The 72,089-nt window shown below is 36.7% G+C and overlaps 2 protein-coding genes across 3 annotated transcripts; both read right to left on the bottom strand.

Annotated features, from left to right (window-relative positions):
* Positions 1-16,929: 16,929 nt before the first annotated feature.
* LOC113350927 (5'-3' exoribonuclease 3-like) lies at positions 16,930-18,298 on the bottom strand (the record flags this gene model as incomplete). The annotated part of the gene is made up of 1 exon (XM_026595031.1): positions 16,930-18,298. A coding segment is annotated over one exon (1,299 nt), but the record flags the coding sequence as incomplete, so codon positions are not given.
* A 13,247-nt stretch (positions 18,299-31,545) lies between these two features.
* Positions 31,546-34,673, bottom strand: LOC113301243. 2 transcript variants are annotated; one of them, XM_026550001.1, is made up of 2 exons: positions 34,357-34,673; positions 31,546-33,856 (listed from the first exon to the last, which is right to left on the bottom strand). In XM_026550001.1, exon 2 carries the CDS (start codon positions 33,850-33,852, stop codon positions 31,792-31,794), a length of 2,061 nt encoding a protein of 686 aa, XP_026405786.1. In that variant the 5' UTR covers positions 33,853-33,856; positions 34,357-34,673; the 3' UTR covers positions 31,546-31,791. The 2 variants fall into 2 exon arrangements, with proteins under 2 accessions (XP_026405786.1, XP_026405793.1); XM_026550008.1 differs by lacking the exon at positions 34,357-34,673 and adding an exon at positions 33,936-34,293.
* Between the last annotated feature and the right edge of the window lie 37,416 nt (positions 34,674-72,089).

The raw sequence follows: 72,089 nt of genomic DNA on the forward strand, positions 1-72,089 counted from the left end.
AAAAAATAAATATATAAATAAATTAAAAAAAAAAATTATATGACCAGCTGTGTAGCGGGTCTCTCTCTCTCTATCTTATTATATGACCAGCGTGTAGCGGTCATCTTCTGTTTGCTCGAGGACTAACAAAATGTAAGTGTGGGGGAATTTGATAAGCACGTAATGTGACGCATTTTCACCCATAAATACATTAGATGGGACTCATTTTATCACTAATAAATTTGTAGGTGTTTTTGAGCAATAAACATTTTTGGAAAAATCAGCTCGAAAGTTGTTAAAGGCACCCCCGAAAGGCATTTGCTAAGCGGACTCCCACCTTGGATAAGGGGAACCTCAATTTATAAGGGGCACCTCAGTTGAACACCTGCTATTCAACCCATCTCTGGTTAAGGGCTTACCATATCCTTCCTCATTTTTGAAACTGTTTTTGGCAGGAAAGAAAAAACATAATTCCCTGGATTTGGTTTGCACGAGTTTTAGTCGCAGTTAGCTCATATTTTGGATTGGGATTGCTATTGACGCAAAACAGGGTTGGTAATGAATTTGACTGGATCCACAGAAAGGAAAGATATTTTCACACGATTTAAGTAAGAAAACGGCAATATTATCTTCGTGAAGAATACTTGGGATTTCATCTGCTATAATCAAGGATTTCATGTGTTACAAAGTGTTTTACATCATCTAGAACGTCTAGGGATCCTGTTTGGAGAGTTTCAGTCGAAGAATAACACGTAAAAGGAATGTTTTCACGAGACAGGGATGAGATAAAACAGGGAAGATATTTTATCGGTTATTTCCGGAATGTAGAGCCGTAGTTGGGGAGTTGGCATGTTTCTCTGGAGAGTTTGAAACTCTGCTGAACTTGTATGACGTGTTTTGATAGAGTTGAACTGTTGTAGGCGCGTGCAGGAGAAGAAAAAAGGGAAGTTACATGGAGTTGGAAGAAAAACAAGACACGAGGATATATCGAGTATTCTTCAATTCAGTTAAGATATTTCTGGAATATTTCGTGCTTGCAATTAGTCAAACTCAATCTATTACGAGCAGTCAATGTGTTTGGGTGAAGTATGAATGCAGAAGATGCGTATAAGAGTTAAACATGGAAAGAAATATCGGTAATATGCAGGGGAGTAAAAGAGGATTATTCTGAAGTTAATGACGAGATTCGATGGTGCTACTGGGTATAAAAGGATCTTTGGGAGCCAGAGAAAGATATCGAGAGTTTGGGGCGAAGAATAGAGAGTTGCAGAGCAACTTCTATGTTGCTGCAGAGAGAAGAAGAGAAGACGAAGAACACAGACGACTCAGTAGGTCTGTCGTGTTAGAACTGTCACATTTTCTGGTCTTAGTGACAGTTTTTCTACGACAGTTTCCGAATATTGTTTACTGTAACAAGTGCTTAAGTTGTAACGGGGCTTTTGTAACGGCTGACAACCGTTGAAAACTCCCTATTTATAGTCTTTTCTCTTTTTCTTCATTGTAAGCACCAATTGAGCTATAAAAATATCTTTTGAGAGTGTCTACAAATAGAGAGTAAACCCCTACACTGGGTCGACGGAGGAATCCGAATTTCATACATGGGTGAATTTATTTTATTCTCTATATGACTTTTGCACTAATTAAAATAGAATTATGATTTTGATTAATTAGTTATCATTTTATTAGATGGGTCATGCTTGCTTAAATATTTGATGTCCCATGCTTACGATTTATAACTAATGTTTTGACGTTCTACTTGGCAAAACAAGAGTCGATGTTTTATTTATTTATTGAGCGATAATTGTTGAGAATGAATTGAGCCCTATAATATGAATGCGGTGGAATCCTAGTCCCAGTACCTCTCTCTTTTATTACTTTTATTAAACCTTTAAATTTAATCTTCACAAGTCTTAGAGTTCGATTCCTATATACTACGACAACAAATTAAAAATCAATCATTTTGGCGCCGCCGACGCGGATTTGTTTTGATTAATTTTAGATTTTTTTTTTTTTTAAAAAAAATTGTACAATTTTCATTTTTTTAGATTTTATTTTTTTTCCTTTTTATGCGTTTCTTTTTGTATTTCTTTTCAGGGACATTTTAGGATGATGACTTCTTATGAAGAGACGTCACCTACGATGACGCTGGCGGAATAAAAGCGTAGAAAGTCAAATTATCAGGAAACCTCTGAGATGACGCTTGCTGAATATATGCGTAGGCAATAATGGAGTTTCTGCTCTACATGGGTAAGTGAAGAATCTCCTCTAGAGATATATGAGAAATATTACAAACAACACCGCCTAGTTTGGAACAAAGACTGAGATTATTGGAATGCCAAAAATTATTTAATGATGATGATGATCAGTCTTGTAGTGACTCTCTGTTCCAGACAGAATTTGAAGATGACCCTGTGGACGATTGTGGTGATGATTTTCCTAATTCCATAGATGAATCCATCCCACAAGATAATTCACCCAACTTAGAGGATGTTTCTAGACCCCTAGACTTCCAAAAGTTGCCTAATTTAGGGTTAGAATTGTGTGCTTCTAGAGTGTTTTTGGATTACTTTGCATCTAAATACCCAGAGGACTTGCCTATTCCTACAGTGCATGAGCCGATTGATAATTCCCCAGTCTCAATAGAATCCCCATATTTTGTTCTTTACGCACTTCCTTGTGCAGTAAAAACTTGGTTTAGGGGTAAATCTTGGTTTTTGATAGTTTCAGCGCCTCCGCATTTTCATGACATAAGTGTGAAGCTGTCGTTTGTAAATATTGTATTTTGGGTCGATCCCCAAGTTTTCAGGTTATTAGTTTATGGGATCCTTTTTGTACATTCCAGTAGGTGTATTTTTATTTTTTTTTTCGTTTACTTTTTTTTTTTTTTTGCATCTTATGGATTTCCCATCTTAAGTTTTGCATTGGATGACTCAATTACATTGAGGACAATGTAATGTTTAAGTGTGGGGGAGTGGTTAACGTTTTATTTTTCTTTTTCAGGAATTTTCTTGCATATTATGACCAGCTGTGTAGCGGGTCTTTTCTTTTTTCTTGCATGTTATGACCAGTTGTGTAGCGGGTCTCACAAAAAAAAGTTAGCGTTATGACCAGCTGTGTAGCGGGTCTTTTCTCTTTTCTTGCACGTTATGATGACCAGCTGTGTAGCGGGTCTTAAAAAAAATATAAATAAAAAAAAAAAAAAATTATATGACCAGCTGTGTAGCGGGTCTCTCTCTATCTTATTATATGACCAGCTATGTAGCGGGTCAATCTTCTGTTTTGCTCGAGGACTAACAAAATGTAAGTGTGGGGGAATTTGATAAGCACGTAAGTGTGACGCATTTTCACCCATAAATACATTAGCTGGGACTCATTTTATCACTAATAAATTTGTAGGTGTTTTTGAGCAATAAACATTTTTGGAAAAATCAGCTCGAAAAGTTGTTAAAGGCACCCCCGAAAGGCATTTGCTAAGCGGACTCCCACCTTGGATAAGGGGAACCTCAATTTATAAGGAGCACCTCAGTTGAACACCTGCTATTCACAACCCATCTCTGGTTAAGGGCTTACCATATCCTTCCTCATTTGTGAAACTGTTTTTGGCAGGAAAGAAAAAACATAATTCCCTGGATTTGGTTTGCACGAGTTTTAGTCGCAGTTAGCTCATATTTTGGATTGGGATTGCTCTATTGACGCAAAACAGGGTTGGTAATGAAGTTTGATCCAAGAAAGGAAGGATATTTTCACCGATTTAAGAAAACAGGCAATATTATCTTCGTGAAGAATACTCGGGATTTCATCTGCTATAATCAAGGATTTCATGTGTTACAAAGTGTTTTACATCATCTAGAACGTCTGGGGATCCTGTTTGGAGAGTTTCGGTCGAAGAATAACACGTAAAAGGAATGTTTTCACGAGACAGGGATGAGATAAAACAGGGAAGATATTTTATAGGTTATTTCCGGAATGTATGAGCCGTAGTTGGGGAGTTGGCGTGTTTCTGTGGAGAGTTTGAACTCTGCTGAACTTGTATGACGTGTTTTGATAGAGTTGAACTGCTGTAGGCGCGTGCAGGAGAAGAAAAAGGGAAGTTACATGGAGTTGGAAGAAAAACAAGACACGAGGATATATCGAGTATTCTTCAATTCAGTTAAGATATTTCTGGAATATTTCGTGCTTGCAATTAGTCAAACTCAATCTATTACGAGCAGTCAATGTGTTTGGGTGAAGTATGAATGCATAAGATGCGTATAAGAGTTAAACAGGGAAAGAAATATCGGTAATATGCAGGGGAGTAAAAGAGGATTATTCTAAAGTTAAAGACGAGATTCGATGGTGCTACTGGGTATAAAAAGGATCTTTGGGAGCCAGAGAAAGATATCGAGAGTTTGGGGCGAAGAATAGAGAGTTGCAGAGCAACTTCTATGTTGCTGCAGAGAAGAAGAAGACGAAGAACACAGACGATTCAGTAGGCCTGTCGTGTTAGAACTGTCACATTTTCTGGTCTTAGTGACAGTTTTTTTACGACAGTTTCCGAATATTGTTTACTGTAACAAGTGCTTAAGTTGTAACGGGGCTTTTGTAACGGCTGACAACCGTTGAAAACTCCCTATTTATAGTCTTTTCTCTTTTTTTCTTCATTGTAAGCACCAATTGAGCTATAAAATATCTTTTGAGAGTGTCTACAATATGAGGAGTTAAACCCCTACACTGGATCGACGGAGGAATCCGAATTTCATACATGGGTGAATTTTTTTTATTCTCTATATGACTTTTGCACTAATTAAAATAGAATTATGATTTTGATTAATTAGTTATCATTTTATTAGAGGAGTCATGCTTGCTTAAATATTTGATGTCCCATGCTTACGATTCATAACTAATGTTTTGACGTTCTACTTTGGTAAAACAAGAGTCGATGTTTTATTTATTTATTGAGCGATAATTGTTGAGAATGAATAATTGAGCCCTATAATATGAATGCGGTGGAATCCTAGTCCCAGTACCTCTCTCTTTTATTACTTTTATTAAACCTTTAAATTTAGTCTTCACAAGTCTTAGAGTTCGAATCCTATATACTACGACAACAAATTAAAAATCATATCATTTTGGCGCCGCCGACGCGGATTTGTTTTTAGATTAATTCTTAGGTTTTTTTTTTTTAAAAAAATTTGTACAATATTTTTATTTTTTTTAGATTTTTTTTTTCCTTTTTATGCGTTTCTTTTTGTATTTCTTTTCAGGGACATTTTGAGGATGATGACTTCTTATGAAGAGACGTCACCTACGATGACGCTGGCGGAATATAAGCGTAGAAAGTCAAATTATCAGGAAACCTCATCTGAGATGACGCTTGCTGAATATATGCGTAGGCAATAGTATGGAGTTTCTGCTCTACATGAGGTAAGTGAAGAATCTCCTCTAGAGACATATGAGAAGTATTACAAACACACACCGCCTAGTTTGGAACAAACACTGAGATTATTGGAATGCCAAAAATTATTGTAATGATGATGATGATCAGTCTTGTAGTGACTCTCTGTTCCAGACAGAATTTGAAGATGACCCTGTGGACGATTGTGGTGATGATTTTCCTAATTCCATAGATGAATCCATCCCACAAGATAATTCACCCAATTTAGAGGATGTTTCTAGACCCCTAGACTTCCAAAAGTTTCCTAATTTAGGGTTAGAATTGTGTGCTTCTAGAGTGTTTTTTGATTACTTTGCATCTAAATACCCAGAGGACTTGCCTATTCCTGATATAGTGCATGAGCCGATTGATAATTCCCCGGTCTCAATAGAATCCCCATATTTTGTTTTTTACGCACTTCCTTGTGCAGTAAAAACTTGGTTTAGGGGTAAATCTTGGTTTTTGATAGTTTCGGCGCCTCCGTATTTTCATGACATAAGTGTGAAGCTGTCGTTTGTAAATATTGCATTTTGGGTCGATCCCCAAGTTTTCAGGTTATTAGTTTATGGGGATCCTTTTTGTACATTCCAGTAGGTGTATTTTTTTTTATTTTCGTTTACTTTTTTTTTTTTTTTTTGCATCTTATGGATTTTTCATCTTAAGTTTTGCATTGGATGACTCAATTACATTGAGAACAATGTAATGTTTAAGTGTGGGGGAGTGGTTAACGTTTTATTTTTCTTTTTCAGGAATTTTCTTGCATATTATGACCAGCTGTGTAGCAGGTCTTTTCTTTTTTATTGCATGTTATGACCAGCTGTGTAGCGGGTCTCACAAAAAAAAAGTTAGCGTTATGACCAGCTGTGTAGCGGGTCTTTTCTCTTTTCTTGCACGTTATGATGACCAACTGTGTAGTGGGTCTTAAAATAAATAAATATATAAAAAAATAAAAATTATATGACCATCTGTGTAGCGGGTCTCTCTCTCTCTATCTTATTATATGACCAGCTGTGTAGCGGGTCAATCTTCTGTTTTGCTCGAGGGCTAACAAAATGTAAGTGTGGGGGAATTTGATAAGCACATAAGTGTGACGCATTTTCACCCATAAATACATTAGCTGAGACTCATTTTATCACTAATAAACTTGTTTGTAGGTGTTTTTGAGCAATAAACATTTTTGGAAAAATCAGCTCGAAAAGTTGTTAAAGGCACCCTCCGAGGGCATTTGCTAAGCGGACTCCCACCTTGGATAAGGGGAACCTCAATTTATAAGGGGCACCTCAGTTGAACACCTGCAATTCACACCCCATCTCTGGTTAAGGGCTTACCATATCCTTCCTCATTTTTAAAACTGTTTTTGGCAGGAAAGAAAAAACATAATTCCCTGGATTTGGTTTGCACGAGTTTTAGTCGCAGTTAGCTCATATTTTGGATTGGGATTGCTCTATTGACGCAAAACAGGGTTGGTAATGAAGTTTGATCCAAGAAAGGAAGGATATTTTCACCGATTTAAGAAAATAGGCAATATTATCTTCGTGAAGAATACTCGGGATTTCAACTGCTATAATCAAGGATTTCATGTGTTACAAAGTGTTTTACATCATCCAGAACGTCTGGGGATCCTGTTTGCAGAGTTAGAGTCGAAGAATAACACGTAAAAGGAATGTTTTCACGAGACAGGGATGAGATAAAACAGGGAAGATATTTTATCGGTTATTTCCAGAACGTATGAGCCGTAGTTGGGGAGTTGGCGTGTTTCTGTGGAGAGTTTGAACTCTGCTGAACTTGTATGACGTGTTTTGATAGAGTTGAACTGCTGTAGGCGCGTGCAGGAGAAGAAAAAGTGAAGTTACATGGAGTTGGAAGAAAAACAAGACACGAGGATATTCAAGTATTCTTCAATTCAGTTAAGATATTTCTGGAATATTTCGTGCTTGCAATTAGTCAAACTCAATCTATTACGAGCAGTCAATGTGTTTGGGTGAAGTATGAATGCAGAAGATGCGTATAAGAGTTAAACAGGGAAGGAAATATCGGTAATATGCAGGGGATTAAAAGAGGATTATTCTTTCGTTAATGACGAGATTCGATGGTGCTACTGGGTGTAAAAAGGATCTTTGGGAGCCAGATAAAGATATCGAGAGTTTGGGGCGAAGAATAGAGAGTTGCAGAGCAACTTCTATGTTGCTGCAGAGAAGAAGAAGACGAAGAACACAGACGACTCAGTAGGTCTGTCGTGTTAGAACTGTCACATTTTCTGGTCTTAGTGACAGTTTTTCTACGACAGTTTCCGAATATTGTTTACTGTAACAAGTGCTTAAGTTGTAATGGGGCTTTTGTAACGGCTGACAACCGTTGAAAACTCCCTATTTATAGTCTTTTCTCTTCTTTTCTTCATTGTAAGCACCAATTGAGCTATAAAAATATCTTTTGAGAGTGTCTACAATATGAGGAGTTAAACCCCTACACTGGGTCGACGGAGGAATCCGAATTTCATACATGGGTGAATTTATTTTATTCTCTATATGACTTTTGCACTAATTAAAATAGAATTATGATTTTGATTAATTAGTTATCATTTTATTAGATGGGTCATGCTTGCTTAAATATTTGATGTACCATGCTTACGATTTATAACTAATGTTTTGACGTTCTACTTTGGCAAAACAAGAGTCGATGTTTAATTTATTTATTGAGCGATAATTGTTGAGAATGAATAATTGATCCCTATAATATGAATGTGGTGGAATCCTAGTCCCAGTACCTCTCTCTTTTATTACTTTTATTAAACCTTTAAATTTAATCTTCACAAGTATTAGAGTTCGAATCCTATTTACTACGACAACAAATTAAAAATCATATCAAACTACACATTAATTCTCCCTCTTTTTGTCAATAAAATTGGCAAAGGTACGAAAACTAGTGGGATCCTAATGAAATTTCCATAGAGGCACTTCATGACCAAAATAAAGCACATATCAACTTTTTTAGATGCAATCATATAGCCGAAACTAAATGCATCCATCAAGGACTTTATAAAGATACAAGATAACCCCTATAATATTCCACAACCGCACTCTATACAAAGATTTGGCAATTAAGTACAAGTTCAATTAAGAACTCTCCCCCATAAAATTTCATTCCCGAAATAACAACAATAACGACCTTACTTTCACAAGAAAAGAAGGATTTCTTTGGACATTACACTAAGAACCCTGACAGAAAAACAAATTACTGAAACAAATGTAGAATTCAAGCAACACTCATTGGTATTCCAAACTCAATTGCCCAATGGATCGAGATAAGCACAGGGGCAAGAGTTTTAGAAATGATTAATTGACCAAAAAAACACTAATAGACTATCGTATGTGTTGAAACATAACAATATCTAATGGTTTGGTAAGAATATTAGCCAATTGTTGTTTGGAAGGCACAAATTCCATATTTATGATACCATTTTCATATAGATCTCGAATAAAATGGTACCTTATATCAATCTTCTTAGTTCTTGAGTGCTCAACGGGATTCTCTGTGATTCGAATCTCGCTAGAGTTGTCACAAAAGATCTTCAGTATTCCAGTATCAATTCCATAATCAGCAAACATTTGTTTCATCCAGAGAAGTTGAGTACAACATGAGCCAGCAACAATATATTCTGCCTCACATGTGGATAGGGATTTTGAATTTTGTTTCTTGCTATGACAGGCCACAAGATTCAGTCCTACATAGTAGAAACCCCCTGACGTACTTTTTCTATCTTCCACGCGTCCTGCCCAATCAGCATCTGAATATGCAGAAAGATCAATGTTAGTATCAAAGGTGTAAGATAGACCATACCCGACCGTGTGATTAACATACAGTATGATCCTTTTTGCAGCTGCAAGATGAGATTCCTTTGGGTTAGCCTGAAATCTAGCACAACAACCAACACTAAATGCAATATCAGGTCTAGTAGCTGTAAGATATAAAAGGCTACCAATAATAGATCGATACAGTTTTTGATCCACATTTACTCCTTTCTCATCTCTGTGTAGTTTACCAGTGGGGACATAGATGTCAGTTTTGGAGTTGACTTATCCATACTGAAGCTTGAGACAAGATCCTTAGCATATTTTTCTTCAGATAAGTAAATTTCATCCTTATGTTGCTGAATTTGTAATCCTAAGAAGAACTTTAGTTCACCAACATTGCTCATTTCAAATTCTTTGCCAACAGAGACTTGGAAATCTTTTGCAAGTTTCTCATAAGTTGAACCATAGATGATATCATCTACATAGACTTGAGCAATGACAACATCTTTCCCACTCCATTTGGTAAACAAATTTTTATTAGCTCCGCTTCTCGAAAAACCTTTCCTAAGAAGAGAAGTAGTTAATTTTTCGAACCAGGCACGAGGTGCTTGTTTTAACCCATATAATGCCTTTTTAAGCTTAAGGACATGATCTGGGAAATCAGGATTTTCGAAACCCTTAGGTTGAGCGACATAGACTTCTTCCTTTAAATTTATGTTTAGGAACGCGGATTTTATGTCCATTTGAAACAGCTTAACCTTAAGAAAACAAGCATGAGATAATAAAAATCGAATGGACTCAAGGCGTGCCACAGGAGTAAAGGTTTATCAAAGTCGATACCTTCAATCTGTGAATATCCTTGAGCGAAAAGTCTGGCTTTATTTCTGACAATTTTGCCAAATTCATCAGACTTATTCTTGAATATCCATTTGGTACCAACAATATTGATATTGGGGGGACAAGGTACAAGTTCCCATACGTCTTGTATTTGAAATTGATTTAACTCTTCATGCATTGCATTCACCCAAAAGGGATCGCTAAGAGCTTCATCAATATTTCTCGGTTCTACTTGTGAAAGATAACAACCAAAATTGCAGATATTTTGAAGTTGTCCTCTTGTATTAGCAGTAGAATCTCTACCTTCAATAATACTGTTGGGATCATGATTCCTTTGAACCCAGAGGTGTCGAGGAGGAACACGTTCTTGTTCAACAGGAGTAACCTGATCAGTGCTCTTCTCCTCGTCACTAGAAATATCAGGATCAGTAACAGTTTGAACGACTTCAACTGATTCTGGGATTTCTTGACTTTCTCAATTGTCTCAGTTGGAGGAAATTCAGCAGGAGGATTCTCATGATGAAAATTACTAATATCATCGATAATAACATTAGCAGATTCCATCATAACTTGGGTTCTGAGATTAAGCACTCGAAAACCACGACTATCAGAGGCATAGACAAGGAAGATACCTTCATCACTTTTAGTATCAAATTTCCCTCTCTGTTCTCGATCCTTTAGAATGTAGCACTTACTTCCAAACACTCTGAGATAGTGTAAGTTGGGTTTTCTACTGTACCACAACTCATAGGGAGTGTTTAGGGTTTTAGACCGTACGTAGACACGGTTGATCAAATAACATGTTCTGAAGCTAACTTCTCCCCAAAACCTTAAGGGTAAGTTTTTGTTATGGAGCACTACCCTGGCCATTTCTTGAATATTCCTATTCTTTCTTTCTGCAACTCCATTAGCTTGAGGAGTAATGGGTTGTGAGTATTGTTGAATAATCCCCAGTTCGTCACAAAATTCAAACACCTTAGTGTCCTTGAATTCAGTTCCACGGTCTCTTCTCATTTTCTTCATCTTGCGACCTTATTCTTTTTGGATTATATTAACAATAATCTTAAATTCATCAAGGGTTTCATTCTTATGAGATAGAAATGCAACCCAAGTGAATCTGGTGTAATCATCTACCATAACTAAAGCATACTTCTAACCCGCAACCGTGGGTTGTTGAATGGGTCCGAAGAGGTCCATATGAATTAAATCAAGTGAAGCTTTAGTGAGAATATCTCGAGATGATTTATGGTAAACTTTTGTTTGCTTACCCTTTTGACAGGCACCACATACATCATCAATCTTTGCATTGATTTTTGGAACGCCTCTAACAAGTTCTTTATTAATGATCTTAGTTAGAAGACGATAATTGATGTGACCAAAATGCTCATGCCAAAGATGTGTAGATTCCACCTTAGTCAAATTGCAACAGTTACTGAACTGAGTATCCAGAAGATAGCAATTGTTTTTACCACGAGTTCCCTGAAAAATTACTTTTCCAGCTTTGTCTACAATGTCACATCCATTTGCGTTGAAGACAACTCTATGGCCTTTATCACAGATTTGACTAATAGAAAGAAGGTTCGCAGTCATACCTTTTACGTATACTACATCATGGATTTCAGGTACGCCGGGAAGTTTGATCGTCCCCTTCTTGCTTATGTAGCAGCAACTCCCATCTCCAAATGTTACCAGACCTCCTTCATAGTCGTTTGAAGTAATAAACCACGAGAGATCACCATTCATATGTCGGCCACATCCACTATAAAGAAACCATTGAAAGGGCGATGTTGATTTTAAAGCAAAAGCTCCCATACTAACACTGCTATCTTGTTTAGGATTTCTGTTGGTTTAGTACATCCTTTTAGAGAAGCAACCAGTTGTTCAACTTTCTTATGAATATTACTTGCAACTTTTAGACTTTTCCGGAAGGACATACATGCATGTTGAAAGTGATTGCAAGAGTCAGAGAACATACATGGACCAACATCTTTAATCTCGTTTGAGTAGTTCTAAGTTCTATCAGGTTTCAGAAAGTCTAGACTTCGTTTATCATCTGTCTTACGACTATTCTTTAGAGAAGAATGAACAGAGTTGTTCAAATCCATTGAAGGAATTTTGACAGATTTCAAATCCTTATACATTGCAATTTCTGCAAAAAGATCAGAGTTGATCCGGATTTGTTCATCCAACTTTTTCTGGAGAATAACAAGTTTTTCAGAACTTTCTCTACGATCAGAATTTATTCCTGGTGAAGCGTTTATAGAGACTTTATTGTCCATATAGTCAGATCGCTACAAACACAAACTTATTAGGTCTTTAAACGTGTTTGCCTGCTCTGATACCAATTGAAAAAGTGGGGGTACAACAACCTCACCTAATAGTTCTCTTAGAAATTTGTATGGACTAACTCCAATATACTTTTAAGAGAATCAACTAGACAGTCAGACTCAATCTTAATAAAAAGTATATCAAAGAGTTGTATCTCAATTTCTCGATTCAATACTTACTCAAGCAAATAGAAATCTGCGAGTCTAATTGAATACAAGAGAAATTAACTTTAACGGTACCAAAGACCAATGTTCAAGTATCAATCAATTTCAATCAACAACCAAAGGTCGGATTTACCAATTGATTAATTCAACTCACAACCCGTGATAATTCAATTATATAAAAAATATAATGCGGAAAATAAATAACACAGACACCAGAAGTTTTTTTAACGAGGAAACCGCAAACGCGGAAAAACCCCGGGACCTAGTCCATATTGAACACACACTGTATTAAGCCGCTACAGACACTATCCAACTACAAACTAACTTCAGTGTGTAGTTGAACCCCAATCAATCTCACGTTGATCCAAGGTACAATTGCACTCCTTACGTATCTGATCCCAGTAGGATACTAAGCACTTGGTTCCCTTAGTTGATCTCACCCACAACTAAGAGTTGCTACGACCCAAAGTCGAAGACTTTAATAAAAAAATCTATATCACACAAAAAAGTCTACAAGAATAGATAAATCTGTCTCCCACATAAATACCTACGAGTTTTGTTCTGTCTTTTGATAAATCAAGGTGAATAGGAACCAATTGATATACCGGACTTATATTCCTTAAGAACAGCCTAGAAATATCAATCACCTCATAATAATCTTAATCGACTAGCGAAACAAGATATTGTGGAATCACAAATGATGAGACGAAGATGTTTGTGACTACTTTTCTATCTTGCCTATCGGAGTAATTAATATCAAGCCAATCTTACGATTGCACTCAATCACGATAGAAACAACAAGATCATTTCACGTAACTACAAAGAAAATAGGTAGGTCTGGCTTCACAATCCCAATGAAGTCTTCAAGTCGTTAACCTACAGGGTCTTAGTAGAAATCTAAGGTTAAATGAGAATCGACTCTATCTTATACAACTAGTATCACACATGAGTGTGGGGATTAGGTTTCCCAGTTGCTAGAGTTCTCCTTTATATAGTCTCCAAATCAGGGTTTGGAATCAATGCTACCTTGGTAACAAAGCATTCAATATTTACCGTTAGATGAAAACCTGAATAAATTCAAGCTAATATCTTTCAACCGTTAGATCGAACTTAGATTGTTATACACAAATGAAATGCACGCTCATTTAGGTTTGTGTAACCGTACCTAAACATATATACCTAGTTGGTTCAACAGTAGTAAACCAAATGGTTAGCCATATGAGCACTTTCATATCAACCTTATTCATCTTCACCATAAGTAGTTCAAATGACTCAAAAGAACTAGTTAGAGAGTTGTTCAATTGCTTAAATCTCATAGAAGTATATAAGACACAATCGAAACAAAAACGATTTTGATTCACTCGAATCGATTCATGAACATTATAGCCACGGTTTGCAAATATGCATTCCTTAGTTTATATATGTCTTAGTTCACGAATAAACCGTTTTTAGAAAATAATCTACTCAAGTATGCATACCGGTACGCATACTTAAGTATCCGGTTTGAGTCTATTTTCAGTTCACAAACTCCAGCAGAAATTCACGGGATGTGAACTTCCGGCAGTACGCGTACGGGTACGCGGACTTAGCTTCTGGACATCCTGAACTAGTAAAGTACGCATACTTTAGTTCAAGGATTTTGGACTTACACAAGTATGAGTTCAGATACAATGTTTATATCCATTCAAGTTTATATATTCTAAACTCTCATTTCAATCATTGAAACATTCTTAGAGGATGTTAAATAGAGGCTATTCACATACTATTTTTCATCAAAGCGATTTTCAAGATATTGAAGCAATCAACATGACTTTCGTCACTTGTAAAGATGAACTTGGACAAAGAGAAATCTTACAAACACATATTTCGAGAAATAGATAAGTGAGATAAACTCGGCTCGAAATAACAAATGTGTATAATCGAAGTCTATATAGCAATACGACTTTTGTCTCAAGATAAGAGATAAATTAGATAGACTTTTGAGTGGTAGATAAGTTCAAGTCTCCACATACCTTTTAGTCGATGAAGATCCACCAGTTCGTTGAGTAGTTCTTCGTCTTTGCATGATGAACGTCGTGGAGTCTAGAGCTCAACTACACTTTTTATCCTAGTCTGACAAAAAATCTTGAGATAGCAACGCTTGCGATTTCGACCGAGCAGTGCTCTAATACTTTTAAAATATTGGAAAATCTTTGATTCTTTTTGAGAAAGATTAAATCCGTACGATATTCTGACACTGAAAAAGCATGTCTTCAGTGTGGCGCTTTCGGACATGTCAAAAACTCTTGCAATTATACTGCAATGATACTGACTGCTTCTGACTATTGCGGAAAATAATCTTATAACAAGAAGGAAGAAAAGGAACCAAAAGACTGTCGCGCCAGGAGGGATCGCGAGCCTCGTAGTCGTCCAATCTCTTGACAACTTGTTCATAACATCACCTCATCTTGAAATCTCTTGAGATGGGGAAAGCATTTGTAAATGTTTGCTTTTGTTTTTTTTTTCTTTTTGTGATGTTGTTTTAAGGTTATTTGTTTTTCAGTATTTGGACTAGAAAAGGAATACCTTGTGTAATCTATAATGATCAAGAAAACATCTTATATTATTGAGCTAGCTCCAACTTCATGATGTAATAATATCACAATCATTACAGCACTTCCGAAAATCAACACCTCTTGTGCTCTGAAACTTTCCATTAAGCTAAGAATAAGATTAATCATCTTATTATATTGATTTTTAAAGTTGCCATATATTAAAAACATTTGAAAAACATAATTTGGTATAGTTTTATTATCAAATTGAGTTTGTATTTTCTCAATTCATGGGTTTCCGCACCCGAACCCGGCCAAGCCCATTAAGGCTTTATTAAAGGAGTACGCATGGGATTAGAAGTTGAGTTTAGGAGTTTCGATATGGTATGATGTATTCACAAATTGAGGGAAGTATGTGTTATTTTTGTTTTCACTCAATATGTTAATTTTTGGTCGTGTCATCTCAACTAACTCTTGTGCTCTAGATTTTTATCTGTTGAACTAAGATCAATGTTGATTATAATTGTCTATTTAAATGAGTCTGGACACAATTATTGTGCCCACGGACCCATGAGCGTTAGGTTCCAAAACTGGGCTGGAACTTGAGTCAAAGCATCTTCAAGAAGATTCTACAACAAATCTCTCTTCCCTTAGGTTTCTTAACCTAAAAATTGTTATATATATATATATGGTTCGTCACCTTGTATTGTATTTAACAGTTCTAGAATAACTCATGAACATTCCCGAACCATGGATGCTTCTAAGTTTTCAAACAACATAAAGGAATATAACAAGAAGAAGGAGAATGATGGTTGCTCATGCATTATTGAATTCTATGATAATCATGTCACCATATCATGTTACTTTTCTCAAGAACACACAAGGTCAAGACCGGTTCAGATGTCCTGAGATTTTGTTGTAAATATTATGAGTGACATCAAAGTAGTGTTCGAACAATTGTCTGCTGCCAAAAGGTATCTCAAACTTCTCAATTTGGAACTGGGAAAAGCCTCTGAAGACCTTGGCTCCCTCAAATCGCAAATTGCATACCACGTATGAATTTATTTTGTTTATCTAGGAAACCTCTTTTGAGATTTTGTTCCTGAGAAGGATAACTAGGGTTTGATATAGCAAAGATTGTGATTACACATAGCTATTTCCAACATTTTTCATCTTGCATGTTTATTTATTTAAATTCTAGAGTTGTTGGAAGACGAACTTGCAATATGTAATCATTATTGGTTTAATTATTCCAAAAATCTTATGAAATATTTGTGCCTTTACGTTCTCGTGAATCGAGCTAATATTTCATATATGCCCAAAAGTTAAATCTATTATGTTTTTATAAATGTAAAATAGAACAAACTCTTTGAGATTATTCCCACAGTATTGATCTTTTCGTGATCACACTTTGGTGTTTTGTTGCTTGACACACTCCGTAAGAATCTCTTATGTTGAGTAAAATCGAGTAAAGGTGTCTTTTTGTTCGTAACTGGACTTGAGATTAATTTATGTCGATACTTTGGATACAAATCCTTGTGATTTGTTAATGTCCGCAAAAATCCTTATTTTTCACAAAACCAAGCCACTCATGTTGTTCTCTTTGGAATGACATTTAATGGGGAAGAGTTCTTAAATGAACTTGTGCTTAATTGTTATATCTTTGTGGGGAGTGTGGATGTGGAATTATAAACGAGATGCTTGTGTGTTTTTAATCTCCTAGGATGAGCGCTAATTATTTATTACTATGGGAAATCATCTGAATAAGTTGATATGAGGAGTTGCATTTTAACTATGTTATTATGTAGGATCTAGAGCTGGCAAACGGGCGGGCCGGGGCTGGCTTGTTACGGGTTACACGGGTTCGGGTTAACACGGGTCAAAACCCGCGGGTTGATATTCTTCACGGGTGGTCATTTCTTCAACCCGCACCCGTAACGGGTTAAACCTGCGGGTTTACGGGTTAACCCGTTTATGGTCTATCTTAAACTGTAAACTGTTATTGACAAATTTATGTGCTGCCTCCCCAAGATGTCGACCAGAACCCCTTCCATTTCCGTGGTGGTTGTTTTTCCTGACATTTTCCCATGGTTTCCTTCCATTATCTTCATGCCATAAAGTAGGTGGTGGCTTCAAATCTTCTACTTCGACCATCCTCTTTGAGAAGATAACACCAGCTGAAGGTCGAGCGACATGAGTATGTGCATCAGGAAGTCTGTAAATAGCACAGATGACTTGATTATTCATAATATCGTCCATTCCGGGAACAGGCGATTGAAAGACCGGTGGGCAACGATCTCCATTACAAAGAGATATATATCCATTCATCCCGCCACTGGCCTTGGGGTCAATTTTTTCTTTCACTTCAGCCCCTTTTTTGTTAGACAACTGATCAGCGAGGCAAAATATGTATGGAGAGAGCGAGTTAGATGTCGAGATGAACAACATATTTTCCATGAAGCTGTTTCTTTTTGCTTCCTCCTCTGTCAAAGTATGTTCCACTTTTTTTATCTCAGCAAGAAGACGACTTTCATCAATGAATGGTAATTTAGCGATACCCTTCCATGCAAACCGCTTGCCATTCATGTCAACTTCAAAATCAGTCGGATAAAAATCAATAATCGGTGAAGTTGGGCCAGCCATCAATTTCCTATAATGCTCAGGTAGCGCATGGGAACTTGCAGCTGGAAAAACACCTTCATAATAATATTCCATCACCCAGCACAAGCCTTGTACGTATTTTAGAACAACATCTTTTCGTACTGCTTCAATCTCATCAAAGGTTTCAACTGAGAACTTTTCCTTGTAGTACCTTTCCTTCCACCCATCCTCACCCAATCTCACCTTGTCTTCTTCTTGGTCATCTCTATTCAAAAGGTCTGACTTCTCACGAATTAAGTCTTTAAGCTTCGCCTTCAGCTCCTCTTTGTTGTCACGTGTCTCCAGCTCTAAGCTATTTTCAGCCTCAACAATGGCTGCACCGACAGATCCCCCTGAATAAGTGTGTCTTGCCACCTTTCCTGTTCGTTCATATGGAGAAGGCAACGGAGCAGAAGCAAGACGAGATCCCTGAAACCGAGCAACTGGGACAAGGGACTCAGGCTTCACCGTAGGTTCCACATTATCACCCCTTTGTTTCTGGGCTTTGTCACGCTTGATTCTTGCCGCCTGCCGCTGACGAAGTCTAGCTCTTTTGGTGAAAATTACATCCTCATACGACCCCACTGCGGGTATATATCCTTTTATACCTTTAACGTACGGATAAGATTAACCCTAGAATAATCTGACGGTAGGGATTAAATATAACTTATTAATTAGGTGTTGTAGACGGGTTGACGGGTTTAACCCGCGGGTTTACGGGCCGGGACGGATAAACCCGTTTTCTCACAAGCCGCTATTTCTCCAACCCGCGCCCGGCTTGTTTAGGACCAAGCCAAGCCGGGCTCGGGTTTTCACGGGCCGGGTACGGGTTAATCCGCGGGTTTCAGCTTGTTTGCCAGCTCTAGTAGGATCTCTATCTTCCTTAGAACTTGAGATATCTTTTGGTTGTATTCATTATGATCCCACGATTTTCGTACTTTTTTTAATTTTATTGACAAATAGGGGGAGAATTATTTAGTGGTTTCATACTACATACAATTTACGGATCATTATGTAAGGGGGAGTGAATCATTAAACAATAGGTTTCAGCTATTATACAAAAGATGTAAGTATTGATTAAGGGGGATAAACATATCACCGAAGTATTACTTCAGAGTTGAGATACAATTGAACTTTGGAGAGAAGATAATAATACTATATTTTTGTATAACGACGAGAGTTATTATAGCAACGGATCTTCAACAACAACGATGATGAGTTAAACACGTTCAAAATCATTGCAACTTGAAATGTCGAAGAGTTTAGGGAGAGTTGAATATACCAAGGAAATCAAGGCATGATGGATCGAGGAGTTTTTCGAAGCTTTATTTTTGTTATCCATATGTATTAATAATTTTTCACTAAAATTGACAAAGGGGGAGATTGTTAGAGCATTGCTCGGTCGAACTCACAAGTATTGCTATATCAAGCTTGTTGTCAAATTTAGTTTTCAAAACTATATCTTGATTTCTAGTCTACAGTTAGTTAAGTCTCGGTCTAGGATAGAGGTAGTTGAGAAACGAACCAGTCATCATTTGCGTTCTACCGTTTGAAGGCAAAGATCAACTGAAGCTTTTGGAGAACTTCATCAATAAAAGTTACGTGAAGACTGAACCACCTATTTTTCAAATTATATTCACCTTTCTATCCTTGAGACGATTGTCGCATAACTAATTAGACTAGCTTGCATAACAAGAAATTCGAGTCGAGAACTAATTATTTAGTTTACGAATTTCTCGAAATATAATGACTAAGCTTAATGAACATTTGTTCATACTTGATCAATTTCGGTGGAGAACAATTTATTGTTCGGAACCAAATCATGCTTCGAGTTTATCATTTGAAAATAGCATGGAACAGTGATATGTGTCATTGATGTTATTCGGGAATGTTTCAAATTGATTTAAAAAAATATAGAACTACTGTATTTGGAATACAAGACAGTGTTATCAGTATTACAAACTGAGAAAACTGTTTATATCTGAAGCCGTATTACATGTACTCGTACACATAGCGGAGTAACTATATATCGACTTTCAGATTTGTGTGATACCCATATTCGTATGCATATCATGGGAAAATCTGTTTGTTTCGTGATCCATATAGGTTTGTATTTTCGTATACAAACCATTTTGGAACTGTGATAAGGGAAGCGAGTTAAAGTACTCAAACCAATATGCGAACTAATACAGTTCTATGTTCTATATTTTTCTAAACCGGTACGCAAACTGAAAAGGTTTTGTGTAACTCTGGAGCCGGTGAAGGTCTTAACCTAGTGAATCATTTAGGTTAAGACTTAACCCAGTGACAAGACTTTTTGAATCATTTAGGTTTTGTGAACTCCGGAGCCGGTGAAGGTCTTAACCTAAGGTTTTGTGAACTCCGGAGCCGGTGAAGGTCTTAACCCAGTGAAAAGATGTCAACATACTTTGAACACGTTCAATAACTCTTATCATTTATTGTTCAAAGATATTCCTTAGTACTCAAGGAGATCATGTGCCGAAATAAATTGAGAATCTTTTAATTAAGGTTTTTGGTTTTATATGCTTTAATTACCAGCAATTAAATGCATATCTCTAGAGAATAAAAATTAGTAATGTGCATTTACTAATTGGAGATATTCTATTGAGAGATTTTGGAGATATTGGACAAGCATTTATTTATCGGAATTAGGAAAACTGAATTTTGCTATTCATCGTATATCTTGAGAATATTTTCGATTTCTGAAATTCCTTGGTGTCCAAACATCCTTGGTCTATAAATACATAAGTTTGCATTTCTAACAAACTATCCTAAGAGCCAGGCAAACTTCATTTTTTTGGTGTTTCTGGTGGAGCCGTGTACCCTAATTAGGCGAAATCTCTTACGACCGCTCGTTTAAAGACTTCTGTGGGATCAAGAATCTCTACGAGTATCATTGGTGGGAAACTAGATAATTGCAGTGTTATTAGTATTCGATTGATTTTATTGACTAACAGTTGTTGAAACTTTGATTACACCTAGTTTGTTTATTCTTGAGAATCTTCTCTTCTGATATAAGATTCACTCAAACTAGATCGAAGTATCGACGAGATCTTTAGAACTGTTTGTAGATCTAAAGACATCTTGTGATAATCCATTGTTAACAGACTTCGTTCTGTGTGTGATTGATCACAAGAGATTCAAGTGGTGTTGTGCAGGTGTTTATAGAAGATTAGAAGACAAAGAAGATTTCTTATTTGGTTCTCATATATTTGGGTGTGCACAAACCTTGATCTGCTGGGATCCAACTAGAATCATATTTATTCGATTGATTAGTTGCGTGAGATTGGCATCACTTTATAATTTCTTGTTGGAATCTATATCGATTGATTGTGAATCTAAACTTGACTACTTTTGTAGTTATTGGATAGATTGATCTAATCAGGCAAAGGAGTTTATTAGATTAAACGGAAGAGCCTTTGCGTGTAACTTGAGATATCTTTATCTTGAAAGAATCGAAAGAGTTGTTACCAAACAGATTTTTTGTTCCTTTTCTATTTGGAATACGATCCAAAGGAATTGTTCCAGTGCGTGCACTCATCGAAGTCGGAAGTGCAGGGATACTGAGGAAACTATGTGAACTAGGGGTAGTTGCATGGTCTCCACTATACGAAGTTGGTGTAGATTTTTTTATAGCGGCTTAGTTCTGAGAGTATTCAATTCTGGAGTAGGTCCCGGGGTTTTTCTGTATTTGCAGTTTTCCTCGTTAACAAAATCTTGTTGTGTTATTTACTTTTATTTTCCGCAATTATATTTTTTTATATAATTTAAAGTAAATTACACAATTGTTAACTCCGTATATACTTGATAGTGATCCTATAGAGTTTGGTTAAGTCCGAACCTATTATCAAGTATCACACTTTGGTAGTCGTATTGTCTCGTTCTCGTATCCATAGACAAACACACAAAGTGTGAATACCGATTTGTTGCATTGTCTCGACTTTGTCCATAGACGATCATTTTCGGTAAGAGGACTTATAGGTGGATAAATAAAAGATTGTGGTATATTTGGGTACCCTCGTCTTTTCAACTACAACTACGTTTCGTAATTTCCTTTCACACTTTCTGTTTTTCGATTATGTTTTATTTTTTTAATTTCCAATTTCAATTACGATTTTGTCATTGTTACATGTAAGACTTGTGCAAGATCGCCCTTGTAAGATTGATGCAATATCATTAACATTGAACAATGACAGTAGCATTATTTTCTGATCACTTTTAGATCATTTCTTTTTCTTTATCATTTTGCGTCTTACGCATTTTCGATTTTTCGTTTTTCAGTTTTAATTCAACACTCACCTTTAATCTTCAGCATCTAACATTCAATTCAAGTTGACATTCAGAATTTAACTTTCATTGTCCTGATTTTCTTCATACAACGCATTTTCTTCAATTTCATATTTTTTATTTCATTTCAGTGGAGATAATAGTCTCACATTGATTAAACCCCAGCTTGAATACTCGACATGAACATATGAGCCACTCTACACATTGCCAATTAGTTTTGAATTAGATGTTTACATGTTAATATAATATCAGAGCCAATGTTCTCCCTGCGCCCGAGCGGCAGTGCAACATGGTTAATCGGGCCTAACATGTCTACCGTTCGCAGCCCAAAACGGCTAACCAGGTCCGACATGACTACCCCTTCGTAAGTTCCTCGTTATAGAGCCCTACACGTGAAGAGGGCATAATGGAGACAACAGTCCCACATTGATTAAACCCTGGACGATTACTCAATGTAAACATGTGAACCACTCCACTTACTACCAATTGGTTTTAAGTTGAATGTTCACATGTTAATAACCTTTATATGATTTACTGGAGTAACAGCTACGTCAAGAGAAAAAAAAAAGGTGCAAAGTACAAATGAATCGCGAAGAGAAAAAATAAACAACCAACGATGGTAGCAACCAGGAGAAGAACTGGAATTTAAGATTACAATTTGACCATTTTGAGTGGTTTGGTCAAGACACATCTGAAACTTCAAGCCCCTGGCAACTCTTGAGAAACTATTGCTAAATTAAAATTATTAAAACCCTTTCTCTAATGGAAATTTTCTGCAAATTCCTTCTTTCCCTCCTCCTAATAACATGACTCTATTTTTTTGTTGGTTAACTACGTGATTTTTTTCTTTTGGCGAAGCCGCAAAAGTCAACTATTCCCCGTCGTTTGTAACTGTGGTAGCTCCCTCCAAGAGTGGTTGGAGTTGTTTTTTTTTTGACCGGTCAAAAAAGAATATATTGAGGGGCACACAAGTCGTGTGCAGGCGCATACAACAAAAGATGAGGACAAAGCCCACAAAAAACCAAAGACAGCAAAACGATAGCAAAAACCAAACAAATTCAAAGAACATAAAGAGGACTAGCAGATGAAGGTACATCTTGTCGACATGAAATACCAAGTGCAACTTGCAAACAAAAAAAAACTAACTAAAATCAAGTAGAAGATTCCTCAACATCCCCTATGGTTAAACCATCATGATTTTTCACAAGATTATCAAACATATCTTGACCCACAGAAACATATCAAAAAAAACTAACTAAAATCAAATAGAAGTTCTTTAATTGGGTGATTACTTGTGTACCTAGAGAAACAAATTGTGCAGCAGACTTGCTTGCAAAAGATGCAGTTAAATTGACATCTTCTTCTTTTTGGATTATTGGAGCCCCTGAGTGGCTAAATTCTCTTCTTGCAGAGAAACTTCATGTATCAGAAATTTGATTATGAATTAAATTTATCTTTCTTATTAAAAATAAATAAAATATCTTGACGATTTACGTTCAAAGAGGGAAAGTCTAAACCCCAAAGAGAACCATATGCCGTAAGCTTAGTTTTCGATATCTCATTAAGAGCTCTAGATTTTGAGGAAGTTTTCTTGATTGTACTTAAAGAACCAGTGGGAAACATACTTATAGCTTTAGCTTTTAACTTTAACTTCGTAGTCTTTATTAGAATTGGCTCCGACGAGGTTGGTTTTGCTGTGCTTATCTTTGTATCTTCAGAAACTGGTCGAGAAGTGGTTGGAGTTGTTTACTGTAGCATTATTATATGACATGATACGCATTAATGCCAAAAAAAAAATGTCCGCAGATCATTAAATTAAACAAGTTTTGTATTTTATATTCCTAGTTTTGCAACGGGAAACAAATTAGGAGTATAACAGAAGAATCGAATTGGGTCTAACAAGTAACAAGTACCTTTGTTGGACTTGGTCAAAGAAATTGCAATTTTTGCACGTTGAGTTGATTGGTCCATACTTCACAGTGCACGACTCCATTCTTTGCTTCTACTATTCCGGCCCTTAATTCATAGTAATACTTCACAAAGCTGTTTCTTTCCTCACAAAAAGCCAGGGGAGCATTCAAATGGGAAAAAAAAAGAGTCAAATTGTTGGCCATGGTATACTACTACTACCTTCCACCTACACCATTGCCACATTCTAATACTTGTTTTCAGACTAGTTTGTTTATTATTATCATTTTTCGGCTTCAACTAAATCACAATCTCTCTCCCCCTCTTTCTTTCTACAAAATCTTTCAGCCTCCAGTGAGATCAGAATCCATAGAGCTGAAGGAGGAAATCACACCGGTGCTAGTACGTTTTTCCTAATTTCATCTGTGTTTTTTTTTTTTTTTGTTCTGTTTAATTGATTATCTTGAGCAGCAGCAGAAGCTGTAGATATGCATATAGGATTATATAATTAAGCATATTTTTAGAGTGAGGAAAAAATGGGATGCATTTCTTCGAAAATTATAACTAAATCGAGAAGCTATCGAGAAGAGTATTTGATGACTCAATCTCAAAAGACGATATTTCAAAGGAAGAAGGATAAACCTTATAATAATTGTATACTTGATGATGATGTGCTAGAGGAACTTTTCATCTCTAAAAATGGTGGTATTACCCTTGTTTCCTCTGCCAATGATAATATGGGAACCAAAAAAGGAAGCACTACTTTTTCATATTCAGATGACCAATCTAGCGATGGGGATATCGCGAAATCGTCCATTTTTTCGTCTACTAATAATGACACAATCGACTCTTTGGAGTTGATGTCGGGTCTAGAAGAAGACGTAGACGGTCAAGAGGAGCAGCATCAATTACTTTCATCCCCAAGAAGTGAGCTGGAAACAATGCCTAATAGTCATAATGTTATTACTAGAAAAAGGTCTCAAAGCTTCCATTGTTTTACTGAGCATAACTTTGCCAAGCACCACCAGTCCAGCAATCGTAACAACAAAAACAGCGACAACAAGGACATGGGTATTCTTATCAAGTCGAAAAGCTTACACTTCCATACATTACAAGAGTACGATGAATTGGTGGAACGAGAGAAATTGCTAGATGTATTGGTTGAACGAAATAAATTGCTTCAAGAACAGGAGGTGCCAAATTCAAATTTATACCCAAATGATGGAGGAAATTGTTCGTCCAAGACTACATGTCATGATTGTATCAGCAAAGAGGACAATGCGGCCGAGAAGGATAAGAGCATGTTGAATATTGCAGAAGACCCGATACCTTTTGTTCTTGAAGCTAATAAAGGAAGTACCCCTAGAAAGGGAAAAGTAGTACCTGCTAAGGAAATTGGATTGAGAAGAAAGGCCATGGCTAAGGACCTCGCTTCACTGAGCATAGCCATGCCAGCGTCGTTGTCAGAGTCTAACACTGAATTTCCTGCAGCTCTTGTGGGAATGGGCAGAGAATGGCTTGACGATAGTAAAGTGGCAGGAAAACATCAACAAGGATACAACAACTACTACTCTTCAGAAGCATACGTGACTCCTAAATTTGGTAGTTTCAATTCTTTATCAGTGCCAGTATATCGAGTACAAAGATCGAAATTCAGTACTGGCATTAGTACCAATACTGATGATGCCAATATTGATAATGAGGAGTCTGTGTTTGAATCAGAAATGGTGGCTGCTTATGAAAAGGCTATGCAACAGTTCCAAGTAGAAGAGGAGTGTGTACTCAAACAAATTACTGAAGAGAATTTTCAGGAAATAATTTCGAATGTTAATGCTGTTTGAGCAACATTGCTGTTGAGAATCTATACATTTTATGTCTATGTTTCTATTGTGATAAGACTCATAATTATGCTAGGATGTGAGGGTTTGAAGGTTATGTAGAAAGAGATGTTAGACACATGTATTTATGGTCAATACTCAAGAGCAAGAAATGGGGGTTTGTTGTTTAGTTTGGATTGGATTTTCGTCTATAATTAGGAGTACTTTATCTCTTTGCAGTTATGCTATTATTAGCAAATGCAGATGTAAGGTGATTACCTTTTTACACTAGAAATTTGGATGAAAAGCAAGAAAATTCTCCTAAGAAAACGAAAAACCTTAAAATCAAGATGAATTCTGTTGAGGCTTGGAATTTGGGGTCTGGACAGCACTCCAAAATCGAAACTTAGCGAGGATTAACGGGAAACGAATTGGAACTGAGAAACCAACAGGGTATGAGTCAAAGAATGGAAGAGGATATGAAGAGATTGTAAGAAGGAAAGGAAGGACAGAGGCATTAAAACTACGTGTTTTGAATTGTATGCCACCTATCACCATTGCGTTCTCAAGAGTACAAGAAGAGCATGTTGTTGCCTTGGAATGTCGTTAACTGGTAAAGAGTCCAGGTGGTGTTTCCGATGAATTTGTTGTGTGGCCTCAAGGGATCGAGTTCGCGTACTAGGTTGAGTATGATGATTGGGTCGTCAGGCTCTATGTGTGGTGATTCTAACAACAGCAGTGAGGATCTAAGTGGTAGTCTGTCTTCTACAGCAACCAGTGTTGCGAACCTGGAGTTCGAAAAATCCATAGAAACGGAGTTCACTCAAGAAAATGGCAAGGTATGCAATCCAAAAGAAAAACCGTTCTGTAGCGATACAGTTCCAGTGGGTGAACACAGGAAAGGTGGGGTTGCCAGAAGTAAGAAGAAGCACCGAGGAGAAACAGTTGAACCAGAGAAGGATCATTCTTACACTAATTTGGGAAGCTCAAGTGCTGCTTTCATGGGGTTAAGGAACTCTCCAGAAATGTCTAGCAGACAAAGGCATAATGAGGTGAATTGCAATAGGCCACTGCCTTCTGAGGAAGTCCGAATTGAAGATGCTTCACAATATGATTTAGCTGCAAACTTGTCATGTAAACAAAAAGAAAAAGGAGAACATACAGAAAGTGAGAGTCAGCAGCCAACAAGTTGTGATCCATTGATAGGATCCATCGTTCTACTTCAGGCCGTGCAAGAGGCGCTTGAAAACGGTGTACTGTCCTTTCTCTATTTACTTGTCTATGCTTTAATATGTGCTCCGTGTGTGAGTCTTTTGTTGTGTGCGCTTGAAAAAGGTGTGCTGTGAATCTGTGATCCTATTTTGTGCATTTGCATTAGTAGGAAAACCGGCTGGACCACAAAAATTGGGAAGACAGGCTCTGCTCCGTGCCTATCTGGTTGAGCTAGGACAAGATGTTTTGGTGAAATGTTCCACACTTATATTGTGGATTCTCATTAAATATAAAGAGCCGTATATGGCTATTATTACAGAAGATATTGCAAGATTATATACCAAAAGTACAAGATTGACAGACATTAGAATGTCGACATAATATGACAGCTATAGCTTAGAAGGATACAACTGTAGTTACTGCTTTGAATGAGTGAGGATAGTTGTATCCTTAACATCCTCCCTCAAGTTGAACATGAGTTGTTGAATGTTCAACTTGTTCCTAAGATAAAGAAACCTTGGTACTGACAAACCCTTAGTGAAGATATCAGCAACTTGGTCTTTAGTCGAGATGAACCGTACCAGAAGCTGCTTGTTTGCTACTCTTTCACGCACAAAGTGATAATCAATTTCTATGTGCTTCATACGAGCATGAAAAATTGGATTGGCAGTGAGATATGTAGCCCCTAAATTGTCACACCAGATTGACGGAGCTCTTACTTCAACACCAAGTTCTTTTAGCAAAGATTGAAGCCAAATTAGTTCAGAAGTTGCTATGGCTATGCCTCTATATTCTGCTTCAGTGCTCGACTTGGAAACAATTTTATGTTTCCTTGCGTTCCAAGATACAAGATTGTTGCCAAAATAGATGCAGTATCCACTAGTGGATCGGCGATCATCGAGACTTCCAGCCCAATCAGAGTCAGAGTAGGCATGAAGACTGATATCTGAAGATTTTCGCAAAACCAAACCATGTTGAACTGTGTGTTTGAGATACCTGAGTATGCGTTTGATTAGCTCCCAATGCTCGATGTAAGGGTCTTGCATGAACTGGCACACTTTGTTTACTGCGACAGCAATATCAGGCCGAGTGAGATGTAGATACTACAATGCTCCACAGACACTTCTATAAAGCGTTGGATCCTCAAATCTTTGTGTACCCAATCTGCTGATTTTAGTGTTCACAACCAAGGGAGTAGCAACTGGTTTTGCAGCATCCATCTTTGTCCGTTTAAGCAGATCAGTGATGTATTTTTGTTGACTCAACAAAACTGAATCTTTTTGCTTAATAACTTCTATCCCCAAAAAGTAGCTGAGGTCACCTAAATCTTTGATTGCAAAAACAGAATTCAGAGCAGATATTAGGTTTGTAATAAGAGAAGAATTGTAACCTGTGATGATAATGTCATCAACATATATTAAGACATAAATTACTCCATCTGAATTCGTCTTGATAAATAGTGAATTGTCTGCAACGCATCCTTTGAAACCCAGCTCAACTAGGTACGTGCGAAGCCTTGAAAACCAAGTGCGTGAGCTTGCTTGAGGCCGTAGATTGACTTCAGCTATCCTCACTCATTCAAAGCAGTAACTACAGTTGTATCCTTCTAAGCTATAGCTGTAGTTATTGCTTTGTTAAGGATAACTGTAGTTACTGCTTTGTTAAGGATACAGCTATCCTCACTCATTCAAAGCAGTAACTACAGTTGTATCCTTCTAAGCTATAGCTGTCATATTATGTCGACATTCTAATGTCTGTCAATCTTGTATTTTTGGCATATAATCTTGCAATATCTTTTGTAATAATAGCCATATACGGCTCTTTATATTTAATGAGAATCCACAATATCAAGTGTGGAACATTTCACCAAAACATCTTGTCCTAGCTTGGTATCGAGTCTAAAGATCCAAAACTCACGCTTCTTTTCTTTCACCATGGCTGAAACTTCAACACTTCATCAAATACACATCAACCATCTGATCAGTGTCAAACTCAATGACAACAACTATCTCCTATGGGTGACACAATTCAAACCTCTTCTCAAAGGTTACAAATTACAAGGTTTTGTTGATGGTACAATGGAAAAACCAGCAAAAACCATACCTGCTAGAAGGTGCACAACCAACTCCTAATCCTGCTTATGCAAAATATGAGGAACAAGACCAAATACTCTTAGGGTGGATTCCTTCCTCTTTATCTGAAGGTGTATTAGGTCGAGTTGCAGGTCTCTCAACATCACAAGCTGTATGGGAATCCCTTCAAAGGAAATATGCACCAAAAACCAAAGCTCATCAAATGAACCTGAAAAGACAACTACACAGTCTTCGCAAAGGTAACAACTCGATGCAAGATTATTTCTCGAAAACTAAGCAACTTTTTGATGCACTTGCAGCATCTGGAAAACCTCTCTTTGAAGAAGATATGCAGGAATCAATATCAAGTGTGGAACATTTCACCAAAACATCTTGTCCTAGCTGGTTGAAACATGTATGACAAGAAGAAGTTTTTAATCAAAAAACCGACGTCATATCAAACTTGATCCCCATTTTATTTTCCAGCGCTGTACTTTTTACATTTGGTTCATGTAACTGCCAGAATTTTACTAATACATTTTGTTGGTGCCTTTATGATATTGGCTTCTTTTAAAATATGAAAATGAAGATAACGGCACACATAACCATTGCATAATCTGTTTTCCTCATTTGTGTTTCAATGATATGCTGAAAAAGATGGAGGCAAAACAATGATAAACTTGTAACTTCATCTGATCCATGCTTTGGAGTAATTGTATGTTATATTGGACCTGCTTCTAAAACTCAAATGTGACATTTTTGCAGAGATTGAACATTTTAGAGAGATTGGGAACAACCAGATAACATTGTTTAACGAATCTGGACGCGTAGTCAGTTCGAACACAAAGATCTGTTCTGTTGAGCAAGCAAGCAATGTGGGCCACTATTTGGATCAAAAGCTATTTTCAGGCCTTGAGGATATGGAGATGAGTAGTAAAGTGAATGCTTTTCAAAGGAAACTTGAAGAGACATTAGCTATGCTGGACGCTACTGAATCTAAAATTGCTGAACTTGAAAGGATTTTAAGTAAGAATGACAGGGTGAAAGAAGAATCAGCTGGGAGTAGGAGTAGGAGTAGCATTAGTAGTAGTAAGAGTTTACAGTATCTAAAAGACAAGAGCACCGAGATGGAGAATGAGATTAAGACTCTTTTGAAGAAGAAGGTAGAAGCTGAAAAAAAGTACTACCAGCATCTAGATGAACTAAGAAAAACAATGGGTAGTAAAAAGCAGTCACGGTTGGAATAAGTTGGCTCAGAGAAAGACAGTGTGCTGTTACTGAAGGAAGAAAAGGAAGAGGAGTTGATGTTAAAAGATAAAGAAAAGCTTTTGAAGATGAAATATAGCATTACCAAGTACGGGTTCTGTCTGGTTGTGCAGTTGATGTTTTTCCTGTTTGTATTGGTGTTCTGGATGTCAAATCTGCCTCAGCAATCTGTCGGGCCTACTTATGTACCAACCTGAACAGCCATATGCACCAAAGCGCACCCATGTTGGACAAAACAAACAGTTAGTTTTAACTTAACTCTCCTGACATGCATTTGCATTGTTATTTCTTATCCGGGTTTGTTATTTTGTGGGTTTTTGTTTGGAATTTTCTTAGCTTTAAAATGATGTTGATGGTACAGATACATTTGTGTAGGTTAGATTACTGGTGCGGTAGTGCCTCTTCTTTATCTCTCGCCGACCCTCTTCTTTGAATGTATTTGTGTAACTAACTGTATGATAAAGCCATCTCACATTTTATTATACAAGTGCCAGCAGCTATTAGTTAGTGATTAGAAGCTTGTTAAATAGACAACCAAAACATCTAATAAAGCCGTGAACATTGAAAGCTGCCTGCCTGCCTGCCTGCAGCTAGCTGGTAAGAAATCACTCGCTACACCTCATTCATTTAGACAAAAATAAATACAGTAAATATTTTATCTACTAGTGCCAATATGGTAAAGCTAGAAGAAACGCATCACGGGGAGTTTGACAATAAAACCATGTAACCGTCCCATGTTTCTTTCTTATCTTTGGTTGTTAGATGGATCATCAATGATGGTGGGTTTGAGAAATATTAAAATTGGGTTGTTGAAGTCAGACAAGGATAGAATTAGAAAATCATAACATCACCATAACCACACAAATTACTAGTCAAGTGTTATTCAACAAACTGGGGATCATCTTTCACCATCCTTCTATTTTCCTTCTAAATTACAGAAGATAATTTCCCAATAAATTGGTAAAAGTGGATATTTTTCTAGTAAAATGGTAAAATGATTTGGTAACTCTACGCCGACACTCTATTATTCATGCCAACCAATTAAAACAATTCACAAGTTTCTACCACTATGCCATTGGATTATTGGAGAGTTGCTTTGATGATGGAGTACTGTAATTAAAGAAAAGGACAAGCTCTACCAGTACGAAACACACACTGACTATGAGTGGCAGAAAAAAAGATATATCCTCTGGATGTAAACAGTGTTTGTGTATGTTTTTCATTTTCATTCATTCGTTAATGTGTACCGAACATCAAATCATGTTCATGAAAGTTAATATGCATATGCAACTGAACATTTGCCGTACTGTTCTTCATTTCTTTCATAAACCCAGTATTCGAGCTACCAACAGCTAGTTTTTCAACTAAAAACCATTTAGTGCATGAAAAGAAACATATGATTAACTAACATGATCTCATCATGTTCAACTACATTAAAAGCTAAAACTTAACGTGATCAGGAAAAAGACGCGGGTCATCTACAGTGATATTAACCTCATGCGCACGATCAGGTCCATTGCCGTGCTTATTCTTCCATCACTGGCAGCTCATTCAGGTCGAAATCAAACACCACTCGATGACCTCTTGTAGCAGCAGTTGTAAAACTATTAGTAGTGATTGTTGTATTAGTACTACTGAAAACTTCAGCCGATCCCACTGATGAGCTACTTGATAGAGGAGGGGGAATTCTGTCCACCACAGACGACGGGCTAGGACTAGGACTTGGGCTAGTTCCGTGATGCCTCTTATGTCCTCCAAGTGCTTGACCTGTTGGAAATGTCTTCCCGCAAATGCTACATCGATGAGTTTGCATACTGATATTACTACTACTGGTCATTGCCGCTGCCATCAACTTTGATTTTGATTTTGAAATGGATTCTACACTCTTAACCTCAAAACTGAAGTCTTCAAGGGTTTGCTTGATGTTTGCACTCTCATTGTTGACCAGCCCATAAAAATTGTGCCCATCTTCCTCATCCTCATCAGATTCTCTTCTTATCACTAGTCCACCAGCAGTAAGTTCTTCAATATTGCTCTTATATTTCGGTTGATTAATCTTGTTACTTTTATGGGTTGATCTATGACCACCCAATGCCTGGTGAGATGGGAAGGACTTGTTGCAACTTGTGCAATTGAATCTCTCTGCAATACTGAACTCCATTTCCTGCTTCCTGACATCATCAACCACCCTTGCTAAATCTTTTAACTTCATTGTCTTCCTTTTCTTTCTCATCATCATCTCGGACAACTTAGTATACTCATCCCCAAATTCAGCATCAGAGTCCTCCACTATCACCTTGCTCGTTCGATCATATATGTACCCAATTTCAGATTCTTTGTTGTGTACCTTGAGCCTCTTCTTCTTTTTCTTCTTCAAAGATAATCCTCCTTTTGGGTAGTTTCCAGTTTTCATTCTTTTTTTACCATTAAGTATCTCTTGATGATCACTTACACCTTTACATTCGCTACTTTCCTTGTCCACCTCAGAGCAGCTGTGGTTGTTAGAATAGTCATCATCTTGTTGGCTTTTATCATTTCTTCTCTGCTTGATGGTCGACTGTAAGGCTGATGGATCCATAGGAGTCGACTCTGACTGAGCTGCTGCCATGACTAACATCATCAGATGGCAAGCCCCTGGATCAGTAGGTAACGTACATTCATCGTCAACATTTTCTTGGTCTTCCTCATCTGAATAGTCAACAGCAATATTCTTCTCATTATTGTTCAGCTCCCCAGAATCAGTAAGACTTCTACGACCTCTCTTTGCGGTCACAGACCACTTCGGAAGATCAATATCTACTAAATCAGAATACGGCGATGAACACCGGTTAGTAGTAGGAGCAGAAGGCTTCATTTTCCTCTTCGCCGGTGTGTTTTCCCTTGCGGAATCAATCATCATTGGATTATCCACCTTCTGCCCTTCTCTTGTATCTGATGAAATGGACGAAGACGAATTACTGTAGTTTTTATCTTTTGCAATCATGGCAGCTGTAGGGGGCTCAATTCCCCTCCACTCTCTTTCTGGGTGGCATCTCATGTGACCAAACAATGACTTCCTCGAGGGGAAAGTTTTTCCACACACACGGCATGTATTGTCGTTGTTGTGGCTGCTAAGATTAATGTAATTGGAATTTACTACTGCAGCTGCAGCAGAAGTAGCAGCACTGACATCGATAAAGATTTGTTGGTGGTGTTTGTGATTCTTTCCCATCATTAGTTCTGTCGATGAACACTTGTTTTCATTCTTTATTCTTTGCCACGTTACGTCATCATTATCCTTGTTGTCATAATAATCTTCTTCTTCGTATTCTTCATGTTTGTTGAAGTAACCTAAATCATGAAGTCTCATATGAATTCCTAAAGCTTTTCTTGAGCTGACATTTTTACCACAAACATCACTGACTCTAGTTTCCTTCTCCTCGTCACCATATTCTTTGTTACTAACATTAGAATTACACTTGAGCTTCATTTTCAGCATCCTGCTGTTCTTCATGGGAGGCAAAGAGCTCTCATTCAGAAAATGATCACCGTGATGGAGATGATGATTTTTTAGAAGCTCAAACTGTTTTTCTTGATCATCCTCCATGAATCTGAATAGAAAAGAAAATCAATAAGAAAAAAGCTCAGGACATATGCTCTCAAATGAGAGGATTAGCTTTGTTTACTTACGCGTAAGAAGTTATAGACAAATCGAGCTTGTGGACCTAAAAAAATGAAGTAAAGAAAATGGTAATGGTGTAATGGAGGGGGTGAGACTTGTTCATAGAAGAAACTAAAGACTAGAGACTTGAGACTCAAGACTTCAATGGTCAAGACTATATATATATATAGGGAGAAAATAAGCAGAAGTTGGGTTTTTCGAGATCTTGACCACCATATAGCAAGGCACAAACAAACATAAAAATTTTACTTACCAAAAATGTTGACTACTACAACCAAAGAAAAAACAACTTAGGTTTCAAACCAGCAGCTTGCTGATCATCGAAAAAACAAAAGGGAACAAAAAAGAGCAAACAGAAAACCAGCAACTCCATGCTATTACTAGCAACTGAGCCTGAGGAGAAGAAAAAGAAAGAATAAGACCAATTACCTACTACCACTCCACTTGATTAGGTCACAAGAACATACGCGTTGTACTGATAATTAGCTCCGATCCATCCATTCATCTGTTTATGCTGCTTTAGTTGCGTAGTGTAACTGATGACGATGATCAATATATTCTGTAATACGAAGAGATGGATGGATATAATAGACTTAGCTGAAAAAGAAAATCCCTACTACAACACTTGGTCAGTTTCAGTCACGATACCATGACCCCCACCTCTCCTTCTCTTTCTTTTCTCTAACTGACTCATTCACTGATTATGATTGAGTGACTGGACTCTGGAGGGATCACGTTCTTCATCAACTATTATTATTGCTTTCTTCTCTCTCTCTCACACTCACTTTCTTTGATATTTCCTCCTTTATTACTTTTCTTTTTTTTTCCTTCTCTGTTAAGTTCCAGGAAGATCCATATGAATGTAAATACTCTCCTAGTTAAATTAGAACATTTTATGGTTACAAGGAAACTTCATTCTCTTTTCTTACTTTCTACAATTGGGATAGCTATGCATTTAATTGTTTCCCGATATTCTCTTTAACTGATTATATTCCCCACCATCACTACACTAATCTGGGACGTTGAAACCAATATTATCCTTTTTAGTCAAAAAAGACTCTTCAGTTTCTAATCCCCTTTCCACACCAAGCTATAGTAATTACATAACCATCACCCGAACTAATGAGATTGTTTGGCTAGAACTGATATGTATACAATATGTCAAAATGAAACAAAACATTGTCACAGAAGGATCTGTGGTGCAATGGTAGCGCATCTGACTCCAGATCAAAGGTTGCGTGTTCGATTCACATCAGGTTCATATTTTTGATCTTTTTATGCTTAACATTGATTCAGGAGAAACAAATAACGAGTGATGAAAATATTATCGAATTTGACAAAAGTGTATAATCTCCATGAATGAAGCATTGTTTAAGCTTTCTTTATTATTTTTCTTGTAAATTATGTATTTTACATTTGTTTTAAGTTTTATAGGTATTTTGGATTTATATGAAGAAAACGAAGAGAAATACGAGCTTAATTTTGTTACCTGGCAACCTTGGGAGTTGGCGGACTCAAAGGCATATGAGAATACAAGTGTCTATGTGAGAAAATAAGAAAGACTAAAGACATACCAATTTTCTCTCAGGGCAGGCATTTCATTTGGTGGGAAATCTGTATCTCATCACTGGGTGTCTTCATACTAATCTAACACATAAGAAATACAACCAGGTTAAAAGAAACTTGACCTAGCCCTTCCTCTCGTTCACAACCGAGAGCAACTCTGTTTTGATTCAGTGTTTCCATGATACGCCGGCAAGCCACAGGTTCGGTGAGTAGATTGGCATGTTCAATGGATTCTCAGAATCTATAGATAAGAGGGAAGAGTGGTATCAATCTAAAGCTAAATGTTTTTTTAAAACAGATCGTGAGCTCCTGCTTAAACAAACCTGGGCAGGTATGTGTACTGGGTATGCATACCTATGGCAGTCCACGACCTCAGTCTTCAAGGGTACTCATACCGGGTGTGCATAACTTGGCCAGTTCACAAACTCAAATCCCAGGGGTACCCGTACTGGGTATGTGTACCTTCCCCTCAATCCAGAACTCAGATCAACAAGGTATGCGTACCTACCCTGTTCGCAGAATTCAGATATTCTGAAAACTCTTTTTAAACGATTTGAAACTTTCTCGATAGCCATAGATAATAAATTCATTGCTTGGGAAATTTCCAAATGATCAACTTGAAACAAAAATAGTTCATGAATAATAAATAATTCTTAACCAAGATTGTTAAGGATCTAAGAACATCCATTGCTTGAATCATATTTCGAGAGATTTATCAAGACAAGCATGGATCAAATTTCTTCTTTGCAATATAAAATCTACTAAAATCATATGACATAGTCTCATAAGATAGAATGGTAAATGTCGTAAGTAAATAGGATGGTTCAGTCTTCACATATCTCTTTGTTAATGAAGTTCTTACAAATTTCTTCGTTTGTTCTTCAGTCTTCAATCTTCCAGGGTTATTCTGAGATGCCTGATACTCAACTACCATATTACAATCCTAGTTCGAGACTTGACTTTGGTAGACTAGAAATCAAGATATAGTTTTGTGCATCTAACATTGACAACAAGCTTGAGATACAAAACTTGCGAGTTCGACCGGATTGTGCTCTAATAGTCATACCTAAGAGAAGTATTCAAATACTCCTTAAAGGAAAAGGTTGGTGTATTTTTTTTACTAATAATGATAAGTTTATATTACTTCTCAGAAGCTTTCAATGCTTGACCTGATTTTTCTAATTAAGTCACTTATATTTGGTTGTTTAGGATACACTGGCTTCGACGAGATTTTGCTATATTTGTTTGGAATTTATTCCTTACAGGATCGGTCTTGCAAATAAACTTATGTACTTACCTCAATCAAACCTCTTTACTTTTATTACGAAAATAAAATTTATGTAAAGATGACATGTGCAATAAACTCATTTTGTTATTTTACTGGTGTTGCACCCTCAATCTTCGAGACCAACTAGAGACGAAGACATTCCAGTTGGAGGTAAAAAATTGTTACAACCTTAAAGCTTTGGGTACACTCATAACGAAAGGCAGAGATTTGAGTAAGGTGAGTAACATTGAAATTAAGTACATATTTTATTATTAATTACTTGAAAAGTTGATAGTAAATTTTGACACCATTTAAAGATTATGAATTTTGTTTCACCACCTGAGGTTGTATTAAACATCATTGTATTAAAGAGGAATGTTACCATGCTGGATATTTTAAAATAGAATTGATCTTTAGTTATCTACAATTATGCTTTCCAGCATTAGGCCAATGTACAACAATATATAGATCAAGCTATCCAAACAAATAATTGTTATACTCATATTTAACTTTCAAACTACTGTATAGGGGTTTTATCAGTTTGCCCAAATATTAGCAATAAACATGTGAAGTTGACTTTTTCAATTTCTACAGTAGTGTATTATGGTTTTGATTAGTACAGTATATATTGATGTCGTTATTTAGTGTTCTTAATGGATATAAAACTGCAACAAACGACAATGGTGTGGTTGAGTCTGCACACAAACGGAAGGCGAATCTATTTTATTGTTATTCACTAACTATGCAGATTACACTCACTGATTTTGGATCCTACTTCAATTGATGAAACAAAATTTGTGTGACATAAATATACAAACTCATAAATAGAATATTGTAAATAAGGTACAATAAGGTGATTGACAAATTCCATTCAGTTGTTCTTCAAATATTCACAGACTACCAGATAGCCTAAAACACGTGTTGCATATATATTGGTACCATTTTTTTGTATGGGAACTGTAGTTGCAACATATTGGTTATGATGGTCCCCGAATGTGATCTTGCTAAGGGAATGTCCAAAAGAAGACAACCAATAATATCATTTGTTTATTTAGTTAATCCATCTGAATATTCATGGCGTAACTAGAAAAATTGGGCTTGGTTCAAATGGTTGTGGTTCTTTGTCAGAATGCTCACCATATACGACCTTAAAAGGAAAGAGTATAAACAGGGCCACAATTGATCCAGACCAGGTCTTCGATCTCCTACGCAAGTTGATTTTGAATCCAATATAGATGAGCATGTAAAATTTCTAATTTGTTACTTACTTTATTATTAATTTTTAAACTAATTAATATAGTTTGAAAAAATCGTATATCAAATGTTAGTGCACTACTTGGTAGATTTCGCAAGTTTTGTTATCTCAATCTTGTTGTCAATGTTAGTTGTACGAAACTATATCTTGAAAAATCTAGTATACTAAAGTCAAGTCTCGGACTAGGATAAGAGTATGGTAGTTGAGTATCAAACATCATTGAATAACACTCAAAGATTGAAGACTGGAGATTAAACGAAGACATTTGGAGAACTTCATCGACAAAGAGGTATATGAAGACTGAACCATCCTATTTATTCACGACATTACTATCCTATCTTTATGAGATTATGTCATATGATAATAGTAGATTTGATATTGCAAAGAAGAATTTTCGAGTCAATCTTGTCTTGTTAAACATCTCGAAATATGATTCAAGCAATGGATATTCATAGATCTTTAGAAATCTTAGTTAAGAACAACTAATTGTTCAAGAACTATTTTTGTTTCAATTTAATCATTATAAGTTGCACTAACAATGATATTTTATATCTACGGCGACTGGGAATGTTTCAAATCATGAAATATAGTTTTTTAGAACTACTGAAATCTTGACGCAGGGTACGCATACCCAGTATGCGTATCCTGGACATCTGAGTTACGGATGCATACCCGGTACGTGTACCCTGAGATTCTGAATTTGTATAAGGGGGAAGATACACATACCCAGTACGGGTACCCCAAGGGCATGTGTTTTGTGAATAACTTAAGTTATACATACCCAATACGCTTACCTTAGCTCCCTGGATTCGCAAATTGGTTCACAGGTTCGTGTACCCCTACATATACCTACCCAGTAAGAATTAAGCAGATGCTCATAAATTATTTTCACAAATAAATTTGGAATTTCTACAACTTCCATGAACACTTTCTAAGACATCTTTGATCACTAAATCACTTTGTCTGTGAATCATGATTCAAGTCTTGAGTGTGAATGAACACGATTATACTTATACATTCATGTGGTATATTTGCCATGAACTATCATTGTACACGATTCCAGTACCCTGGACTATAGTGTATATTCTTCTATTTAATTTAAATTTACAGTGGTCACATATTTACATGAATTCTTAATAAAAATTTCATCTTAACTGAGAAAGTGTTTGCTTGAATAACAAGTTATCTTAGCTTGACTTCAAAGCTACCTATAGTCTTGAAAGCCTATAAATATAAAAAACTGGGAATTCTAATGCATGACACTTCTGGGCCCTAGTTGCTTGCTAGAGTCGTCCTCTATTAACCTAGGTTTCATTTGAGAAGACTTAAAGACTTTACTTAGGTATTCGTGAAGCCAGGTCCGACTATCTTTATCTTGATAGTTCGTGTATCCTAATTTGTTCTTATTGATTGTTGAGGTTTTCGTCAATCTCTAATCATGTACGAGATAGATACAAATCGCAAAATTCTTTTCATCTCAGAATTTGTGTTTCATCAAGATAGATATCTAAAACTATTCTTTGTTGATCGTTTTAAAATTGTTCTTGAGAGGTGGTTAGTAATCCAGGCTTCCCAGTTATCAGAGTGTAAGTGTTCCGAATTCATGATGTATGCTAGCTTTGTCTATTAAAAACAAATTTCCAAGCCTCGATCTAAATAATCTAAAAGGGAAATCAAATATGGTTATCTGTTATAAGCAGATTCGTATCAAAAGTCTTCACCGAGGTTGAATAAAATCTTAGTAAAAATGCGGGATACCAAAATACACCACCAACTTTTACTTAGGCAACCTGTATGGACCAAACTCAAATATAATTCCGAGAGTTACAACTTAGTGAATCTCAATTGGGAATTATATCTTTTTCTCTCACAATCAATATGTAAACGGAGACAAGTCCGTGAACCTGTTTATATCGTGAGAGTACTTAGACGATACCAAAGATCAATATTCAAGATCAATCAAGTTGTATCCAACAGTTAAGATGGACGTATCTACTTTGATTGATTTACGTACAACATGTGATATTTCAATTATAAAGATAAACAATATAATGTGGAAAAGAAATAACATAGACACCAGAAATTTTGTTAACGAGGAAACCGCAAATGCAGAAAAACCCCGGGACTAGTCCAGATTTGAACACCAGACTGTATTAAGCTTCTACAGACTCTAGCCTACTATCAATACTTCAGACTGGAATGTACTTGAGACCGAATCCGGCGTCACAGTAGTTCAGTTACAGTCGTGTTCCTTACGCCTTTTGAATCTCGCAAAACTCTGCGCAATTGATTCCCTTAGCTGACAACCTAAAAGTTGGTTCAAATCAATTGAAGACTTTAAATCGGCCAATCTGCCTCCCACAGATAAACCTATATGTGATTTTCGTTTTTGAGATAGGAAATCGTTTGCAATAGACAAAGTCTAGCAAACCTCAAAATCCGGTACTTACTATTCCCGAAGAGCTTCCTAGATTATTATTCACCTCATAAGTAAAACCTACTCTGATTTCAACAAACAATCGTTATATAGGAATGTACCTGTGGAATCACAAAGTCTGAGACGAAGAACTTTGCGATTTCTATCTATCTTGCCTGATCGGGATGATACTAAACAATCAGTAGCAAGATTAGGATACAGGAACTATCAAGATAAAGATAGTCGGACCTGGCTTCACGAATCCCTAAGCGAAATCTTTTTAGTCGTTAAACCTAAAAAGGTTTAAAGGAGATGACGACTCTATTTTACAACCAGGACAAACAAGAAAAGTGTCAGGGATTCGAAGATGCCAGTTTCTTGAGTTTGTACTTATATAGACTTTAAAATCAAAGGTTGCTTTGGAATCAAGCAATCAATATCCACCGTTAGATGTAAAAATGCGGGGGTCTAAAAACCACACCTTACAATTAATTTGGCAATCTGAGAGGACTTACTCCAATACACTTTCTAGAGAATCCACTAGACAGTCAGACTCAATCTAGGAAAAAGTATATCAAAGAGTTTAATATCTCTAACTCTTAATTCAATCCGCAATCAACAATAGAAATCTGCGAGCTCGATTGAATATAAGAGGAGTTACTTGAACGGTACCAAAGACCAATATTCAAGTGTCAATCAATGTAAATCAACAACCAAAGGTTGGATATTTTAATTGATTGATCTTAAAGCACAACCTGTGATATTTCAATTATATAAAAAAATATAATGCGGAAAAGAAATAACACAGACACCAGAATTTTGTTAACGAGGAAACCGCAAATGCTGAAAAACCACTGTACCTAGTCCAGATTGAACACCACACTGTATTAAGCCGCTACAGACTCTAGCCTACTACCAATTAACTTCGGACAGGACTGTAGTTGAACCCTAATCAATCTTACACTGATTCAAGGTACAGTTGCGTTCCTTACGTATCTGATCCTAGCAGGATACTACGCACTTGATTCCCTTATTTGATCTCACCCACAACCAAGAGTTTCTACGCCCCAAAGTCGAAGACTTGATAAACAAATCTGTCTCACACAAAAAATTCTATAGATTGAATAAATCTGTCTCCCACAGAAATACCCAAGAGTTTTTGTTCCGTCTTTTGATAAATCAAGGTGAACAGGAACCAATTGGTAAACCGGTCTTATATTCCCGAAGAATAGCCTAGTATTATCAATCACCTCACAATAATCTTAATCGAATAGGGAAACAAGATATTGTGGAATCACAAACGATGAGATGAAGATGTTTGTGATTACTTTTATCTTGCCTATCGGAGAAATTAATCTCAAGTCAATTATTCCAATTATACTCAATACGATAAAATCGGGCAAGATCAGAACATGCAACTACAAAGAAAATAGTTGGGTCTGGCTTCACAATCCCAATGAAGTCTTTGAAGTCGTTAACCTACAGGGTCTCGATAGAAACCTAAGGTTAAAGGAGAATCGACTCTATTTATGCAACTAGTAATACATAAGAGGTGTGGGGATTAGGTTTCCCAGTTGCTAGAGTTCTCCTTTATATAGTTTTCAAATCAGGGTTTGCAATCCAAGTTACTTTGGTAACAAAGCATTCAATATTCACTGTTAGATGAAAAACCTGATTCAACCAAGCTAATATCTTTAAACCGTTAGATCGAACTTAGCTTGTTACACACAAATGAAATGTACCCTCATTTAGGTTTATGTAACCGTACCCAAACGTGTACACCATGTTGGTTCACAGATAGTTAACCGAGGTTATCCATATGATTACTCTCATATCAACCTTATTCATCTTAACCATAACTAGTTCAAATGACTCAAAATGAAACTAGTTAAAGAGTTGTTCAATTGCTATATTCTCATAGAATTATACAAGAACACAATTAAAGAAAAATCGGTTTGATTCACTCGAATCAATCATGAACATTTTAACCACGATTTGCAAAGATTTCATTCCTTATTATATAATATTTAAGTTCATGAACATAACCGATTTTAGAACTTTAACCTTCAAGTATGCAAACGGGTACGCATACTTGAAATACCCGGACCAAGATTGGGTTTCGCCAGTACGCAAACGGGTGCGCGAACTTTCAATCCCAGCAGCAATTCTTGGACATGAACCTGTACGCCAGTACGCAAACGGGTACCCGTACTTAGGTTCCCGGATTTCTCAAACCAACAGGTACGCAAACGGGTGCGCACACTATGGTTCCAGGACATGGATTACATATGTGCAAGAGTGCACAACATGACATATCCAATAATGGTTAAGTATTCTAAACTCTTATTTCAATCATTGAAACTTTCTTAGAGGATGACAATAGCCGTTTTCACACACTATTAGCATCAAATCAATTTTCAAGATATTGAAATAATCATAACGAAACATTCCAAGACTACACCAAATGATTGTATCACACAAACCATGCAAGATGTTACTCGGAAATTTTCACATGATATAAGATGAACTTGGTCGAAGCGAAAGCTTGACAACACATATTTCGAGAAATATGTAAGCGAGATAAACTCAGATCGAAATCTCAAATGTGTATATAGAAAACTATATCGTAATACGACTTATGTCTCAATATAGGAGATAGAGTAGAAATAGACTTTCCAAGCGATAGATGAGTTTCAGTCTCCACATACCTTTTGTCGATGAAGTTCCACAAGATCCCCTTAGTGGTTCTTCGTCTTCAAATGATGAACGTCGTGAAGTCTAAGCTCAACTACACAATCTATGTCCTAGTCCGAGACATCTATAAATAGGCTAGAAATCAAGACTTATAGTTTTGATCACTAACATTGACAAACATGCTTGAGATAGCAATGCATGCGAGTTCAACCGAGAAGTGCTCTAACAAGATGAATCTTAATTTGATTTGGGATTAACACAACAAAATATACATTCTAGTTAGGATGAACCGTAACCGAACCGTGTAAAATGAATTATTCATGAAATATTAGCCGAAACTAGCCATACGAACTATAAGCTTAACCATTTTAATATAACACTTTAAGACTTTAATATTGAGTCACAACCATAGGTTATAATATGATCAAACATTTCTTGATGTATTTTTAGAGAGTTGTTCAAATGCCAATTATCTCATTGAAATAATTTTGATGCATCTCAAAATTTTCGATTGGATAAGTACGTGTACTTACTTTCCAGTTCGTGAGTTATTTTGTCATGGTACGTGTACCTGGTTTATATATGAAAAAGCGGGGGTCTAACAACCACACCCAATATTTCTCTTAGAAATATGTATAGACTAATTCCAATATACTTTCAAGAGAATCAACTAGACAGTCAGACTCAATCTTAAGAAAAGTATATCTAAGAGTTATATCTCAATTTCTCAATTCAATCTGCAATCAAACAAATAGGAATTTGCGAGCCCGATTGAATATAAGAAATAACTTGGACGGTATCAAAAACCAATATCCAAGTGTCAATCAATTTAATCAACAACCAAAGGTGGGATTCACAATTGATTGAACTTACGGACAATATGTGATATTTCAATTATATAGAAAATATAATGCAGAAAAGAAATAACACAGACACCAGAAGTTTTGTTAACGAGGAAACCGAAAATGCAGAAAAACCCTGGGACCTAGTCCATATTTGAACATCACACTGTATTAAGCCGCTACAGACACTAGCCTACTCCAAGTTAACTTCGGACTGGAATGTAGTTGATCCCTAACCAATCTCACACTGATCAAGGTATAGTCGCGTTCCTTACGCCTCTGGAACCACTCCGGATTCTTCACACTCGGTTCCCTTAGCTGATCTCATCCACAAATAAGAGTTGCTACGACCCAAAGTCGAAGACTTGATAAACTAATCTGTCTCCCACAGAAAAGTCTATTGAATAGATAAATCTGTCTCCCACAGATATACCTATGAGTTTTGTTCCGTCTTTTGATAAATCAAGGTGAACAAGAACCAATAGATATACCGGACTTATATTCCCGAATAACATCCTAGAAATGTCAATCACATCACGATAATCTTAATCGTATGGTAGTGAAACAAGATGTTGTGGAATATGAAAATGTGAGGGTCTAACAACCACACCCAACAATTCGTTTGGCAATCTGAGAGGACTTACTCCAATATACTTTCTAGAGAATCAACTAGACAGTCAGACTCAATCTAGAGAAAAGTATATCAAAGAGTTTAATATCTCTAACTCTTAATTCAATCTGCAATCAGCAAATAGAAATCTGCGAGCCCGATTGATATAAGAGGAGTTACTTGAACGGTACCAAAGACCAATGTTCAAGTGCCAATCAATTTAAATCAACAACCAAAGGTTGGATATTTTAATTGATTGACCTTAACGTACGACCTATGATATTTCAATTATATAACAAAATATAATGCGAAAAAGAAATAACACAGACACCAGAAGATTTGTTAACGAGGAAACCGCAAATGCAGAAAAACCCCTGGACCTAGTCCAGATTGAACACCACATTGTATTAATCCGCTACAGACTCTAGCCTACTACCAATTAGCTTCGGACTGGACTGTAGTTGAACCCTAATCAATCTCACACTGATTCAAGGTATAGTTGCGTTCCTTACGTCTCTGATCCCAGCAAGATACTACGCACTTGATTTCCTTAGTTGATCTCACCCACAACCAAGAGTTGCTACGACCCAAAGTCGAAGACTTGATAAACAAATCTGTCTCACACAGAAAATTCTATAGATTTAATAAATATGTATCCCAGAGAAGTACCCAATAGATTTTGTTCCATCTTTTGATAAATCAACGTGAACAGGAACCAATTGATAAACCAGACTTATATTCCCGAAGAACAACCTAGTATTATCAATCACCTCACAATAATCTTAATCGACTAGCGAAACAAGATATTGTGCAATCACAAACGATGAGACGAAGATGTTTGTGATTACTTTTATCTTGCCTATCGGAGAAATTAATCTCAAGTCAATTATTTCAATTATACTCAATACGATAAAATCGGGCAAGATCAGAACATGCAACTACAAAGAAAATAGTTGGGTCTGGCTTCACAATCCCAATGAAGTATTTGAAGTTGTTAACCTACAGGGTCTCGATAGAAACCTAAGGTTAAAGGAGAATCGACTCTAGTTATGCAACTAGTAACACACAAGAGGTGTGGGGATTAGGTATCCCAGTTCCTAGAGTTCTCCTTTATATAGTTTTCAAATCAGGGTTTGCAATCCAAGTTACTTTGGTAACAAAGCATTCAATATTCACCATTAGATGAAAAACCTGAATTAACCAAGATAATATCTTTCAACTATTAGATCGAACTTAGCTTGTTACACACAAATGAAATGTACCCTCATTTAGGTTTATGTAACCGTACCCAAACGTGTACACCATGTTGGTTCACTGATAGTTAACCGAGGTTAGCCATATGATTACTCTCATATCAACCTTATTCATCTTAATCATAACTAGTTCAAATGACTCAAAATGAAACTATTTAAAGAGTTGTTCAATTGTTATATTCTCATAGAATTATACAAGAACACAATTAAAGAAAAATCGGTTTGATTCACTCGAATCAATCATGAACATTTTAACCATGGTTTGCAAAGATTGCATTCCTTATTATATAAATGTTTAAGTTCATGTACATAACCGATTTTAGAACTTTAACCTTCAAGTATGCAAATGGGTACGCATACTTGAAATACCCGGACCAAGATTGGGTTTCGCCAGTACACAAACGGGTGCGCGAACTTTCAATCCCATCAGCAATTGTCGGACATGAACCTGTACGCCAGTACGCAAACGGGTACCCATACTTAGGTTCCCGGATTTCTCAAACCAATAGGTACGCAAACGGGTGCGCACACTATGGTTCCAGGACATGGATTACATATGTGCAAGAGTGCACAACATGACATATCCAATAATGGTTAAGTATTCTAAACTCTTATTTCAATCATTAAAACTTTCTTAGAGGATGACAATAGCCGTTTTCACACACTATTAGCATCAAAGCAATTTTCAAGATATTGAAATAATCATAACGAAACATTCCAAGACTACACCAAATGATTGTATTACACAAACCCATGTAGGATGTTACTAGGAAATTTTCACATGATATAAGATGAACTTGGTCGAAGCGAAAGCTTGACAACACATATTTCGAGAAATATGTAAGCGAGATAAACTCAGATCGAAATCTCAAATGTGTATATAGAAAACTATATCGTAATACGGCTTATGTCTCAATATAGGAGATAGAGTAGAAATAGACTTTCCAAGCGATAGATGAGTTTCAGTCTCCACATACCTTTTGTCGATGAAGTTCCACAAGCTCCTCTTAGTAGTTCTTCGTCTTCAAATGATGAACGACGTGAGGTCTAAGCTCAACTACACAATCTATGTCCTAGTCCGAGACATCTATAAATAGGCTAGAAATCAAGACTTATAGTTTTGATCACTAACATTGACAAACATGCTTGAGATAGCAACGCATGCGAGTTCGACCGAGCAGTGCTCTAACAATCTCCCCCTTTGTCAATTTTAGTGACAAAACTATGAATACATATGGATTACAAAATAATTAAAAATTGTAGCTTCTCATCCAAATGCTTGATCTCCTTGGCATCTTCAACACGACTCGGAAACTTCGTCACTTCCAAGTTCTTCATGATTTTAAACGTGTTCAACTCAGCATCATAGTGGTTGAAGATCCGTAGCGATAACAATGAAAAAACAAATGCTCTCGATCATTGTCATACATTGCATAGTATTATTACACAACATCAAAGTTCAATTGTATCACAACTTTGACAACAATACTATGGTGATATGTATCACTCCCCCTTAGTCAATACTTCATCTCGACATGAAAATCACTCCCCCTTACATAATGATCCGTAAACTATATGTATTGGTAGTATGAAACTACACATTAATTCTCCCCCTTTTTGTCAATATAAATTGGCAAAGGTACGAAAACTAGTGGGATCCTCATGAAATTTTCATAGAGATACTTCATGACCAAAAGAGAATAACATACCAACTTATTTAGATGCAATCATAAATCCGAAGCTAAATGCATTCATCAAGGAGTTTATAAAGATACAAGATAACCCCTATAATGTTCCACAACCGCACTCCCCACAAAGATTTGGCAATAAAGCACAAGTTCAAAAAGAACTCTCCCCCATAATTCGTCATTCTCGAAAGAACAACAAAGGCGACCTTGCTTTTACAAGAAAAGAAGGATTTCTTTGGATGTAACCAAATCACACGAAGACATAGATTTGAATCCAAAAAACTCAATTGAATCAACCACAAAAATGATCAATTCAATTGGTCATGCTCGACATAAGAGAACTTACGGAGCAACACAGTATATGCACAAAAATGTGGATCGGAGATCGATCAATACTGCGGAATATACAAGGATTCATTCTATTTTTCTTCACTATTTGCATAATGATATATAATAGACTTAATCCTTGTAAACAAAAGTGTATCCTTTTTTTCATCAAAATTTGCATAATGACATAAAAGGCTTTAACTTTTGTTTTCCAAAAGTTCATTCTATCTTTTATCAATACTTTCATACCGACATAATAGAGATAACTTTTGAACAAGTATGGGACAGTCACAGGTTCACGGACGTAAACAACATATCCCGTAACAATTTGCAATATATAAAATTATAAAGATTAAAATTGCAAAAATCATCTTCCAAAAAACTTAGAATTTAAATAAATAAATAAATCTAAAAACATGAAGATGAAAACGTTGGAGATAGCTATGTGTACTCACAATAATGGCTATTCCAAACCCTAGTAATCCTTCTAAAAACACAAGAAATAAATTCTCATAAGAAGTTTCCTAGACATTGTAGAGCTTTCTCAGGGCATCTACAGAGAATTCCTTCTCATTATTGAAAAATCCATTGATAATCGGATCATTCAATTCCTCCAAATCTTCAGAAATATCAGTTAACTCACTAAGTTCTATTTTCAGTTTGCGTCGAGTGTTCTTTGTTAGATATAACATTTTTTCATAGTGAGAAATATCTTCTAAGGATGAAACAATTCGAGATTTTAAATCATTTCTTTTTTCGATGAAATCCTTCACCATAACCCCAAAGTTATTATCAGAACGAAAAACAAACAATAGGCAGTTGGAGGATGAACCTGGATCATTAGTCGTATCCTTTACTTTTCTTTTCCTTGAGGACTGGATTCATTCACACAGATACACATTGACTGCTTCTAAAGCATCTCTTTTTGTGGTACCTCTTGTTATAGGAGCCAAGAGACTGTATCTTTTGAAGAGAAAGAGGTAAAGGATAATGATGTTCAAAATGAACATAAAAAGACTTCTAGGATAATAAACCCTAAAAGGACTTTGAAAAAGTCTCCACGGTTCATGATTCATTATGTATTTCAACAATAAAATATTTACTTGCTCAAAATAGAACAGAAATTGAACAAAAGATTTACAAGACTTGAACAACCTTGAAGTAATCCTTATTTTCAAGTCCAAAATAAGGATAGAGTTCATTACTATGATTTAGATAGTAATGCAGTGAACAGAATATTCACTTCTTGTGTCAGAAGGTGACATTTCAAGGTTTGTAGAATAAACAGACTTACCTCGTCTGACTTTGAATCTTTTGGACTTCTTCTTGTACTCGGGCGTCACTGACTGCTTCTCCAGAGTCAGATTCATCTTGTGCATGTCATTTTGAATTTTTGCAATTCTTTTGTTGTTCCTCTTGAATCTCCAACACTTACTTTGGACATGACTTGTACTTCCACAAAAAGAGCAAAGCAAAGAAGGTTTGCTTTGTAGAGATGACTCTTGTTTGTCACAACATACATGATCGATTGATCCAGAGCCGGCTGGAACAAAAGATTTTGTTGTGCTTAATGTCTTACTTTTGAACTAAACCACTTGTGTTTCCAAAAGCCTTTTGACCAAACAACATTGCTGAAATTTTGTCTGAGCTTCCTGACAACCTTTGCAGGTCACACTTGAGAGAACTGATCTCTTTTTCTTTTAGAAATAGGGTTCTGGTGAATTCATCATTAAGATAGTCAATCTCAAGAGTTTTCACATGTAGTGATGATTCAAGTTTATTTAACAACTCCTTCAGTTGAATATTTTCCTGGTGAATTTCTTCATACTTATCCAGAAATTCTAGGATCTCAGTCTCAGACTCGCATTCCGAACAGGAATTTGAATTGCATGGAATTTCTGCCGAGAAGGATGAACCTTCCATAAACACTTCAGCAGTATGTAAGATGTTGGGACACTGAGATATTTTTCCTTGACTTGAATCATCAGAAGCAATATAGAGAGAAGATGATCTCTCAGATCTTTTGCTTTTCTTTATCATATCTCTGATCTTTTGTGTCATCAGTGATCTATTAGTGAAAAAGCGGGGGTCTAACAACACCACCCAATATTTCGATTAGCAGTATGTATGGACTAACTCTAAAACACTTACTAGAGAATCAACTAGATAGTCATACTCAATCTAGACAAAAGTATCTCAAGGAGTTAATATCTCTCTCTTGTTTTGATTTACTCAAGCTAATAGAAATCAGTGAGTCTATAATCAAACATAAGGAATAACTTGGACGGTACCATGGACCAATGTCCAAGGATCAATCAATATCAATCAACAACCAAAGGTCGGATTTCCGATTGATTGATTCAAACGCACAACCTATATTATTTCAATTATATAAACAAATATAATGCGGAAATAGAAATAACACAAACACCAGAATTTTGTTAACGAGGAAACCGCAAATGCAGAAATACCCCGGGACCTAGTCCAGATTGAATACACATTGTATTAAGCCGCTACAGACACTAGCCTACTCCAAGCTAACTTCGTACTGGACTATAGTTGAACCCCAGTCAGTCTCCACTGATCCAAGGTACAGTTGTACTCCCTACGCCTCTGATCCTAGCAGGATACTGCGCACTTGATTCCCTTAGATGATCTCACCCACAACTAAGAGTTGTTACGACCCAAAATCACAGGCTTTAACAATAAACAAATCTGTCTCACACAGACAAGTATATCAAAGGATCAATCTGTCTCCCACATAAAAATCCTAAAAGTTTTTGTTCCGTCTTTTGATAATAATCAAGGTGAACATGAACCAATTGATAATCCGGTCTTATATTCCCGAAGAACAACCTAGATTAATCAATCACCTCACAATAATCTTAATCGTATGGTACCGAAACAAGATGTCGTGGAATCACAAACAATGAGACGAAGGTGTTTGTGATTACTTTTTATGTCTTGCCTATCGGAGAACTCTCACGATCTCTAGCCAATCAATATGATTTTACTATTACGATAGAAGATGCAAGATCAGATCACACAACTACGATAAAAGTAGTATCGGTCTGGATTTACAATCCCAATGAAGTCTTTAAGTCGTTAACCTGATTTTAGGAGAAGAAAACCTAAGGTTAAAGGAGAAACGGCTCTAGCACGCAAACTAGTATCACACGTAAGGTGTGGGGATTAGTTTTGCACAATACTAGATGTCTCCTTTATATAGCCTTTCAAATCAGGGTTTTGCCTTAGTTACAAAGCAATCAATATTCATCGTTAGATGAAAACCTGATTTAGATTCAAGCTAATATTTCTCAACCGTTAGATCTAAAACTTATCTTGTCATACACAAATGACTGTATGCTTCTAGGTTTGTTAACCGCACCCAAACGGGTACATTGTTGGTTCAACAATAGTCTACCCAAAGAGGTTAACCATATGAGCGTTTCATACCAACCATGTTCTTCTTCACCATAACTTTGAATTGACTCAAATGAACTAGTTAAGAGAGTTGTTCAATTGCAAGGAAATTTTATGTAACTACACAAGACACAATTGAAGCAAAGATGAATTGATTCACTCGAATAGGTTCATGAACTTTAATAGCCACGGTTTGCAAATGCATTCCTTAGTATTTTAAGATTAAGTTCAGAAATCATCTTTAGATTTATAACCTTCTCAAGTTCGTAGACTAGGTTCGCGGACTTAAGACACCGGATAGAGTTTACAAACTCCAGCAGAAATTCTCGGGTTCGAGAACTACGTCGATTCGCGGACTGGGTTCGCGGACTTGGCTCACGCAAGTAGTTTGTCAACTCCAGCAGAAATTCTCGGGTTTGAGAACTTCGGCAGTTCGCTGGACTTGGCACTTGCCATACTTCCGGTTCTCTTGATCAACAAAGTTCGAAAACTTGGTTCAATGAATCCATTGGTTATGTAATCTAAATTCTCATTCCAATCATTGAAACATTCTTAGAGGACGTTATACAGTTGTTACACTATTTCTCGTCAAAGCAATTTTCAAAGTGATTGAAATATTCATGACTTTCGTCAATAGGTAAAGATAAACTTGGTCGAAGCGAAAATCTTAACAACACATATTTCGAGATATAGATAGGCGAGGTATACTCGGCTCGAAATACCAAATGTGTATGATCTAGTCTACATATATAGCATACGACTTTTGTCTCAAAGAGTAGGAGATAGAATAGATAAACTTTTGAGTGACAGATAAATTCAAGTCTCCACATACCTTTTTGTCGAGAAGTTCCACCGGTTCCTTGAGTAGATCTTCTACTTGTATGATGAATCGCCATGAAGTCCTTGAGCTCAACTACACTTACTATCCTAGTCCGAGACTTAGCTATAAGAGACTAGAAATCAAGACTTATAGTTTTGATCACTAACATTGACAAACATGCTTGATATAGCAACGCATGCGAGTTTGACCGAGCAGTGCTCTAACAACCTCCCCCTTTGTCAATTTTAGTGACAAAACTATCAATACATATGGAATACAAAAAAAATAATGAAACTTTAGTAGCTCCTATTCCACATGTCTAATCTTCAACATTCCTCGAAATCTTCGTCACTTCCAAGTACTCCAATGATCCCAAAGGTTGTAAGTTTAGCACCATCGTTGTTGAAGATCCGTAGCTATAACAATGAGAAAGCATCGGTCTCGATCATTTTTATACAGTGTCATAGTATTATTACACAGTGTCAAAGTCCAATTGTATCACAACTTCAACAATAATACTATGGTGATATGTATCACTCCCCCTTAGTCAATACTCCATCTCACATGAAAACCACTCCCCCTTACACAATGATTCGAAAACCATATGTATTTGTAGTGTGAACTACATATTAATTCTCCCCCTTTTTGTCAATAAAATTGGCAAAGGTACAAGAACGAGATCATTATGAAATTTCCATAAGAGACATTTCATGACTGAGAGAAAGAAACACACATCATCTTATTTAGATGCAATGATATAGCCGAAGCTAACAGCATTCATCAAGGAGTTTAAAGATACAAGATAACCCCTCTAAAATTCCACAGCCGCACACCCCTCAAGATATGACTATTAAGCACAAGTTCAAAAGAACTCCCCCCATTTGATGTCATTCCCGAAAAAACAACAACGAGCGACCTTAATTTCAAAAGAATCGAAGGATTTTTATTGGGCACCAAAACCATGAGAATGATTTTTTATATCCAAAACTCAATCAAACTATTCACAAGTAAACCCATGAATAATTCAATCGGAATACATAATCAAATTATACACAAAAAGTGATCAATTTAATTCATTGTGCTCAACATAAGTAAACTTACGGAGCAACGACTAAGATAACCATACAAGAGAGTGATTGGCTTAAATGTTCATATACTCAACACAAGAGAACTTGTGGAGTAATAACTAAATAACCAAGAGGATGATTAATTTCGTTTTAAATGCTCAACATAACGTACCTCACGGAACAACCAACAAAGTTAATCAAGAATAATCAACTTGGTTGTATCGTGCTCAACATAAGATACATCACGGAGTCTCACGGTAATACAAAAAGATGGATCAATGAAGATCAATACCGTGGAATACACAAGGATTCATTCTTTTGCACAAGCATATACAATAGCAATAATCATTGGATACAAAAGATTTTAACCTATCTTCCGTCAAAGATTGACAATATAGGCTTAACTTTTGTATATGTCAAAAGTCTATTCATCCTTAAATCAATACATGAATACCGATCGTGAACGACTTTACTTTTGACAAAATATGGGATAACATAGTTCACGGACGTAAACACCAAAATCCCATAACAAATTGCAATATAACAAATCAAAAAGATTAAATATTGCAAAACATCATCCTCCAGATAGTTTTAGAATTTAAACCAAAAAACTAAAAACAAGAAGATGAAAAAAATAGCTATGTGTAGTCACAATCACCGCTATTCAAAGCACTAGTTATTCTTCCAACTAAGCCTAAAAGAAGACATCCTAGGCATTGTAAATCTTTCTCAGGGCATCTACGGAAAACTCCTTCTTATTGTTGAAAAAACTGTTGATAATAGGATCATTCAATTCTTCCAATTCTTTTGGAATAACAATAAACTTACTGAGTTCTCTTTTCAGTTTACGAACGGTGTCCATTGTTGAAGCAATCATCTGTTCATAGTGAACAAGCTCTTCCAAAGATGAAGCGATTTGAGATTTTAAATCGTTTCTTTTGCTGATGAATTCTTCTACCAGATCCCTGAATCCAGCATTATTTTGATAAAAGGATACGAACCAGTTCGAGGAGAGATCTTTATTAAAAATTGTATCCTTCACTTTCTTCGCGCTTGTGGAAGAAATTCATGTACACCGACGTACGTAATCTGCTTCAACAGCATTCCTGCTTGTGCGGCCTCTAGTTACAGGAGCCATGAACCAGTATTCCTTTGAGAGATAATCACACATTTACGAACGCCTCAAACCCTGGAAAACCAACAACTTTAGTAGTTTTAAAGATTTATATAGTTTTTTAACAAATCTTTTTAACCAAAAATATACTACTTGAGCCAAAAAGACGCAAATCCCAATTTTCTCAAGACAAAGATGAGGATGCGAACGTCTAGGGTTAGATAGAAACGATGGGACCTAGAAGCTCCCCTTGTTTATCACATTGTGACTTTTCAAGGTAAGATACATGAGCATAGATCCTTCTTCTTTTGTCTCAGGAAGCGCTTGTCACACAGGACCTGTGACAGTTATAAGTAGGTTGAATGGACAAAGAACATTCCACGGGAACAAGCGTTTCTTTAAACTCAAATTCTTCAATTCGTGAGTATCCTTGAGGGATGATCCTGAAATCATCTCTGATAGTGTCTACATCATCTCCCTCATTCTATGATACCCATTTAGAACCTATATTATAGACTTTAGACTTGCATGGTACAAGGTTCCACGCAACTTGTCTATGAAGTTGATCTAACTCATCATCCATTGTTTTTTCCCAAGAGGATTTGTTCAGAGTTATATCAATATTTCCTGGTTCTAATTGAGGAGAATAACAACCAATCGGAAGTTGTCCTTTTGTTTTGGTTGTAGAGTCTTTTCCACTTTTAAAGACGATGGATGACACACATAATAGAGAGTCTCCTAACACATGTAGAAAAGGATGCAACTACTGTCACTACACCATTGAAGGGGAGATGTAGGACTAGAAACAAGATTACCCATACCATCAGTACTTTTCTGTTTAGAATCTTCTGACAGTTTTGTACGTATTTTTAGAGTAGCACAAGATCGTTTAGTTTTCTTACAAGGATTACTCGCAATCTTCAGACTCTTCAAAATTGACGTACAAACTTGTTGAGGTAGATTAGACGAAGAACAATATGCGATAGAACCTTGATGTTTGTCTGAATGGTTCCTAGTCATATCAGTTTTCTTATCAACCGATCGTTGATTACTATCTGAATAATGACTATTCTTTGAAGAGGAACAACTGGATTGTCTCAGATTCATTGAGAGACTCTTACTAGATAGCAAATCCTTAAGAATTGCAATTTCTGCAACAATCCAACTCTTTTTGAAGAGTGACCAGTTTATCAGACCTTTTTCTATGGTTGTTTAATTTTTAAATCCTGGTGAAGCGTCAATTGAGACTTTATGGTCCATATAGTCAGATCGCTACAAACACAGACTTTGAGGTCTCAAACGTGTTTGCCTGCTCTGATACCAATTGAAAAAGCGGTGGTCTAACAACACCACCCAATATTTCGATTAGCAATCTGTATGGACTAACTCCGAAACACTTACTAGAGAATCAACTAGACAGTCAGACTCAATCTAGACAAAAGTATCTCAAGGAGTTAATATATCTCTCTTGTTTTGATTTACTCAAGATAATAGAAATCAGCGAGTCTATAATCAAACACAAAGAATAACTTGGACGGTACCAAAGACCAATGTCCAAGTATCAATCAATCTCAATCAACAACCAAAGGTCGGATTTCCAATTGATTGATTCAAATGCACAACCTGTATTATTTCAATTATATAAACAAATATGATGCGGAAATAGAAATAATACAGACACCAGAATTTTGTTAACGAGGAAACCGCAAATGCAGAAAACCCGCGGGACCTATTCCAAATTTAATACACACTGTATTAAGCCGCTACAGACACTAGCCTACTCCAAGCTAACTTCGGACTGGACTATAGTTGAACCCCAATCAGTCTCCCACTGATCCAAGGTACAGTTGTACTCCCTACGCCTATGATACCAGCAGGATACTGCGCACTTGATTCCCTTAGATGATCTCACCCACAACTAAGAGTTGTTACGACCCAAAATCACAGGCTTTAACAATAAACAAATCTGTCTCACACAGACAAGTATATCAAAGGATCAATCTGTCTCCCACATAAAAATCCTGAAAGTTTTTGTTCCGTCTTTTGATAATAATCAAGGTGAACATGAACCAATTGATAATCCGGTCTTATATTCCCGAAGAACAACCTAGATTAATCAATCACCTCACAATAATCTTAATCGTATGGTACCGAAACAAGATGTCGTGGAATCACAAACAATGAGACGAAGGTGTTTGTGATTACTTTTTATGTCTTGCCTATCGGAGAACTCTCACGATCTCTAGCCAATCAATATGATTTTACTATTACGATAGAAGATGCAAGATCAGATCACACAACTACGATAAAAGTAGTATCATTCTGGCTTTACAATCCCAATGAAGTCTTTAAGTCGTTAACCTGGTTTTAGAAGAAGAAAACCTAAGGTTAAAGGAGAAACGACTCTATCACGCAAACTAGTATCACACGTAAGGTGTGGGGATTAGTTTTGCACAATACTAGATGTCTCCTTTATATAGCCTTTCAAATCAGGGTTTTGCCTTAGTTACAAAGCAATCAATATTCATCGTTAGATGAAAACCTGATTTAGATTCAAGCTAATATTTCTCAACTGTTAGATCTAAAACTTAGCTTGTCATACACAAATGACTGTACGCTTCTAGGTTTGTTAACCGCACCCAAACGTGTACATTGTTGGTTCAACAATAGTCTACCCAAAGAGGTTAAACATATGAGTATTTCGTACCAACCATGTTCTTCTTCACCATAACTAGTTCAATTGACTCAAATGAACTAGTTAAGAGAGTTGTTCAATTGCAAAGAAATATTATGTAACTACACAAGACACAATTGAAGCAAGGATGATTTGATTCACTCGAATCGGTTCATGAACTTTAATAGCCACGGTTTGCAAATGCATTTCTTAGTCTTTTAAGATTAAGTTCAGAAATCATCTTTAGATATATAACCTTCTCAAGTTCGCAGACTAGGTTCGCGGACTTAAGACACCGGATAGAGTTTACAAACTCCGGAAGAAATTTTCGGGTTCGAGAACTACGCCGGTTCGCGGACTGGGTTCGCCGATTTGGCTCACACAAGTAGTTTGTCAACTCCAGCAGAAATTATCGGGTTTGAGAACTTCGGCAGTTTGAGGACTTGGGACTTGCCATACTTCCGGTTCTCTTGATCAACAAAGTTCGAAAACTTAGGTTCAAGGAATCCATTGGTTATGCAATCTCAACTCTCATTCCAATCATTGAAACATTCTTAGAGGACGTTATACAGTTGTTACACTATTTCTTGTCAAAGCAATTTTCAAAGTGATTGAAATATTCATGACTTTCGTCAATAGGTAAAGATAAACTTGGTCGAAGCGAAAAGCTTAACAACACATATTTCGAGATATAGATAGGCGAGGTATACTCGGCTAGAAATACCAAATGTGTATGATCTAGTCTATATATATAGCATACGACTTTTGTCTCAAAGAGTAGGAGATAGAATAGATAGTCTTTTGAGTGACAGATAAGTTCAAGTCTCCACATACCTTTTTGTCGAGAAGTTCCACCGGTTCCTTGAGTATATCTTCTACTTGTATGATGAATCTCCATGAAGTCCTTGATCTCAACTACACTTACTATCCTAGTCCGATACTTAGCTATAAGAGACTAGAAATCAAGACTTATAGTTTTGATCACTAACATTTACAAACATGCTTGAGATAGCAACGCATGCGAGTTTGACCGAGCAGTGCTCTAACAATTAGAATCGACGTGATTAGAACAACATTCATCAGCCCATGACAAGTTAGAAGCTTCACTTGCAATGGTGACAATATTGAATGCAAAAGTTCTGACTATATTCTGATCAAGATCAAAAATTTAATCTTTCCCACAAGAGTACTTCTGGAAAGAGTATGAAGGTTATTTCCCTCAAAGATGGCATGCTTCTTAGAATCGTATCTAGATGGCAGCGATCTGAGAATTTTCATCACAATGTCCTTTTCAGGAATAGTCTTACCCAATGCTTCTTATGAAGATCTGGGGTAATGGAAATGTATGATGGCATTCAAATCATCGGAGTTTTGCTTTGCAACAAGTATCTCAGCAGCGTCATATGCACCAATATCCTTAGGAACGGTCGTATTCCCTACTGCCATAACGGGAGCAGCATATCCATTAACTACATAAACACATGATTGAAAATCACGCGCTTGAAGAAAGGCACGCATAATAATTTTCCACCACAAGTAATTTGAGTCATCGAAGACTGGTGGTACGTTTATAGAGATAACACTTCTGTCCATATCAGATCGCTACAAACACAGACTTATGAGGTTTTTAATGTGTTTGCCTTCTCTGATACCAATTGAAAATGCGGGGGTCTAACAACCACACCCAACAATTCGTTTGGCAATCTGAGAGGACTTACTCCAATATACTTTCTAGAGAATCAACTAGACAGTCAGACTCAATATAGAGAAAAGTATATCAAAGAGTTTAATATCTCTAACTCTTAATTCAATCTCCAATCAGCAAATAGAAATTGCGAGCCCGATTGAATATAAGAGGAGTAACTTGAACGATACCAAAGACCAATGTTCAAGTGTCAATCAATTTAAATCAACAACCAAAGGTTGGATATTCTAATTGATTGATCTTAACGCACAACATGTGATATTTCAATTATATAACAAAATATAATACGGAAAAGAAATAACACAGACACCAGAAGTTTTGTTAACGAGGAAACCGCAAATGCAGAAAAACCCTGGGACCTAGTCTAGATTGAACACCACACTGTATTAAGCCGCTACAGACTCTATCTTACTACCAATTAACTTCGGACTGGACTGTAGTTGAACCCTAATCAATCTCACACTGATTCAAGGTACAGTTGCGTTCCTTACGTCTCTGATCCCAGCAGGATACTACGCACTTGATTCCCTTAGTTGATCTCACCCACAACCAACAGTTGCTACGACCCAAAGTCGAAGACTTGATAAAAAAATCTGTCTCACACAGAAAAGTCTATAGATTGAATAAATCTGTCTCCCACAGAAATACCCAAGAGATTTTGTTCAGTCTTTTGATAAATCAAGGTGAACGGGAACCAATTGATAAACTGGACTTATATTCCCGAAGAACATCCTAGTATTATCAATCACCTCACAATAATCTTAATCGACCAGCGAAACAAGATATTGTGGAATCAAAAACGATAAGACGAAGATGTTTGTGATTACTTTTATCTTGCCTATCGGAGAAATTAATCTCGAGTCAATTATTTAAATTGTACTCAATATGATAGAATCGGGGAAGATCAGAACACACAACTACAAAGAGAATAGTTGGGTCTGGCTTCACAATCCCAATGAAGTCTTTGAAGTCGTTAACCTACAGGGTCTCGAAGAAACCTAAGGTTAAAGGAAAATTGACTCTAGTTTATGCAACTAGTAACACACAGGGGGTGTGGGGATTAGGTTTCCCAGTTGCTAGAGTTCTCCTTTATATAGTTTTCAAATCAGGGTTTGCAATCCAAGTTACCTTGGTAACAAAGCATTCAATATTCACCGTTAGATGAAAACCTGATTCAACCAAGCTAATATCTTTCAACCGTTAGATCGAACCTAGCTTGTTACACACAAATGAAATGTACCCTCATTTAGGTTTATGTAACTGTACCGAAACTTATACACCATGTTGGCTCACAAATAGTTAACCGAGGTTAGACATATAATTACTCTCATATCAACCTTATTCATCTTAACCATAACTAGTTCAAATGACTCAAATGAAACTAGTTAAAGAGTTGTTCAATTGATATATTCTCATGGAATTATACAATAACACAATTTAAGCAAAGTCGGTTTGATTCACTCGAATCAATTCATGAACATTATAGCCACGGTTTGCAAAGATTGCATTCCTTATTATATAAATGTTTAAGTTCATGAACATAACCGATTTTAGAACTTTAACCTTCAAGTATGCAAACGGGTATGTATACTTGAAATACCAGGACCAAAATTGGGTTTTGCCAGTACGCAAACGGGTACGCGAACTTTCAATCCCAGCAGAAATTCTCGGACATGAACCTGTATGCCAGTACGCAAACGGGTACGCATACTTAGGTTCCCGTATTTCTCAAACCAATAGGAACGCAAACGGGTGCACAAACTATGGTTCCCGTACATGGATTACATATGTGCAAGAGTGCACAACATGACATATCCAATAATGGTTAAGTATTCTAAACTCTTATTTCAATCATTGAAACTTTCTTAGAGGATGACAATAGCCGTTTTCACACACTATTAGCATCAAATCAATTTTCAAGATATTAAAATAATCATAACGAAACATTCCAAGACTACACCAAATGATTGTATCACACAAACCATGTAAGATGTTACTCGGCAATTTTCACATGATATATGATGAACTTGGTCGAAGGGAAAGCTTGCCAACACATATTTCGAGAAATATGTAAGCGAGATAAACTCAGCTCGAAATCTCAAATGTGTATATAGAAAACTATATCTTAATACGACTTATGTCTCAATATAGGAGATAGAGTAGAAATAGACTTTTCAAGTGATAGATGAGTTTCAGTCTCCACATACCTTTTGTCGATGAAGTACCACAAGCTCCCCTTAGTAGTTCTTCGTCTTCAAATGATGAATGTCGTGAAGTCTAAGCTCAACTACACAATTTATTCCCTAGTACGAGACATCTATAAATAGGCTAGAAATCAAGACTTATAGTTTTGATCACTAACATTGACAAACATGCTTGAGATAGCAACGCATGCGAGTTCGACCGAGCGGTGCTCTAACATAATCATAAACGATGAAACGAAGATATTTATGACTACTTTTTATCTTGCCTGTCGGAGATTAAATCTCGAGCAAATCTTAGAGAATATAGTACTCAACAAGATAGAAAACAGCAAGATCAGAACACGCAACTACAGAGAAAATAGTTGGGTCTGGTTTCACAATCCCAATGAAGTCTTTAAGTCGTTAACCTACAGGGTTTTGGAAAAACCTAAGGTTAAAGGAGAATCGACTCTAGTCGCAACTAGTATCACACGAGAGGTGTGGGGATTAGGTTTCCCAGTTTTTAGAGTTATCCCTTATATAGTCTTCAAATCAGGGTTTGCAATCAATGTTACCTTGGTAACAAAGCATTCAATATTCATCGTTAGATGAAACCCTGATTAGACTCAAGCTAATATCTTTCAACCGTTAGATCCAACTTAGCTTGTTACACACAAATGAAAAGTGATTTCATTTAGATATGAGTAATCGTACCTAAAAATTTACACCTTTGTTGGCTCAACAATAGTTATCCGAAGTTAGCCATATGAACACTTTCATATCAACCTTGTTCATGTTAACCATAACTAGTTCAAATGACTCAAATGAAACTAGTTCCAGAGTTGTTCAATTGTTTATATTCTCATAAAAGTATACAAGACACAATTGAAGCAAAATCGATTTTGATTTACTCGAATTAATTCATGAACATTATAGCCACGGTTTGCAAAAGATTGCATTCCTTATTATATAAATGTATTAGTTCATGAACAAACCGATTTTAGAACATAACCTACTCAATTATGCATGCGGGTACGCATACCTAAGTGGTCGGACTAAGTTTGGGTTCGCCAGTATGCGAACGTGTGCGTATACCTTCCAAACTCAGTTGAATTTCCGGGACTTGAAACTCACGCCAGTACGCATACCGGTATGCATACTAAGTTCCCGGACTTTCATAACCAACCAGTACGCATACGGGTATGCATACTGTGGTTCTCGGACTTGGAATAACTGTTGTAGTAATTCGATTTGCGGTAAATACGGATTCGATGCTCGGTCTTGAATAGATTTATAAACAAAAATATATACAAAATTGTCACAGGATCAAGAGATACCGGGACTCAGGATTTCACCAATTCTTATACTCATGCGATTCAATTATTAATTCTAGACAATTAAAGCTTATATTGATAACAAATATCGACTCTTACTTTGCCAAAAATAGATTTTGTAAGTATTATATGTAAATCATAAGCATGATGCATCAAGAATCTCATGGATTAAGCATACATCATCAGACAAAATCACAAATAATCAATAAAATTCATAATTCCATTCATAATAGTGCAAATAGTCATAAAAGAATTAAATAAAATTACTCATGCATAAAGAATGGTTTCCTCCATCATCCCAGTATTGGGGTTTAGCTACTCATAATAATCATGTTCTCAAAATACATACTTGATGCTCAAAATATGATTAAAAGAGTGAAAAATATAAAACAGTGGTTCTGTGACCCACAAAATTCGTCCAGAAGAAACGATACCAGTGAGATGCAGTAAAACAACGACACACAGCTGCTGCTGTTGACGCTGCAGGAAATAAGACTGCTCTGAGCAGTCCGTTCTTCCTGTTCTTCAAGGTTTGTTAATGGCAGCAGCAGCAGCAGGTACAATTCCTGCAACTCCTCCTGCGCCTCTCTGCTGGCCTCCCAATCGACCCCTAACTCTTCATACCCCTTCTCTGACATAAAACCAACTATCTATAGGCTTTAAATCCCCTTGAAACTCGATCAAACCCCTTGGAAATCTCCATTATTCTTTACGGGTTGTTTGAAGAATAATCTTCTTCTTGTTGCGTTACAGGCTGTTTCTAGCTATTATCTCGTATCAAATATCTTCTAGGACTTTTACCCAACTGTTTTGATGTATATCCCACGCAAGATATCCCATAAATCTCTCAAACTAATCTCAAACCCTAAACAGAAACCGTGTGCACTGTCTTGACTTTGTGTGGATTTTCTGACTTATCCAGCCCAATTAGATGGGTCTAATCGCTTCTAACAGGTCCCTTATGTCTTGTAGAGTCCGTGGGTACCAAATTTGCCCATTTAATCGCCTCCTAGGTCGCTCAAATCATTGATCCAAAACTGTTGACGCTGCTGCCTTTTTTCCCGCCAAAATCCAGTTTTGAAACTTTGAAGATGACCTCCCCCTATCCAGTTCCGGTGTCCCTTTAGTACATGCCCTGAAATGGGGTGCCCCTTAGTAATTAGGTTACCCCTTATCCAAAGTGAGAGTAAGTATAGTAATTTTCTCCTACGAGCGCAAAAACCACTTTTTAGCCAATTTCGCCGCAAAAGCTTATTTCTCCAAAAACACCTACAAAGACATAAAATAACCAAATAAGTACAAAATAGAGTACTAACAATATAAACAATTGGGACAAATTAGACACATAAATGCGTCTATCAAATACCCCCAAACTTATTATTTGCTGGTCCTCGAGCAAATCTAATCTAAAATAAAATGACTACACTTAGCACGTGCAGTAAGCCGTTAAACCACTAGGTGGCCCTAGTGGCGGAGTGTTGTCTCCGGGGGGTTTACCAGAGGTGTACCCACAAAACCTTAATACTCCAGAGCTTAGCTATCTACGCAGAACCTTGGAAGGCACTAAAGAATCTCCTTGGTTGGCATACTTATTGACTACAGGAAGAAGTACCCTGATGCGAAATTCCAATTGTTGTACACGAGTTTGCACTCAAGCATACTAAAATTCATATAAAGTGACAGAGCTCTACTCAGATAGTTGCACTATGGACATCATATTCGGAGTCAAAACTAATCACATGGATAGATCAAGAAGATGGATATAGAAAAACATATATGGTTTTGATGTTTACTAAGTGAACGGCGTTTCCCATATCTGTCTGAAGGCCTCCGCCAAAATAAACCTATCCTAATGGATTGAGATACTAGTCTGACTAATATCAACACACTGGCATATACAAGGGTACCAGTGGTCGATAACCTAACTCTAGGTCAACACAACTGGCATATACAAGGGTACCAGTGGTCGACTTTATTGAATTTATTCCTTTTGGTCAAATGGTCTGGTCTCAATTTTTTTTTTTTTTTTTTTTTTTTTTTACTTTTTGGTAACTACCATTTTTTTTTCATCTTTTTTTTTCATCTTTTTTTTTTCATCTCTTTTTCTTTTTCAACTTTTTTTTTTTTCATGGTATCTCAATCACTCTAATTCACCCTAGCATTGGTAACAACTTGAATCGTGGGCCCCACCTATCACTTAGAGAAACATAGTTTAAAAAAAAAATAAAATAAAATAGAAGTGAAAAGGACTCAACGAGATATGGTGAAACTATCATGTTATTTCTAACACCTGAGCTCTGTGCTTTTATGAATAGACTCTTTAGATGTTTCCATCTAATCAGATTGGTTCCTCAAACTCCTACAATCAAAATGCTTCCATCCACTTAGATTAGTTAGTGCAATCCTCAATAGGCATAAATTTCTAAGCTCTGGAGTTTATTTATTCATACTAAAAAGTTTCTCCCATACCCCCAAACTTAAACCTAACATTGTCCTCAATGTTCTAAAGATGAAATTAAAAGCATGAACAAGGAGAAACTGTTACCATTTGAAATGAAAGAGTTACGGAAGGATATTACCTGGTTGCATGAGATTGGGTTACCTCCCAAGAAGTGCTAAGTTTAAAGTCTTCAGCCAGACTAAGAAAAGTATTAGTCAACTCGAACCGTATAACAGTAGCCGGAATAACTGTGGGTCTTTAACACCAAAAAGAGCTGACAAAAGGAAACTGCAGTGAACCAAGAAAATGTACAAGACTAGCATGCCCTTACCTAGTTTCCTGATTAAGATATCTATATCTAATTGTGGTTCAGGTTCAGGTTCTATAAAAGGGTCTAAATATATTTCTTTAGGCTGCAACTCCTCAAAATTGAGATCCGAATTATTAGGTCCTAGAGTCTGTAAGTACTTAAATAAGAACTTAGAAGCACAAAATAATTGAGGATCCTCTAAGTCAATCAGGTTTGACTTACATAATTGACCACAGTGAGAGTAGTGGTCATTCTTAAGAAAATGTGTCGATTCTAATACCCTAAAGTAATTAGGTTTAGTCTCAGAACTTAATAATTGACACATTTGAGATTTATACGTTCCCACAATTGTTTGAAAAATATTTGGTGGGAAAACAAAGTCGATCTTAGTATCATAGCCTGGTCTAACCTCATCAACCAGAGGATGGGTTTCTAACAACTGAACTTCCTTATGGACATCACTAGGTTCAGGAAAACGAGTATGAAAGTAATCTTGTAAAATGGTTGAGGCATTGATGTCAAGTCCTAAGTGTGGGGACTTTCTGAGAGTTAAAGGTAAGGCACTAGGGAAGTGATAATCACCCCCAAACTTAGAGTTTTCAGTTTCTCTAGATAGACCTCTAATTTTTTCTTGAATTTCCGTATCTTCAGAGTCCTTAAAATATTCAAGAGATTCTTCTAAGTTATTATCAGGTAGTGCATCTTTACTCATCTCTACGGGTCTATCTTCTTCTTCCAAGACTATTGTTTCTAAGTCGCTAGACTCTAAAACAGTATTTTCGAAATGAACCCGTTCCTCTAAACCACTATCGGCTTCGTAATCAAAAGGAAAAACTACATCGTCTAAAACGGTGGTATCCCTAATCAAATCCTCGTCCTTTTGAATAGGTGAATAATCATAAAAATTATTTGGATTTGAAGTAGAAATAATATAATCACTATAAAGCTCAATTGGATTACTAGATTCCTGATTACTATGCCTACATGTTTCAGATTCTTCATCACTACTATCCTCATCATCATAATAGTACGAAGATGATTGAACCTTATCTAAATAAGTAGTGTTACCAATTATAACCTCGTTATCTTGATTATGTGAAAAAGTATCTTCATTCTCAAGGGTATTATTGGATACACTATATTGGCAATTCAAGTTATTTCGAGCAATACTTTCATTCGTCTCTAACTCAAGTCTACGTGTCGACTCAGCTATCCTCTCAAGGGTCTCTTCCAAAGAAAGTTCCCTTAGTGTAGGATCTAAGTTTTGAGTTAATCTATTGAGGATATCTTCTACAGATTCAGTTGTTGTTGCAGTTCTTTCGTCCATAACTACATTATTCACCTCATCTAATTTATACGTCGATTCAGCTAACTGACGTGATGACTTAGCTAAATTCCTGAGAGTCTCTTCTAGAGAAGGAATAGGAACTGAAGGATCATAATAAGGACTACTTTTCAAAAGTTTGATTGTATCCTCTAAAGACGAAGAACTAGTATTATAATCTTCTTGCTCGTATGACTGATGCGCGTGCGGATAGTAATTGGGCTCACCATGGTATGAACCATAACCTTGAAAAGGTTGGCGTCCCCAGTCACTATTCTCACTATGGTCATAATACTGATGATGTCCATATTCAAATTCAGGTCGATATTCATTGTATTGGCTTCTATCATACCAGTTCGACATTCTTAATTGCAGGGGAATTCTACGCAATCACAAACAAGTCCGACTCGACCAAATCAAACCTATAGAATCTAGCAAACAAAAAGCATGATGGCTCCACTTAGATTGTTTTCTAGACCAGCTTCTATTCCTTCGAAAAGGAATTCGTTACAATTTGAGCACACCCCTCTGGAATCAATCCGAGCTAATGTAAGTTGAATCGAGGCGAGGGAAGCTCAGTGGAGCTTTGATACCCAAGGCCTCACCGCTATCACAAGGCGGCGCAGTCACGCATTCAACTCACAGAAACCATCATGAACTTTGAAATGTGCTTAAAGAGCAACCAATATTTTTCGAACGAGTTTCCTATTAAGCTCGTTACCCTATTGGTCTCGTTCTATTCAAAATTTTAGGCTTAGGTTCGCGTTTGGTTTCGTTTTCCTAAGGCGGGCAAGAAGGAAACGGTGATGAAATCCGAGTCCTTATCTTGTTTAGGCCAGGCCTTGCCCTTTACTAGGAAAATAAAGACAGTCCGGTTCGTCCTCAAACAATTATCACCTTAAGGCAACAGTAACCCGCTTGCAGGAGATTCGCGGGTGTTTCGATTGGACTTACCTCCCGTACCAGACGGGCGATGAACCGTTGTCGTCGACTCGGGCCACGACTCCTATGACGTGTGCGAACCCGAGGGGCCGAGACGATATAGTAATCGTCGTCCTTCCCTGCAAACAGTTTGTATTTAATTTTTTTTTTTAATTTATAACCCTTCCGTAGGGTTTTAAAAATAATGTCCAAAGTCCAGAATAAAGTCCAAATAAAAAGTCCAAAATTACAAAAATTATGAAAAATAAAGCCTATTTACAAATTCTAAAAATAAAAAATAAAAGCTATATACAAAAAAAAAATAATAATAAAAATTAAATCCTAAAAAAAAAATTATGTCTTTTCTTCTTCTCTTTTAGCTTTTAACTTTTAGCTTTAAGCTTTTTGTTCCCAAGTCCTTAGTATTCCACTTCGAACCTGTAAATCAAAGACACAAAAAAAACGTAAAAAGGAACAAATAATAGTAAAAAAAAAATAAAAATAATAAACCTAAAAACAAATCTATATACAAGTCCGGCGCGGCGCCATTTTGTTGTAGTAATTCGATTTGCGGTAAATACGGATTCGATGCTCGGTCTTGAATAGATTTATAAACAAAAATATATACAAAATTGTCACAGGATCAAGAGATACCGGGACTCAGGATTTCACCAATTCTTATACTCATGCGATTCAATTATTAATTCTAGACAATTAAAGCTTATATGATAACAAATATCGACTCTTACTTTGCCAAAAATAGATTTTGTAAGTATTATGTAAATCATAAGCATGATGCATCAAGAATCTCATGGATTAAGCATACATCATCAGACAAAATCACAAATAATCAATAAAATTCATAATTCCATTCATAATAGTGCAAATAGTCATAAAAGAATTAAATAAAATTACTCATGCATAAAGAATGGTTTCCTCCATCATCCCAGTATTGGGGTTTAGCTACTCATAATAATCATGTTCTCAAAATACATACTTGATGCTCAAATATGATTAAAAGAGTAAAAATATAAACAGTGGTTCTGTGACCCACAAAATTCGTCCAGAAAGAAACGATACCAGTGAGCTGCAGTAAAACAACGACACCCAGCTGCTGCTGTTGACGCTGCAGAAAATAAGACTGCTCTGAGCTCCGTTCTTCGTGTTCTTCAAGGTTTGTTAATGGCAGCAGCAGCAGCAGGTACAATTCCTGCAACTCCTCCTGCGCCTCTCTGCTGGCCTCCCAATCGACCCCTAACTCTTCATCCCCTTCTCTGACATAAAACCAACTATTTATAGGCTTTAAATCCCCTTGAAACTCGATCAAACCCCTTGGAAATCTCCATTATTCTTTACGGGTTGTTTGAAGAATAATCTTCTTCTTGTTGCGTTACAGGCTGTTTCTAGCTATTCTATCGTCTCAAATATCTTCTAGGACTTTTACCCAACTGTTTTGATGTATATCCCACGCAAGATATCCCATAAATCTCTCAAACTAATCTCAAACCCTAAACAGAAACCGTGTGCACTGTCTTGACTTTGTGTCGATTTTCTGACTTATCCAGCCAAATTAGATGGGTCTAATCGCTTCTAACAGGTCCTTTATGTCTTGTAGAGTCCGTGGGTACCAAATTTGCCCATTTAATCGCCTCCTAGGTCGTTCAAATCATTGATCCAAAACTGTTGACGCTGCTGCCTTTTTTCCCGCCAAAATCCAGTTTTGAAACTTTGAAGATGACCTCCCCCTATCCAGTTCCGGTGTCCCTTTAGTACATGCCCTGAAATGGGGTGCCCCTTAGTAATTAGGTTACCCCTTATCCAAAGTGAGAGTCCGTATAGTAATTTTCTCCCACGAGCGCAAAAACCACTTTTTAGCCAATTTCGCCGCAAAAGCTTATTTCTCCAAAAACACCTACAAAGACATAAAATAACCAAATAAGTACAAAATAGAGTACTAACAATATAAACAATTGGGACAAATTAGACACATAAATGCGTCTATCAATAACTTGCAACAGTTAGCATACAAGTATGCATACTGTGTTATATTCAATCATGGTTATTTGTTCTAAACTCCCATTGCAATCATTGAAACATTCTTAGAAGAAGACAATAGCTGTCTCACACAAACTATTAGCTTCAAAGCAATTTTCAAGTGACCGAATGATCAATACGAAACATTCCGAGTCTACATTAACTGACTGTCTCACATAAATCATGTAAGATGTTACAAGGCGATTTTCACATGATCATCTTTTGGCTTTCGTCAAAAATATAAGATGAACTTGGTTAAAGCGAAAGCTTACCAACACATATTTCGAGAAATATGTAAGCGAGTTAAACTCAGCTCGAAATATCAAATGTGTATAATCGAAGTCTATATAGCTATATGAATTTTGTCTCAAATAAGATAGAGTAGATAGAATTTTGAGTGATAGATGAGTTCAAGTCTCCACATACCTTTTGTTGATAAAGTTCCACAAGATCCCCTTAGTAGTTCTTCGTCTTCAATCGATGAACGTCGTGAAGTCTAATGCTCAACTACACTTTTTATCCTAATCCGAGACTTAGCTATTGATAGGCGTTATAAACGCCTTGATATATATCTATTGTTTATGCTTTCTTTGCGAGTTTTCATGTAAAGTATGTATCTTATGTGTGCTTTTGAGCTATTTAGGTACTTTGGAGTCATTTGGAGCAAAACGGGCAAATAGATCAATTCACAAGCGGGTTATATTTGGAGCCGGCTAGGTTGCGCAAGAAAGAGGCGAAGAATGAAGAGCAAGAAACAGAATAGGCAGTCAGTTCTCTGAAACTGACATGCCAAATATCACCTTGGTAGCCGGTATCATATGCTGGGTGCCTATATCATTTCCACTCATTACTAAAACCTGAAAATACCGACACAAATGATTTCTCAATCATTTTCCCATATAGGATTCAGATTTAAGAGAATAGAGAAAAGAGAGGCGCAATGTCTGAGACGATTTACTTCTGAAATCGAGTGAACATGATGGAAAAGGGGATGAATCAGGTGAAGTTGTTATCAGATAGACAGGAAGAAGATGACGGTGATGAAACTGTTGAATTCAGAGAAGCAAATTGAATCTGAGTCTCAGGAGGAGATTGAAATCGAGAGTTTCTGTTGGTGGAGGAATTGGTTTGATTTAGGAGATGGGTTCGATGATTAGAGAGGTTTGGAAGGAATTAAAGACATGGGTTTCGTCTAATTGCAAAATCAGTTGGGATTGACAGAAGATAACACGGGTTTCTGAAGAGTTAGGGTTTGAATTTGGGTTTTGAATCAGATTCAGGAAATGCGAAGAAATCAGGGAATGAAGATGGTGTTGCAGTGGCTTCGATTGGAGGTTTTGCTGGTGGAATTGTGCACCTGTAGGTTGATGTTCATGGTGCTTGTTGGTGATGGAAGGAGGAAGGCATTGAAGCTGATCTCATTGCAGGCAGATGTTGATGCTAGCTCAGAAGTGGATGCAGTTGCAGTTGGTGGCTGTAACAAGATTAAGAAGACCATGCTGTTACTGGTGATACTGAGGGTCTCTGGTGAATTTGAAACGGCTGTAACTGAAGTTAAGCTAGTGGTACTGGAATGGATTGAGCTGGTGCTATCGGTTCTGTGTGAGATAAAGAGATGGTAGAGCTACAAGAAGAAGGAATTGCAGCTGGAGCTGTTGGAATTGGGTTAGTCCAGTTGAGCTTAATGAATGATGGGTTTGGCGGATTCATGAAGCTGAGAAGATTACAAGGGTTGTGAGATCTGATGCCGTTAATTAGTGGAGGTTGAATTCTGGGCACAAGCTGAGGCAGATGAACATTGCAGGGAAGCTACAACAGTATGACTGATGTGTTTGAATGGAGCACTGGTTGGTGGTAATGAAGCTGCTTAGATGAATGTTAGGTTCACAGGTTGGTGGTACTGATGCTGAGCAGTGAACTGGTGCTGTAAATGGAATAGCAGTGGTGATGCTATTGGAGTTGGAGCCATGGAATTGAAAAAGGAAGTCTGTGCATTGCAGGTTGTGTTGTTGACATTGAGAAGACTATAGAGCAAGTGGTTGTTGGTTCTGGTGATGCAGTCTGAGCTCATAGAGGAGAATGGGTTGTTACATGTCTCAAATGTAGTGGCAATGGTATTACATGAATTGGCAGGGTGTGTTATTACAGAGAAGATGGATTTGGTGGAGCAAGAAAATGAGCTGAGCAGGTTATGGAGCTGAAATGGGTGCTAAAGCTAGTACTTGTGTGGATGACTGAGATGATGGTTGAGGTGCAGGTGTTGCTACTGGCGATGTTGTGGCGCAAAACAAGGACCAGAGTTGTTGTTGGAGTCAGAATGCGGCTACAGATTAACAGTGGTGGTTGAACTGATGGCAGAAGCTAGAACTAATATATGTTGCTAGTGTTAGCCAAGGTTCAGTGGCAGTGACAAAGAGAGCTGAATTAGCAGCTGAGCTGAAGCAAGAAAAGGCCTGCTGATGCATATGGATGATTGCGGCTAGATGAGTGTGTAGGAATGAATGCATGCAAGGATTTGAAAGGCCTGGAATCGGCCGGAACTGATCAGAAAATAGTCAAAACTCTGGCGGAATCGGTTATCACTGAGTTGACTCAGTGAGGTGGATGATTTGACCCGAAATAACTTGGACCTGTCTGACTGGGCTTCACTCATGGGCTGTTTCATTGTATAGCAGATGGGTGCGACCTAAGTTAAGAACCTGAAGGTGATATAAAAGCAAGACCTCTCCTTAGGGAGAAAAATATCTCTTCTTTTACTTTTGTTCTAGGGTTTTAGACATAAAATCTTTTCTCTTTCTTCTTGTTATGAACTCCATGAACATGACCTAGAATTTTATTATTGGTTTGAGGTTGTGGTCGGATTTTGCAAGCATGTTATTCGATTTATGAATTAGT

This window comes from Papaver somniferum, chromosome 1 (genome assembly GCF_003573695.1).
Source record: "Papaver somniferum cultivar HN1 chromosome 1, ASM357369v1, whole genome shotgun sequence".
Lineage (NCBI taxonomy): Eukaryota > Viridiplantae > Streptophyta > Magnoliopsida > Ranunculales > Papaveraceae > Papaver > Papaver somniferum.

Coding starts and splice junctions, on each gene's coding strand:
- LOC113301243 (XM_026550001.1), bottom strand. CDS start 33,852: ATGGAGGATGATCAAGAAAAACAGTTTGAGCTTCTAAAAAATCATCAT.